General features: G+C 35.7%; 1 protein-coding gene across 1 annotated transcript; it reads right to left on the bottom strand.

The window, feature by feature from the left end:
• Window positions 1-3,234: 3,234 nt before the first annotated feature.
• On the bottom strand, window positions 3,235-54,950 carry LOC116732420 (uncharacterized). Its single transcript, XM_032582568.1, has 29 exons — window positions 51,712-54,950; window positions 50,234-50,404; window positions 49,389-49,622; window positions 49,177-49,276; window positions 47,642-47,883; window positions 47,113-47,370; window positions 46,573-46,980; window positions 46,101-46,349; window positions 44,973-45,230; window positions 43,618-44,031; window positions 43,140-43,388; window positions 41,909-42,166; window positions 40,562-40,975; window positions 40,078-40,326; window positions 14,626-14,883; window positions 13,037-13,294; window positions 12,590-12,847; window positions 12,168-12,425; window positions 11,323-11,580; window positions 10,876-11,133; window positions 10,470-10,727; window positions 9,625-9,882; window positions 9,178-9,435; window positions 8,296-8,553; window positions 7,403-7,660; window positions 6,065-6,322; window positions 5,706-5,711; window positions 5,438-5,517; window positions 3,235-5,352 (listed from the first exon to the last, which is right to left on the bottom strand). Exons 1-29 carry the CDS (start codon window positions 51,743-51,745, stop codon window positions 5,290-5,292), a joined length of 6,783 nt encoding a protein of 2,260 aa, XP_032438459.1. The 5' UTR covers window positions 51,746-54,950; the 3' UTR covers window positions 3,235-5,289.
• Between the last annotated feature and the right edge of the window lie 7,868 nt (window positions 54,951-62,818).

The following is a 62,818-nucleotide window of genomic DNA, read 5'->3' as shown; positions in this document are numbered from 1 at the left end:
CAGGAGTAGCAGAGGAGATTGTACTCTGAGTGTTTTCACTCAATGTCAAACTTCTAGTAAAAGTCAGAGTCCAGTCATCTGTAGAAATATTCAGATTATTTTGCAGCTTTCTGGGTCTATCAGAAGTGAACAAGAAACTTTGTGCAAAATTGGTAAAATGCTTAAATCCGTGGTGTGAGAACAATCTTGAAGAAAACAAAATAAATTGGGTCATTATGAATTGTAGAAAAGACACAAATGGTCAAACATTTTTTTACCATGAGTAAAATTTAAATATCATGGTGTCAAACTGGATTAGAGGCTGGATTGTTGGGCTCATATGCCATTACAAAGACAGAGTGCCAACCTTGAGCATGTTGGAACATAAATATGCTTCAAAGATAAATATGATAAAAAGAACATCTCTTTAAATGAACCCACAAACCTCTTCTTATCACAAGATATAATTTACCAAAATAATATCTGGTGAAACTGTTTCATTTGTTGCAGTGAAATAGTTGGAAGATTCAAACAGAAAGCTAAAGAAGCTGGAAGGACAGAACACATATTTTATTTAGAAGCTTAGAAAATCTATAGGAGATAGTTAAATTAGTTTAAAATAACAAAGAAAAGTAATAACACTAACATGCCCTGAACAATTAAGTCTAATGTAACCAGGTAATCAACTTGGAACAGCAAATTTAATAATGATTTAAACAGAGAAAGAAACAGATGAGTACTGTCTTAACAATGACGTATCTCTGAAAATCCAAATAAAGTATTGTTTTTCCACAATAAAGCTCTGTAAAATGTTTTAAAAAATAAAGAAAAAAGAAAACTATAGTGAAACAGAAAACAGACACGTTAACAAACAAAAAAGGACATTTTATATTAATCTTTAAATCATCCACGGCTTTGTGAACAATCAAGCTGACATAGTCAGAGTCAATCTGTGCAGATTATCTCAGCATAGGTCAGAGTTTAGCCAGCATTTCCTTGTTTTTCACACTGAACTTTCTGACAAACTACATTCTTCATTTAAACAAACAAAACTTTTTTTACTGAATACCAATTGGCCCTTTAGAAAAAGAATAAGTTTGTTTTGTTAGGGTAAAAGAAAATTATTTTACCCTCATGTGGTTTTCAAACGTTCTACGTTTGTAGAACTTGGGAAAAAAAAATTCCATAGAGGCACAGACATAATCTAAGAGGCCATCAAAAAATGGTCTCTAGTCCAACAAAACTATTGGTTTGTTCATCTCCAGACCTACAGGGCCAGTGTTGTGGCACTAATACACCTGAGTGAAAAGCTTAATGACCTCCTCAATAAGAGAAACTCTGGCAAATAATTATTAATATTTTTGCAGATCAGCTTCCCTGGAGGACATACGTCATAGTTCCTATATGATTTCACCAATAAAGTTGTTTTGGAGCAAAACTACTAACAGTCAAAATGTGCAGAAATCATTAAAACATTTTTTTTTTAAATTTAAAACAAAAGCAGGTATACAATTAAAACTAGATATTTACATACAATGTATTCAAAATCTTTTTTTTAATGCCAGAATAATGAAAGAGAAATAGTTTTTTGTAGTTGTCTCCAAGTTAACTAAAATTACTGTAATGTTAAACTATTAGAGAAACTCCAGCTGGGGATGCTTTATAACTTTAACATTTGTAAACCAATGTTAGAGTTATAAGGAGGTAAACCTGTGAATGTATTTTAAACACACTACTTACTTAAGTGACATCCTGGAAAAAATGGAAGCAAGTCGGTCAAAATCAGAGGAACAGAAGAAACAAATCTGGTTCATCTGGTAAAATTTCCAGATGCCAGAAAGTGCTAATCACATATTCAGTTTATTGACTCAATTAACAGACACCTTGGGTCATTATAATCAACTTACAAACACATTGTCTTATCACACAATCTTGAGAAGTACTGCATGTTTTTATTTGATGTGGGTGGGCAGTCAGTTACCAGCAATCAGTTACCAGCATCTGACAGAACAGGAATGAGGATGAGCATAGTTTTAAAACAAAATATATCAGGCAACAAAGCAGAGAAATGTCATTGGATGCACCAGTATTTAACAACACCAGAGTTCATAGAAATTCACTTTGCATTAAGACTTTTTTTAAATTAAAAGTCTATTGCCAATATTATAATTTGTGAGACTAAAAGGTCATGTAAGCAGGTCGTCAGCAGCACAGGAGCAGCAGAGGAGATTGTACTCTGAATGTTTTCACTCAATGTCAAACTTCTAGTAAAAGTCAGAATCCAGTCATTTGTAGAAATATTCAGATTATTTTGCAGCTTTCTGGGTCTATCAGAGGTGAACAAGAAACTTTGTGCAAAATTGGCAAAATGCTTAAATCCGTGATGTGAGAACAATCTTGAAGAAAACAAAATAAATTGGGTCATTATGAATTGTAGAAAAGACAAAAAAGGTCAAACTGTCATGTTCTGAGTTTTTCTGTGTATTTATTTATTGTTTTCTGTGTCCTTGAGTCTCTTCGTTGTCCTGTCCTCCCCTTGATTGTTCCCAGGTGTGTCTCGTTCTGTGATTACCCGCTGTGTATTTAACTCCACCTGTGTTCCTTGTTCTCGTCGGGTCCTTGTCAATTCAGTGTCTTGTCTCATTTGTGCGTGCTGTCTCTCCGTGGTTCCTGCCTCTGTATAGCTAGTGCTACCTGTGTTGAGCCCTGGTCTCCGCTCTGCAGTGCTGCCTGGTTTTGGACTTTGTGTTGGCTTTTTCGTCATTAAATCATTATTATTCATCTACCTGGTTCCATCTGCGTCTGCCTCAACACCTCAACAGCACCATTTCATGACAGAAACATTTTTTTATCATGAGAAAATTGTAAATATCTTGGTGTTAAACTGGATTAGAGGCTGGATTGTTGGGCTCATCTGCTACTACAAAGCCAGAGTGCCAACCTTGAGCATGTTGGAGCATAAATATGATTAAAAGATAAATATGATAAAAAGAACATCTCTTTAAATAAACCCACAAACCTCTTCTTATCACAAGATATAATTTACCAAAATAATATCTGGTGAAACTGTTTCATTTGTTGCAGAAATAGTTGGAAGATACAAACAGAAAGCTAAAGAAGCTGGAAGGACAGAACACATATTTTATTTAGAAGCTTAGAAAATCTATAGAAGATAGTTAAAATTAGTTTAAAGTATCAGAGAAAAGTAATAACACTAACATGCCCTGAACAATTAAGTCTAATGTAACCAGGTAATCAACTTGGAACAGCAAATTTAATAATGATTTAAACAGAGAAAGAAACAGATGAGTATTGTCTTAACAATGACGTATCTCTGAAAATCCAAATAAAGTATTGTTTTTCCACAATAAAGCTCTGTAAAATGTAAAAGAAAGAAAACTATAGTGAAACATAAAACAGACACATTAACACAAAAAAAAGGACATTTTATAGTAATCTTTAAATCATCCATGGCTTTGTGAACAAGCAAGCTGACATAGTCAGAGTCAATCTGTGCAGATTATCTCAGCATAGATCTGAGTTTAGCCAGCATTTCCTTGTTTTTCACACTGAACTTTCTGACAAACTACATTCTTCATTTAAACAAACAAAACTTTTTTTTCACTCACTTGAATACCAATCTGCCCTTTATAAAAAGCAGAGGTTTGTTTTGTGGTTTTCAAACGTTCTACGTTCGTAGAACTTGGGAAAACAATTTCCATAGAGGCACAGACATAATCTAAGAGGCCATCAAAAAATGGTCTCTAGTCCAACAAAACAATATTGGTTTGTTCATCTCCAGACCCACAGGGCCAGTGTTGGGGGACTAATACACCTGAGTGAAATGCTTAATGACGTCCATAGAGGCACAGACACAATCTAAAAGGCAGAAAATCAATCAATACTTGATCATATGTGTCAGTAGCAATAAAAAATCTCTGGCAAAGACAGACATGGAGTGAGGCAGATCTTCACAACAAGATCTGAATCTATTCTACATATTCCTCCAATCTTTTTGTCTATGATTAATTATTGCAACTGTTTTCATGTCATCCATTGTATAAAACATACAACTGATGCTCTTTTTTCAGGATGTTGTTTGCAATTTTATAGGTGTACTGAAAAAGTGGAGAGACCAAAAAGTCCATCCTGGAATAAATTGCTAATTAACAGAAGTAGTTTTATAGTTCTGTCCTGACAAATTTGCAGAGTTTGTTAGATTCCTTATTATCATAAATCTAATAAATTATTTTTATAGAATCGCTCACTGTGAGAAACTCTTTAACTTCAAACAGTTTGCATCAAATCTTTGTATTAAAATATATTCAAATTATTTTTATTTACCTTGACTGACATTTCTATATTAGAGATGTTATAAACAAATGTTGGTTTTATTTCTGTTTTCACACTGAGCTTAGCTTTGGTTTGATCACTGAGTTTACTTTAGTGGTCCTATTATTAATTATTTGCAATTAAATCATATTCTAAGGCATAAAGTTAATAGTGTTTCAAATGTGTGCCATCTGTTCTTCAGAGTAATAGAATAAGGAACAGAAACACAAAGACACATTTTGCACATTTGGTTATGTTGTCTCCTAAATCTGTCATGAGTTCAGTTGTTTGTGAGGCATTACTTCTAAGAACCAGAGGTGACAATAATAAACTGAAAGGGTTGAGTTACAGGAAATATCTGTTTAAAAACGGGTTCTGAGTATAGCTTCGGCTTCAAATAGTTTTAAAGAACTCCCATTACCTCATACTGGCTGTCACATAGTTTGGTTGTCACTGTCAGGACCAAAATACTGAACTCGGTGTCACTGAAACCTGTGGTAAATACCTACACCGCCACCTGGTGGTGGGAGACCAGAATAACACATTCACGTAATGGCCAGGGGAACAAAATGGAGTCACACTGACTTAAGTTTTTCTTCTTCATACTTTTACTTTGTGCATATCATCAGATACCTAAGTTTTTGTTTTCATGTTTTTTAAGCATCTAGCTTTCAGTATTTTGTCTAACATAATTTTTTCAATAAAAAGAAACCAATTCATTGATCCCTAAAACTGTGTTTATAGGCAACATAATCATAGAAGAAATGTATGCAAATTATTAATGAAAATACAAGAAATTCTTAATTCAGTTCTTGGTAAACAAAAATAGATTAAAATATCTCGCAAAAGAAAATCAAATCAGTGAAATTACAACATTCCAGAATTTAGAAATTGGTACATAAAATAAACCTCATGTTATTTTAGGGAAAGGAAACAATGTTACAGATGAATTATCCAGAATTTGATGTCCCGGTGATTTCATGGTTTGGAAGAAACGATTTTCAGAGTAAGCTGTGGCGGCAGATTATATTTTCTGAGGAGCTGGATTGAAAAACACACATTATGAGTCAAAGGTTATTAAAGACACAAACAGACATAAAACAAATTTAAATAGATATTAGCTTACCTCTATCAAAGCATCTTCTATCTCTGATTCTGTCATTGTGCTGGGAAGCTCCAACCTCAGATTAAATCCCAAAACATAATCTGTTGGTAACAAAAATTAGAGATTTATAATTCACTAACATAATAGAAATATATTAATTTGCATATTAATAAAAGTAATGCGATACTTGTTTTTGAATAAAATTCTAACTTCAACATTTTTATATGGCAAAACATTTCCAAACAGCAAAAAAATAAAGAAAAACAAAAAATGATTTTTATTTACTCACTTGGACCTGTTTGATGGTTGATGAAGTTTTAAGTTTTAAGCAAGTCGGTTTTGTGGACATGAAAAGAAAAAGATATAGGGGTGATTTCATTTTCTTTTATTTTTTAAATTTCAAAATTAACTTGTCCACAACACAAGTTAATTTGTGTTGTGGACACAAATTAACAACAGAAAGACGTAATAATTGCAGGTTTTACAAAGCAAGAGTTTGGACAATATTTTTTAAGTTCTACAGTGAAATTAAAGTCATTAAAACCACTGCAAATTTGAATTTATGTGAAAAATAAGGTAAATCTGTTGGATTTAACGTATTTGATCTTAGCTATTGGAATAAGTGTCCAATAGATGTAAGTATCTTACCAGTAGCTGCAAGTATGCTGACTCCACTGCTTCTGACATTTTCAAACACAGAGAAAAGAGTGAATGTGTAGTTTGTACGAGGGGTCAGAGATGTGACTGTATGGTTCACTGGTCCATCTCCATCTGGCGCTCTGATGTTTGTCTCTGTGCCGTTAAACTGCAGAATAAAGTTGATGTTGTCGCCGGCTTTATTCCACCGCAGGGTGATGCTGGTCTCTTCTTGTTCTGATGGTCTGAAGCCCTCTGCATTTTTAGGTGCTAAAACAAAAAAGTCAAACAATTTCTTCAAAACCTCCAAAAGTTAACATTTATAAACAGTATTGTCATGATGATGATAAAAGTCCCACAATCTTAAGACAAATAATTATGCTATTATTGTTATTAATGTTTACTGTTTGAATGAAGAAGGTTTGATTGGACCATTAAATGTGCAACAGATTTATGTACAGTATATCTTGGTGTTTGCAAAGTGATATAAGATCATACTCATGTAATAAAGACTGGCTAAAATAGCAAATTATATGTTTGCTTATGAGATTTGTTAGTCTTTTCATATTTGAGCCATGATTGTTTCAAAGATTTGTTGCTACGTTTATATTGAACATTGAGTTCCTTTACACTAAATGAATTAAAACCCTTGTTATTCAACATTCTGCTTGATGGCTTTTTGCTCTCGGCACATATTTCAAATTTTTAAAATTCCAATTCTATTAATTTATTTTCTACCCTTATAAAAATTTATGTTCTGGCTCCTAGTGTTACTTTCTCATTGCATGGGGCATTAGACAAAGAATTCCCATAAAAAAGAAGACCCACCCACTTGTGTTTTCATACTTTAGACCTTGTGGACATAAAAAATAAAGCATTTATTCACAGGAACTTGGTTCTCTGATTTAATTTAGAAGTGCATATTTTAAAGCAGAACTATTGGAATTTGAAGAGAAAATGTCATCCTATGCATCTACAAATGTCCTACTTAATCCATATATTTTTCCTAGTGTTGCAAAAAAGTCATTTTGCCGATCAAAAACAGCATACTCTTCATTATTAATAGGAGACAATAAAAACTGTTTTAGGTTTTATTTTAGCACAGTTGTAAAACTTACACCATTAGTACTTTCAGTTAACTTTGGACACATCCTGTAAGTACAAAAAAGTCCAAAGATGATATTTATCTCAGGGAAAAGTATTTTTTCCCATTAAATTGCAATTTGGGTTTATTGTTAAGTGTGACTTTAGCAGGTTTGAATCCTCGATGGTCCAACACAATTTTGAAGATCTTGGAAGAAAAATTGTTTGCCGTGGTTGTTAATAAATTAATGTACTTTATATTCATACCAGTGACAGCAGCAAGTTGTACTCCACTGCTTTTGATGTTCTCAAACACAGAGAAGAGAGTGAATGTGTATCTGGTTCTAGCAGCTAGAGATGAGACGGTGTGAGTTACTGGTCCAACTCCATCTGGTGCTCTGATGAATGTCTGCATGCTGTTAAACTGGAGAACAAAACTGGTGTTGTTGTTGATTTTATTCCACTGCAGAGTGATGCTGCTCTCATCTTGATCTGATGACCTGAAGCCTTCTGCATTTTTAGATGCTGAGACAAAAGAGGAAAAAAAGGTCAAAAAGTTTAGTTTTTACACATTTTTATCAAGCAAAAGATAGTATTTTAAACCGATGATGAAATAACATGTCCTAAAATCTTAAACCAGAAAATTATTTAGTTAAAAACAATTTCAAATCAAGTAGTAATATTTTATAAAATTAAAATAAAACAAGAAAACAAGTCTGGTGAAGTAAAACATACTGCTATGTTCAAATTCTAATGCATAAAATTAAGGTCAGAGATCAGTTAATTTTGAGTTTTGCTCTTTGATTAAAAAGTTTGACTTTCAAACACCAGCACTACTTTCATCATAATATGTATACATATGTAATGAAGGCTCTTCCATAACCAAATTAAATGATTTTGCTCAAATGGTAAAATAACAAGGTTGCATTTAAGTCCTATTTGTAGTCTTTTCATATTTTAGCCATGGTTGTCTCAATGTTATATTCTACAGATAAATGTAAGAAATCATCGACTTTCATCACATTATAGAAGTTTAAAACTATGCTTGTTCAACATGTTTTCGCTCATCACATATGAAAAAACTATTTCAGCAATTACTAAAGATCTGTCTTTTTTAATAGATTTTGTTGTTGGCAGGGTAATTATGATCATTTTCTTACCAGTTGCAGCTTCATATTGTACTCCACTGCTTCTGACGTTCTCAAACACAGAGAAGAGAGTGAATGTGTATTTGGTTCCAGCAGTGAGAGATGAGACTGTGTAAGTCACTGGTCCATTTCCATCTGCTGCTCTGATGAATGTCTCTGTGCCGTTAAACTGGAGAACAAAGTTGGTGTTGATGTTGATTTTATTCCACTGCAGAGTGATGCTGCTCTCATCTTGGTCTGACTGCCTGAAGCCCCCTACATTTGCGGGAGCTGAGACAAAACCAAAAATATTTACGTCATGTAAAGTCCATAAAATCTTTTACGTCCTAAATGATTAATTTTACATACACTGTATGTAGTGTCAAAATATGCTAATCCAAATTACGTTTCACTTTCTAACAAATCTGCAGCATGTAATTTAACTTAATCAATGGAAAACAAATTAAAAAAAACAAACAAAATATTCAAAATTTAAACAATGCAGGGAATAAAGACCAGAAGTAGAAGATTCTGTGGTCCACTACAAGAAGAAAGAGACATTACATACAACCACTGGAGGTATTTGCTGCTCAATATAGTATACAACAATAAATATGACAATTATGTAACAATTAATCAAGTACATGATGTGCTTTGTTAATATGTGATGGTAAACTCATATGAATGAATGGATTTAAAGCCTCTGACTAAACTGTCTAATCAAATGATTAAATTATGTAATTTTCATAATGCTTTTTAAATTGTAATAACTGTCTTCATTAAGACTGAAAAAATGTGTTGCTTTGGATATGAAAATCAGTGGTACAGAGGATTTTACATATAGCAGAAAGGAAGTGTATCGTAATCCACAAAGTAAATTACTAACTTCAAATGTTAAGCTAACAGTTATCTTACCAGTAGCAACTGTGATGTTTACAGCACTGCTTCTAACATTCATAAACACATGGTAGAGTATGAATGTATATTTGGTTCCAGCAGTGAGAGATGTGACTGTATGGTTCACTGGTCCATCTCCATCTGGTGCACTGATGTTTGTCTCTGTGCCGTTAAACTGGAGAACAAAGCTGGTGCTGTTGTTGATTTTATTCCACTGCAGAGTGATGCTGGTCTCATTTTGTTCTTTTGCTCTGAAGCCCTCTGCATTTTCAGGAGCTGGGAACAACAATGAGATTTAGAAATGTCTCAAGATAGAGTCACTGATTGTGTCTACAGAAAGAATATTGCTGTTTTTACAGCTCAACCTATTCCGTTTTACTGTCTCTCCAAGGTTTAAGTAACATTTCTCCAACATCAGTAACTAAACAAAGTTTTTTTTTAAACTGATGAAAATAAATATCTTACCAGTCACTGCAGCAATGCTGACTCCACTGCTTCTGACGTTCTCAAACACAGAGAAGAGAGTGAATGTGTATTTGGTTCCAGCAGTGAGAGATGAAACTCTCAGAAGTAATGGTTGTTGTCCAGCAGGTGGTGCTATATTCAACTCTGTTTCATTATATTGGAGGATGAAGCTGACATTGTTATTGACAATTTCCCACTGCAGAGTGATACTGGTCTCATCCTGTCTCAGTGATGTGAAGCCTTCTGCATTTTGGGGGGCTGAAAGAAATGAATATGAGCTAATTAATGTCTTCATTACATTGGACTTTGGTGGTGAAGTGACTTTCTCAAATCATCAATAATTGATTTGAATAATGTCAAGTATAATTCAACTCCAGTTAAAACACTCTTTAGTCGACCAACATTTTCAGAGCTTGTTTGTTAACTTGCAGTAGCAATCGTTAATGAACTGGATTGTTAGAGTAACAGAAACACCTTGAAGTGATTTAGTGAATCTATTGAATCTCTTCCTGAACCTCTTATAGTTTGACCCTTTGTAGATTATTTATATTTACATTCATGAACAAAGGGGGAGTTACATTTTGTCAACTTTATTCAATGATTTAATAGGTCCATGACATACAGAGAACTCAATACTGGACTGATATTTCATAGATCTTACGTCCGGTATATTTTCTATACAGCAGGAACTTTGAAACTTTTCTGTTGAATATAAAACATCTCATGTTGCTTCTACTTTTAGATGTTCTTGAATCCAGCCAATGGCTTTTAAAAGAAGGTTCAAGTGTTTGGAGGAAAACATTGTTCACTTTTGTTGTGGATAAATGAATGTATCAATATCATACCAGTGACAGCTTCAAATTGTACTCCACTGCTTCTGACGTTCTCAAACACAGAGAAGAGAGTGAATGTGTATTTGGTTCCAGCAGTGAGAGATGAGACTGTGTAGTTCACTGGTCCATTTCCATCTGGTGCTGTGATGAATGTCTCTGATCCATTAAACTGGAGAACAAAGCTGGTGCTGTTGTTGATTTTATTCCACTGCAGAGTGATGCTGCTCTCATCTTGTTCTGATGCTCTCAAACCTTCTGCATTTGTAGGAGCTGAGACAAAAACATTAATATTTACCTCATATACATTCCATAAAATCCTTTGCAAGCTGAATGGTTGATTTTACATGAAATGCTTGAAGTAATAAAAAGGAGATGTTGAACAAACATTTGTTTAATATTAAGCTAACAGTTATCTTACCAGTAGCAACTGTGATGTTTACAGCACTGCTTCTAACATTCATAAACACATGGTAGAGTATGAATGTATATTTGGTTCCAGCAGTGAGAGATGTGACTGTATGGTTCACTGGTCCATCTCCATCTGGTGCACTGATGTTTGTCTCTGTGCCGTTAAACTGGAGAACAAAGCTGGTGCTGTTGTTGATTTTATTCCACTGCAGAGTGATGCTGGTCTCATTTTGTTCTTTTGCTCTGAAGCCCTCTGCATTTTCAGGAGCTGGGAACAACAATGAGATTTAGAAATGTCTCAAGATAGGGTCACTGATTGTGTCTACAGAAATAATATTGCTGTTTTTACAGCTCAAACTATTCGGTTTAACTGTCTCTCCAAGGTTTAAGTAAGATTTCTCCAACATCAGTAACTAAACAAAGTTTTTTTTTAAACTGATGAAAATAAATATCTTACCAGTCACTGCAGCAATGCTGACTCCACTGCTTCTGACGTTCTCAAACACAGAGAAGAGAGTGAATGTGTATTTGGTTCCAGCAGTGAGAGATGAAACTCTCAGAAGTAATGGTTGTTGTCCAGCAGGTGGTGCTATATTCAACTCTGTTTCATTATATTGGAGGATGAAGCTGACATTGTTATTGACAATTTCCCACTGCAGAGTGATACTGGTCTCATCCTGTCTCAGTGATGTGAAGCCTTCTGCATTTTGGGGGGCTGAAAGAAATGAATATGAGCTAATTAATGTCTTCATTACATTGGACTTTGGTGGTGAAGTGACTTTCTCAAATCATCAATAATTGATTTGAATAATGTCAAGTATAATTCAACTCCAGTTAAAACACTCTTTAGTCGACCAACATTTTCAGAGCTTGTTTGTTAACTTGCAGTAGCAATCGTTAATGAACTGGATTGTTAGAGTAACAGAAACACCTTGAAGTGATTTAGTGAATCTATTGAATCTCTTCCTGAAACTCTTATAGTTTGACCCTTTGTAGATTATTTATATTTACATTCATGAACAAAGGGGGAGTTACATTTTGTCAACTTTATTCAATGATTTAATAGGTCCATGATATACAGAGAACTCAATACTGGACTGATATTTCATAGATCTTACGTCCGGTATATTTTCTATACAGCAGGAACTTTGAAACTTTTCTGTTGAATATAAAACATCTCATGTTGCTTCTACTTTTAGATGTTCTTGAATCCAGCCAATGGCTTTTAAAAGAAGGTTCAAGTGTTTGGAGGAAAACATTGTTCACTTTTGTTGTGGATAAATGAATGTATCAATATCATACCAGTGACAGCTTCAAATTGTACTCCACTGCTTCTGACGTTCTCAAACACAGAGAAGAGAGTGAATGTGTATTTGGTTCCAGCAGTGAGAGATGAGACTGTGTAGTTCACTGGTCCATTTCCATCTGGTGCTGTGATGAATGTCTCTGATCCATTAAACTGGAGAACAAAGCTGGTGCTGTTGTTGATTTTATTCCACTGCAGAGTGATGCTGCTCTCATCTTGTTCTGATGCTCTCAAACCTTCTGCATTTGTAGGAGCTGAGACAAAAACATTAATTGATTGATTGATTAATATTTACCTCATATACATTCCATAAAATCCTTTGCAAGCTGAATGGTTGATTTTACATGAAATGCTTGAAGTAATAAAAAGGAGATGTTGAACAAACATTTGTTTAATGTTAAGCTAACAGTTATCTTACCAGTAGCAACTGTGATGTTTACAGCACTGCTTCTAACATTCATAAACACATGGTAGAGTATGAATGTATATTTGGTTCCAGCAGTGAGAGATGTGACTGTATGGTTCACTGGTCCATCTCCATCTGGTGCACTGATGTTTGTCTCTGTGCCGTTAAACTGGAGAACAAAGCTGGTGCTGTTGTTGATTTTATTCCACTGCAGAGTGATGCTGGTCTCATTTTGTTCTTTTGCTCTGAAGCCCTCTGCATTTTCAGGAGCTGGGAACAACAATGAGATTTAGAAATGTCTCAAGATAGGGTCACTGATTGTGTCTACAGAAATAATATTGCTGTTTTTACAGCTCAAACTATTCGGTTTAACTGTCTCTCCAAGGTTTAAGTAAGATTTCTCCAACATCAGTAACTAAACAAAGTTTTTTTTTAAACTGATGAAAATAAATATCTTACCAGTCACTGCAGCAATGCTGACTCCACTGCTTCTGACGTTCTCAAACACAGAGAAGAGAGTGAATGTGTATTTGGTTCCAGCAGTGAGAGATGAAACTCTCAGAAGTAATGGTTGTTGTCCAGCAGGTGGTGCTATATTCAACTCTGTTTCATTATATTGGAGGATGAAGCTGACATTGTTATTGACAATTTCCCACTGCAGAGTGATACTGGTCTCATCCTGTGTCAGTGATGTGAAGCCTTCTGCATTTTGGGGGGCTGAAAGAAATGAATATGAGCTAATTAATGTCTTCATTACATTGGACTTTGGTAGTGAAGTGACTTTCTCAAATCATCAATAATTGATTTGAATAATGTCAAGTATAATTCAACTCCAGTTAAAACACTCTTTAGTCGACCAACATTTTCAGAGCTTGTTTGTTAACTTGCAGTAGCAATCGTTAATGAACTGGATTGTTAGAGTAACAGAAACACCTTGAAGTGATTTAGTGAATCTATTGAATCTCTTCCTGAAACTCTTATAGTTTGATCCTTTGTAGATTATTTATATTTACATTCATGAACAAAGGGGGAGTTACATTTTGTCAACTTTATTCAATAATTTAATAGGTCCATGACATACAGAGAACTCAATACTGCACTGATATTTCATTGATCTTACGTCCGGTATATTTTCTATACAGCAGGAACTTTGAAACTTTTCTGTTGAATATAAAAAATATTTCCAGGAGCTGAGAACAACAATGAATAAGTGGAAATCATAAACAAATTCTAAATGTATTTTCTCACCCCTCAATGTGAGTTAAATAAATATTAGCGTCAAGTCTTGGTTTTAGCATATTTTTAATAGGCATGCTGCAACTTATAAATAAAATAATATCTTTTAAATCCTTCTCATCAGTAAATCTACTTGTGACAGCCTGACAGCTACATTCTTCTTTCCATTTACAGTCACTCTCTATACATGGATTAAACAAATCCTACTCTCGACAAAGAATGGAAAAATCTCACACTCTATTTCTGTTTGAAAATGTCGATGTTATTAAGAAATTTAATGACCACTTAACATGTTTATTTACCTTGCTGTCCTTCACATGAGACTCTTTAATTAGTTGCTACATAGCAGATTTTTGAGTAATTTCTTAAGGCCTTAACAGTCTTCGAACAGAAAACTGGGTGTGAGAAATGGGGAAGACATGTGGCAAAGGTCACCAGACCAGGACTTGAACCTGTGACAGTTGTGCTTTACTCCTGCTCTACTGAGTCTTTTAAATTTTTATATAACAGATGGGTCTTGATCAATGTCCAACCAATAGACTGCAGACTAACATTCTCTTAAAATTTTTTTAAGGTTTGTTGTCTCTGGTCGCCTTTATTTGATAGTGAATTGACAAAGTGGATAATGAGAGAAGGGGGAAGACGTACGGTTAAGGTTGCCAGGCCAGGAATCGAAACTGTGACAGCCGTGTCAAGGACTAAGGCCTCCATATGTGCGTTGTGTTTAACCCCTGCGCCACCACAGCACACCCGACTAACAAAATTTTGGTGTTAAAAAAGTCTCTCTTTCTTAATGAAATGTAAAGTCTTACCAGTAGCTGCAGTAATCCTGACTCCACTGCTCCTGACGTTGTCAAGAACAGAGAAGAGAGTGAATGTATAGTTTGTTCCAGCAGTGAGAAAAGAGACGGTGTGGATCACTGGTCCATCTCCATCTGGTGCACTGATGAATGTCTCCACACCATCAAACTGGAGAACAAAGCTGGTGTTGATGTTGATTTTATTCCACTGCAGAGTGATGCTGCTCTCATTTTGTGCTGAAGCTGTAAAGCCTTCTGCATTTGGTGGGACTAAGATAAAGACAATATAAACAGTAACAGGAATATTAATCAGTGTCAAAAAATATTTTAATGTTTGGGCTTTTTGTATTTTTTTTACTTGTTAAACAAAAGCAAAACTTTCATTAAAGTTTGTTATTTGTTCTGTGTTCCATAACATAATTCTTCCTCTTAAGATAAACAACATCATTTTTCCTGACATAAAATTAAGGATTATTTAAGACTGCTTAAGCAGCAGAAATGAGATACATTACTTGGTTTGTAGCAGACAAATGGCAAACTCAGGCTGCAACTTTCATCCGACCATCTTCCAGAGTCACTAAATGATCCAGCAACACACTGATCCCCAGAGGGCTCATTGGGTTCGCCATCCGCCCAGTTTCGAAACAGAGAGGTGCTTCCATCAGACCACAGCTTTTCCCGATACAGTCCAATCCAAACAGTGCTGGCACCTATTAGGTTTCTGATGATTTCATTTTCTGTCTGATTTCGTACACTGCAATGGAAAAAAATAAATAAACAATCAAATTAAACACAGTATACAAAGAAAATCAATGTGTTTGGTTTTCTTTGGATTTTCCATTTCAGAACAACTAAAAATGGAGTTGTTTTTATTTAACAATACCTGAAATAACAGAAGTCAGAAAAGAAGACGACTGTATGGGAGATTATTGCACGTTATAATCTTAAGTACTTTGTCGTAAATGTTTAGACAATTTTGTTTACATGAACTCTCATAAACAGTTAAACAGTGACCAAGGGGGACTGAAATCCCTCCCTTACCAAACCTAAACTTGCACCCTACAGAAGAAGCAACACTGATGGTTCATTCTCACCTTTCCTGAGCTTTATTGATCCTGACAGAATAAAGTAATTAAAAATGCCAGCACAAGGAGTTGGAGATCTTTTTAAAGATTATGTGTCTCATCCCATACTGTCACAACATGGTGATAGTTTTATTTACACACACACACACACACCCACACACACCCCCACCCCCACACACACACACATATATAAAAAATTCCCTTCTCACCCACCGCGGGTGGTTCTTATCCTCTGAGCTCGGGTCCTCTACCAGAGGCCTGAGAGCTTGAGGGTTCTGCGCAGTATCTTGGCTGTGCCAAGGACTGCACATTTCTGGACTGAGATGTCTGATGTTGTTCCTGGGATCTGTTGTAGCCATTGGTCCAGTTTGGGGGTGACTGCCCCGAGGGCCCCGATGACCACAGGCACCACTGTGGTCTTCACCTTCCAAGCCCTCTCCAGTTTCTCCCTGAGGCCCTGGTATTTCTCTAGTTTCTCGTGCTCCTTTTTCCTGATGTTGCAGTCGCTTGGTATTGCTACATCTACCACAACGGCTTTCCTCTGTTGTTTATCCACTACGACAATGTCTGGTTGGTTCGCCATTACCATTTTGTCTGTCTGGATCTGGAAGTCCCACAGGATCTTAGCTCTGGCGTTCTCCGCCACCTTTGGGGGTGTTTCCCACTTTGATCTCGGGGTTTCCAGTCCATATTCTGCACAGATGTTTCTGTACACTATGCCTGCAACTTGGTTATGTCGTTCCATGTACGCTTTCCCTGCCAGTATCTTGCACCCTGCTGTTATGTGCTGGACTGTCTCAGGGGCCTCCTTGCACAACCTACACCTTGGGTCTTGTCTGGTGTGGTATATCTGGGCCTCTATTGCTCTGGTGTTTAGGGCCTGTTCCTGGGCGGCCAGGATGAGGGCCTCTGTGCTGTCCTTGAGTCCAGCTTTTTCCAGCCATTGGTAGGATTTACTGATGTCAGCCACTTGGGTTATTTGCTGGTGGTACATCCCATGTAGGGGCTTGTCCTCCCATGATGGTATCTCTGGCACCTCAACCTCCGTTCCCTGTTGTCTGAGACATTCACGCACATTGTCTGTTGAGGCTTTGTCCCTGATGTATTTATGGATCTTAGTTGTTTCGTCCTGGACTGTGGTTCTCACACTCACTAGTCCTCTGCCTCCTTCCTTGCGGCTCGTGTATATATATATGTCTATATATATATATATATATATATATATATATATATATATATATATATATATATATATATATATATATGTATTAGATGTTTCTTATAAAAGTTACATAGGTTTTTAAAGCTTTAGGGTGTACGAACTTTGAATTGTGAGTTTTCTAATTCATATGAAAGTAGCAGTAACTTAAAACTTCATGTTGTACAAACATAATGTCTGAGCTCTGATAGTCAATAAAAATAGTCCAATCATGTCAAAAGAAAAAACTTGGGGTGTTAGCCACTGTATCAAAGCAATATAACTGTATGTTCACAACATAATTTAAGCCTATTACCGCAGTATTGTTTAACTTTTAAAATATTGTTTGTAGCATACTCTTTTGTTCAAATATCAAAAAAATGCATTACAGACCCAGATAGAAAAAAGGCATAAAATAATAAAATTTCAGCTTGTGACTGTTTTATGTCAAATGTTTGCTGAGATGATGATTCAAGAAAAGTGCTTATGAAAATCACAATAGATTTACAAGCTCTTGAAGAGATCCAGAGTTAAAGGGATTAAACTAGTTTCAAGCATTAATCTTCTTTCAAAGTGATCCAACAGTAAATGGTAAGAACACAAGAAACAGAGTTCCTGAGATCAGGATTCATATTTTGGGCAGCTGCTTAAAGGATTATAGTCTTTTTAAATGGGCTGTTCACTTTCTCACTACCAGATAGCCTAAACTGAAATATTATAGGTAGTGAGGAATTTAACAGTGGGAAATAAAAAACACTGGTGAAAATGACATCTGGCATGAGAAAAGTGACCAGTGTGTCATTTTCTATCATAGGAGGATATGTTCATTGAATTAAAAAGAGATTAGTTTAATAAACAGGCAGCAGCAGTAGAAAACACAGATGGAAAAAAACATGTACGGGAATGATTGATAAACACAAGCGAAAGCAAAGTATGACAACAGATACCAGAGTTACCAGAAATACAGGAATACAGCTTGCATAACTCAGCAACAGGAGTAACAAGAAGTAAATGGAAAATAGTTGACAGAAACAATACACTGTCCTTAGTGACAAAATAAACCAGGACCAAGTATCTATATAGAGAAAGAATAATGTCAATGTCTTAAAGCACAGAAAGCCCAGAAGAAAACATCTGGTATTTATGAACTAGAACTACAATCCCTCTCTCTATAGATTATCATGCATTAATGCAGTATTTGCTTTAAGATACCACCTTGTTATTTACCTGGCCAGGTCAACATAATTCGCACGGCAAAATTTCTGAGCTTCTGTCCAGTTTAGTGAAAAAGTACTCAAAACATAGGATGGTGATCCACCTACTGTACCTGTAAATATATACACAAAAAGTAGAATAAGAAAACCAAAAGAAAATAGACTTTAATTTTGTATTTTATTTCTTATATACCACATATACAGTATATACTTACCATTATAGCACACAAACTGCCATGTTGCTGTGCACTGAAAGTCATCCCATTGGCCTGGAGCGTTAACACTAGAACCATAAACCCGAATACAGTTCTGTTGTCCTAAACCGTCATTGGGCTCACCCGGATACCAGTTCCTAAATGAATATTCTCCAGGACCATAGAAGCTGCTGTCATTTAGGGACCATTTCCAGCTGTTTATTGTGTCATCATAGAGACCTATCCAGGCCTTGCCTAAATAATAAAAAACATGTTTATTATATTTAGAAGATTCAGTGAAACATGTTTACTGTTACATATTATAAGACTTTCAGCAATACTGATAAAACAATGCAGGGTTTGTGTTTATACCTGTGTTGTCTTCCTTTTTTCAAATTAAAAACCCACCTGTATAACTGGAGTTGGTACTTAGAAAGTCATCAACATCAGCTGAGCTTTCAATGGTGGCCAGATCAGTGTAGTCCCGTCTGCAGACGCTCTGAGCTTCTGTCCACGTAAGCGAAGTATTCACAAAGTAGTACTGATGGCTTTGGGCACAGGCAACACTGAGCAGGGCGCCTGAAATAAAACCAATTAAACTGTAACAGGATTGAATTACAAAGGAAAATGTCAGAAAAAATAGTGATTAAAAGCATTTGATTATTATTAGTGTATCTAAATAAGAAGTGGAGAGTTAAGTTTTGTTCAGCAAGAGTCACCGTCAATGTCAGGGCCGTGCAGAGACCTGTGGAGGGGCAGGGGCTCAAAGCTAAAAAGGGCACATTGAACAAGATCTTAAAACACCGAACAACATAGCAACAACCCAAATTAATCAAGAATTTAATTGAATCAAACTATATTATTGCCATTATGTGGGGACAATGCAAAGCAAATGTAGTCTATTTTCCCCAACAGGTATAAAGTTTCTGTTTCTGCTGCTAACAGTCATGGAGGGCTGAGCTGATCTGAGACTGTAGCTGTTAAACAGACCATTGGAGAGAAGGTCTCTGGTTATGAAGTTATGAAATAAGGAAATTTGCTGCCATTTTACTAACTAAGCCCAAATAATATATATTTAACCTCTACAACAACTTGGCTGCAGACTGCTTTATAGATCAAAAAAGCTCAAAGGGGTTAACTCTATATAATTTTTGGATGTTAATAGGCATGTGACGATAACAAATTTTGCTGAGCGATTAATTGTCTCAAAAATTATTGCAATAAAAGATAATATTGTTTGAAGACCTTTTTACACTGATTTAATGGAAATGGCGTAATAATGCATGCGATTTCCTGCCAAAAATTTATTTTTAAAAGAACACTTAACACTGGAACTGATAAACAAAATAAACAAAACAACCAAAGACAAAAATAAAATGGATTCTCAGTCTCCATTAACAAAAAATGTACTTGAATAAAAACTTAACAACATAAAGCCAAAGTGGAAATAAATACTGCATTCAACCAAAGGAGTGCAGATTATGAAGTCTGTATACTATGTTGCCCTTCAGTAATAATTAGATTCAAATAGAGAAAATGGGCACATCGACTACCTGATGCAATAGTTCACACTACAAGGTTTTTTTGCCCCTATTTTTCCCCTTACGACAATCTTAGAACATTGGCCGTTCTAACAATCCCAAACAGCTGATACGGCGCAACCCGAAGTCCAGCACATTAGAGATAATATGTGGAAACAACATTAATGTTTATTCAACATTTTGTGCAAAGAATACACAAAGACAAGGGGAGAAGTTGAAACAAAATTGCTACCGCAGTTGATAAACCCGGTAACTTTTCAGCTGTTCTTCGTTAACGTGACGTAAATAGGTTCTAATGATTTTCATTCAGTCAGGACTTTACGCTGACACTAGCCACATGCATTGCAGGTAGATTGTAGTAAAGCATTGATTAATGCCCGGTTTTAAAATTAGTTAACTGAACTTGTAGCCATTATTTTGTGCCCATTGTTGGACACCACACGATCGAACCGTTATACCAAGGATTTCTGTCGGGTAATATGTGATCTCAGGTTTTGAAAATGGACCGACAATCGGCCGACAGCTCTAAGATTGTGTCGTGTGCGCTGGGCTTTACACTTAGGAAATGAGGAAGGCAGAGTCAGTGGAGAGCACCGGAGTTGAGCTTTTTTTCATTCAGTTTCATCAACAGAAAGAGAAAAAGGCCGGAAGAGACGATAATGCCGATAATTAAAATGAGGTTGATAGTTTTAATTTATCATACGATTAATTGATTTATTGTTTATCGCGACAGGCCTACATGTTAGCAACTCTGAGATCTAGAATTATAAGACTGGGATATCAAGGCAAAGAAAACTCAGTAGCCGCTGGTAGGGGCCATTCAGGGGCTCCTAGAATTGGTTTAATTGTAAAACAGACTGTAAATCTAAACCTGTAGCATCATTTATAGAGAATGACAATGTTATTACATTTTATTTAATGCATTCAGCTGAGAAAGAAAATTATACATTTAGAATTGAATTAGGAAGTTTACTTTGTAAAAGTTTAAAGAATCATCTTGATAGTTTGATTGTTGTGTTACCATGGCTACAATATGGTGTAATCTTTGTGTTTGAGCTGGGTTTTTCACAAGTACATCACAGCAAATAACCAACAATCAGTGACTGATTTTAAACTCGGCCAATAAACCTGGTCTCCCTCTGACAGACTTCATCTTATCTATATTTAAACATGTTAGTGATGCTGAGGTCCTTAGTAGGAAAGGTTTCTGGGGGCAAGGGTTCTGTCTAAGGCCCCATATTACCTTGGACCGACCCTGCATACTCATACTCAATCTCTGGAATCTACCTGGAATCTACCTTTAATCCCCCGGTGTCCCCTATCAGTCCGCCGATGCTTTGGGGACATTTTGATTCATTTAATTGTGGCATGTTTAGCTTTATGCTGCGGTTCTAATTATTGCTACTGTATTTTCTCTGATGTTTATTTTGTGAACTCCAATCTTCCTTTAACACTTGAGGTTCTGCAATAACTTCTATTCCAGCCGCTCACCTCCAGCCCAGATCTCGTCAGCAGCGGCTTTAACCTGCCTGGTAGTGACGTTAAGGAGAAGCAGAGCGAAGAATCAACAGGTGGTACGGGGCTTTGATCTGCGTTGCGACTCGTGGTGACAGTTGCAGTACCGTGTCTTATATCAGGATGTCTGATATAAGACAGATATTCTTTATATCTGTCAGTGGGATCGACTCAGACTGCCTGTAGCGAACCTGGCAGCCTGATTAAGTTAAAGTCAGAAGTTTTCTCTGCAGCCGAAGCATTTCTGTGTTTAGGGGTGAGGCTGGTTTTGTCCCGCTATTGCAAGGACGATTATAAAAATATTAATAGAAACAGGTTTTCTGACGTCAACATCAGACCTACGTTTTTATTTACAAACCAGTGCATGAAAAAATATTCTTGCCCATAATTTGATAGTTAGAGGACACAGATCCGTCCTCCTCCTCACCATGGACCTGGTGTCTGAACAACATGGAGGCTCTGAGTGTCATTATTAGACTGAGGGCAACCAGACTGGTTTATTTTGCTAAATTATTATATTTAGCTAAATATTATTGCTGAGGGGCACAAACAGGCCTTCTGACATACAGATGAAAAAAAAAAAAAAAAACTCATAAAGGGCACTAGGGGCATCAAGGATAAAAGGGGCAGGGGCTCAAGCCCCTTTCCGACCCCCGTCTGCACGTGCCTGGTCAATGTTGACATTCAGATCTACAATTTGTTTGTCCTAAAACCTTTCTAGAATTTGTTTTAATGCAATATCCATGATCTGTGTAGTTTAAAAGGATTTATTGAACTTGGTAGACAGGAACCACAAAGTAACCTTCATAGCTGGTTTGTTCATCTCCAAACCTACGGAGCCAGTGTTCTGTCACTCACACACCTGAGTGACATGCTTTATGACTTCCTCAGCAAATACCCCTGGCGATTAGTTAATATTTTTTCAGATCAGCTTCCCTGGAGGATAAACGTCATAGTTCCTATATGATTTCACCAATAAAGTTATTTTGGAGCAAAACTACTAGCAGTCAAAATGTGCAAAAATCATTAAAATATATATATTTATTATTTTAAAACAAAAGAAGATATACAATTAAAACTAGATATTTACATAACATGTATTAAAAATCTATTTTCTACATACTGAACAAGGAGAGAGAAATAGTTTTCTTCAAGCTAGCTAAGATTACTATGATGCTAAAATATTAGAGAAAGCCCAGGAAGGATGTTAACTCCATACTCTAACATTTGTAAAACAATGTTAGAGTATGGAATATGGAGGTAAACCTGTGGATGTATTTTAAACACACTACTTACTGAAGTGACATCATGGAAAAATGGAAACAAGTTGGTCAAAATCAGAGGAATAGAATAAATAAATCTGGTTCGTCTGGTAAAATTTCCAGATGCCTGAAAGTATCCACTTCATCTTCAAATGTAACAAGTATAAGCAAGTATCATTTGAAAAGTTAGCCATTAAAGGTTAGGAGGGAAAGAAGGTTTGTCTCCTAGAGTAAAACGTGATCTGCTACAAAATTTGGATATTAGCTTCAGAACAAAAGCTAAAGACCTTAAAAAGATATTGAATAAATCCGCTTTGGATTTTCCTCTGTGAAACGAGTCCCTTACCAACACTGGATAAAAAAACAAAATGAAGAAGCCAGATTACCGTCTAAAAATACAGAGGAACAAATATCTTTATCTTTAGTGATAACTGAAGTGTTTCCATTATGTCTCATGTTACTTTTGGATGAATAATGCTGCTTGAAAAATGCAGAACACCAGTTTGGGTGTTTTACGACACGAGGGAGCGGTGCACTTCACAATGTAGGATTGTGAAGAAGTTTAGTAGGAAATATTACAGCAATAATTAAAAATAACACACTGTTTTGTCTTGTCTTATGGTAAGCCCAAAAATGGGTTTACCATAGTCGTGTTGTTGAAAGAGCAACTCTTAAATAATGGTATGGAAATACATGCAAACCTCTGAATATAATCAGAATTTAAAATTTTAAGAACAATATTGGTAATTCTAATGGATTAAAAAGTTATGGATGGGGCGTGCTGTGGTGGTGCAGGGGGTTAGCACGCCCCACGTTTGAAGGCCTTAGTCCTCGACACGGACGTCGTGGGTCCGACTCCCGGTCCAGGTGACCTTTGCCGCATGTCCTCGCCCTCTTTCCTGTCTGCCTACTGTCTCAAAAAATACAAGCCACTAGCGCTGCAAAATCTCTTTGGAGAAGAAAAAAAAAAGTTATGGATATGTTGAGTCAGATTTAGGGTCAAACAGTATGTGGTTTTGGTTGAGTTAATCCTGGGTAGATATCCTCTCCATTAAGGCTGTTTAAGAAAGAAAGACAGAACATGCAGGCAGGTCCCTTCTGGGATATGAAGCTTGGATTCCTTGCTTTCAGGTGAAAGTGCTAATCACATATCCAGAGTTTACCTGAATATTTTCAACATACAACTTAGTTTTAACTTATGTTTACTTTGTCTTTCTGTCAGTTTCTCATTGTGTAAAAATGACTAAAAGAAAAAATATTATTAGAAGCCAGTATAAAATGTGCATGCTCATTTTCAACACAGAATTTGATTTCAGCCTTTTTCTTACTTTTCCTCTGTGTCTCAGTTTCCTATTGTGTAAAAATGTCTGAAAGAATAAAGATTTTGAGAAACTAGAATAAGAAAACACACAAACCTGTGAACCCAAACAGGATCAGCCTGTAAGCCATCAGTGAAAACTTGAGATAAGTTAAAGTATCCGGATAATATCTTCTAAATCCAAACACTATGAATGTATTTCACAAATTGCACATGCTAACATCCTACAACCTGCAAGGCAAACAATAACAAAATCTTGAGATGCTCTGCATGTTTAAAGGTATTTCAGGTGGGTGTGGCTTTCATGGAAGAACTGCTTTTAACTGGCCACCAGCACACATGGCAGTACAAGAATGAAGATGAACATAGTTTTAAAACAAAAGGCGTCACACAATAAAGCATAGATGTGTCACTTGATCCGCCAGTATCTAACACTACCAGAGTTAATAGGAATTCACTTTGCATTAAGGCTGTTTTATCAAAAGTCAATTGCCAATATAATAATGTGTGAGACTAAAAGGTCATGTGTCTAAGCAGGTGGTCAACAGCACAGGAGATCATACTCTGTGTGTTTTTTTTTCTCTGAAGATGTCAGAAGAGTGAGAGTCCAGTCATCTGTAGAAATATTCAGATTATGCTGCAGTTTTACAGGTGAATGAGACACAAGCATGAAAATTTGAGCAAAATTAGCAGAATGCTCAAATTCATGGTGTCGGAACAATTGTCTCATCTTGAAGGTGACCAAAATAAATTAGGTGATTATAAACTGTAGGAGAAAGAGAGAAAATGCCAAACACATTTTCTATTATGTAAGAAAAAGTGCAAATTTCTTGGTGTTAATCTAGATTACAGTCTGGATTGGCAACAACATTATCACTGGTCCATTTCCATCTGGTGCTGTGATGAATGTCTCTGATCCATTAAACTGGAGAACAAAGCTGGTGCTGTTGTTGATTTTATTCCACTGCAGAGTGATGCTGCTCTCATCTTGTTCTGATGCTCTCAAACCTTCTGCATTTGTAGGAGCTGAGACAAAAACATAAATATTTACCTCATATAAATTCCATAAAATCCTTTGCAAGCTGAATGGTTGATTTTACATGAAATGCTTGAAGTAATAAAAAGGAGATGTTGAACAAACATTTGTTTAATGTTAAGCTAACAGTTATCTTACCAGTAGCAACTGTGATGTTTACAGCACTGCTTCTAACATTCATAAACACATGGTAGAGTATGAATGTATATTTGGTTCCAGCAGTGAGAGATGAAACTGTATGGTTCACTGGTCCATCTCCATCTGGTGCACTGATGTTTGTCTCTGTGCCGTTAAACTGGAGAACAAAGCTGGTGAAATAATATAGTTGTTCCTACAGTTGAAGTTTTTCCAGTTAACACTCTTTCCTCTGCATTTTCAGAAGCTGCACAACAATAAGATTTAGAAATGTTTCAATATAGAGTCACTCATTGTGTCTATAGAAATAATATTGCTGTGTTTACAGCTGAAGTTATTCCATGCAACAATCTCTCCAAGGTTCAGCTCTTAAGTCACATCTGTCAGTACAAAACCAGAGTACCCGTATTGAGCATGTTTGAGAAAAATATGTTTATAACATAAATATGATAAAACATTCTCTCAACAATATATATTTAAACAAATCACCAAATTTCTGCTAATCAATATCCTTTGCTGTAATTTGCTGTCATTTTGTTTGGTGAACTTCTTTCACTATTTGTCATAATGAAATGTTTGGAAGACCCAAACACAAAGCTAGAGACGCTGGAGGAATGGAAAAAAAAATCCATTTAGAGCCCGAGAAAATCTAAAGAACATAACATTAACAATTTAACAAAAACAAGCAAGGCAAAAAAACAAAATATCTCTTGAAACCTAGTGAAACCAGATAATCAACTTTGAACAGCAAATGTCATGATTGAAACATAGAAACAAACGTATGAAGAGGATTATTATCTTAACAAGGAAGCACCTCTGCAAATGCACTGGTATTTGTTTTTACGTAATAAAGCTCTCAAAAAATGTAAAACAAAAAAGCAGTAGGTGTAAGTAGGTGAAAACAGGCACAGCAACAGATACATGTTAGTTATGCTTTAAATAACCACCTAAAGCTCTAAATTATTTGAATTTAGTCATTTAAGTAAGTGCACAAATTGAAGTTGACAGACTCTATATCTGTGCATAGATCATCTCAGCATAAGTCTGAATTTAGCAAACATTTCCTTGTTCTGAAACTTAAGGTTCCTGACAAACAACATTCCTCAAAAACAAATAAGCAGAGCTTCTTTATTTTTTGTTAGGATAGAAAATGTATTCTTTTAAAGAAATTATTGTGGATACTCGTAGAAGATGTGACTATTTTTTGTGTAGAAGCAAAGCAAAGGCATTTTCTAAGAGGCAAAACACAGTAATCAATAACTGATAATGTTTATACTTCAAAAGCTATTTGACTAATAAAGTTATCCAAGGTGTAAAAAGAGATGGAATGGGGCAGATATTAAGAAGAACCTTAGTCTACAATAAGGATCTTTTCATTTCATGATTAATTATTTTAGTTTTGCTTTGACATCAAATAATCTTTGGCACGCTAACTGCTGGCTCTTTGCCATCTCCAGTCAGTTGAAGAGTGCCAAATGATCAATCATTATGTTTGCGAAAAATTGCTTATGTTTTCATTGAGTTGAAACTTTGTCATGGATCTAATATAATGGGGCAATTACATTGTGGAAACTTTGGGGACTTTAGATTCCTAGAGGCAAACATTATTTTTACATCTTGAAATTGCTTATTTTCCTCTGCTCCATAAAAATCCTCCTCATATTAATTTGTGAACTTTCCTCACTCTTACCCCCATAACTGAGCCACCATGTAATGTCCAGAATATTTGATTCCAGTTCTCATCATATTCATTATTATCATCTTTCATAAACCTTTATTTAAGCTTTCTCCTGAGAGCGATCATGAGTGTGGATAGAGCACCGTAACAAAACCATGACAGACAGAAGAACAGGGAAGTGCAGTACAAGCTTTCGATGGGTGGAGAGAGTTAATGATGGAAAAGTTTGCGTGCAGGGCATTCTGAAGAACTAGGAATTATACATGAGTATTTTTTACTTCCTGTTGAACAACTAGCAGCAGAGAAGAGAGTGAATGTGTATTTGGTTCCAGCAGTGAGAGATGATACTGTGTAGTTTACTGGTACATCTCCAGCTGGTGGTCTGATGTTTGTCTCTGATCCATTAAACTGGAGAACAAAGCTGGTGTTGTTTATCTTATTCCACTGCAGAGTGATGCTGCTCTCATCTTGTTCTGATGCTCTGAAACCTTCTGTGTTGGCTGGGACTGAGTGAAAAAGTTCATCTTTACTTAGAAAGAGACTAAATGAAACAAAAAACGGAAGATTTAAACTTCACTGATATATTTTATGCCTCAGTATTGGGTTTACTGACTGTAAACATCGTCTGGCTGACTGGTCTCCCAGTGTCGAAACAGTGGCTGCTATCTGACCACAGTTTGTCCCGATAAAGCCCAATCCACACTTCGATGCCACCTCGTAGTGTTCTGATGTTATTAGTTTCTGCTTGATTTCATATACTGTGAAATAAGAAATTTACAGAAAAAAAACAGGAAAACTGAACTGGTTCTGCAGATAATAACTTTCTTTGTCTTGGATTATGATTATTTTTTCCACATTTTCTGACATTTCAACAACAAACTTCAATATAGTTTTATTTATTTCTCAGGACAGGTAAACTAAGCAGCACATAATGATAAAGCATATAAAAAGGACAAACTTTTTTTTATTTTCAAATGACAATAAAATGTTAATGTCTGCTTTGTAGGTTCATAAGTTTAAATTTTGCTGCTGAATTACTGGAATGACACAAAAGTGGGGAGAGAAAACTCAGTGCTAAGTAGTAAATTACATATAATTTCAATTTGTTTTAATATTGTGCTTTTATTATCTGGCTAGATCAATATAATTCTCTCTGCAGAATCGCTGAGCTTCGGTTCAATGCAGCTACCGACTATACCTACAAATAAAACAGATTGATGTTTAGGAATGCTTGAAGTTTACCAGTCATGTCATTAATAAGGGAATAAAGAGGAACTGATGCCATCAAGTGGCTTTAACCAGAATTACATGAGCAAAGAAGGAAACAATATTTCCACCTTTTCCCCATGACCAACATTTCAGTGTTCAGGAGATTTTATATAACAAAAGAACAACAGACTTTTAGTGTAAACTGAAAGAAAATCTTACCAGTGTAACACAAAAAACGTCTTAGGTCCGAGCACTGACAGTCATCCCATCCACCCAAATACGTGTCGTCACTTAAAAACCTAACACAGTGCTGCTGTCCCCCAAGGTCATTGGGTGAGCCAAATATCCAGTTCCTAAATTTATACTCTCCAGCTCCATAGAAGCTGCTGGCAGTCAGGGACCATTTCCAGCTGTTGTACAACTCATGGTAGAGACCTATCCAAGCATTGCCTGTTGAAGAACAAAGTTTCAAGTTGTCATTGAGTTGCTGTTAGAGCAGGGTCTTAGTGTTGTTAATCAACCTCATTCACTCACTGCTAAGTGTGCTAATGTAAGATTTTATGAAGATTGTTTTAATTTATGTGAGTAATAAATAAATTGTTTTTGTTGTGTAGCTGTAAGAAGAGTAGAGAAAGGAAAAATCCACACAGATTCCCTGGAGTGAGGCTAACTTGCTTGTCATTGAACACTGTGTTGCTCACCAGCTAGAGCTGGCTCATCTGTTGTTAACTGTGGTATGAAGTGCAGGTGCCAGTTAAATATATGAATATGTTGTTAGATTCTTTCCTTCATTCATTAAATGCTAGTGAAATGGAGGCAAAGCTAAGCTAACTGTGCTAAATGGTTGATAATCTCATACAGTGTACCCACCTCTCTGGGCTATAAATTGACTCTTGTCTTTTTCTCTCTGTCTTTTTAAAAACCTGACTTTATTAATTTTCTAGGCAGCTTAGTAACAGCTACATCCGTCCTTGTCTTCCACTGACTGCTGCTGCTGCTGAACACCGTCACCGTCTAGCGCGCTAAGCAGGAACATTTCATGCAGATCCAGCGGGGATCAGTGCAAATATGGATGTGTGCTTTTTGGTCTGGGAGTGGGAACATTTCATTTTTACTGCTAAAACAATTTTAAAAACACTATGTGATTAATTTGTGCTTTTTTCTATCTCCAATTTTTTTTTTTTTATCTCTATAAGAAATAAATATATATTGATTTTGTGGGAGGGCCCCCTGTAGGTCAGGGGCTCTTGGCTGAGCGTGTTCAGAAGGAGTGAGATGAAGGAAAAGCTTATTGGGGCCTGCCATGTAAAGCAATGGCAGGAACCTATTGCTATTCTCCCAATTCTTTATTTTTCATCCGTAACCGTTAATGCGGCTCGTACCGCTGCGTGCACACCTACAAATGAGGTATCAAAACGTGCAGAAAATTCACGCCATTGGAGCTATTACTTTTTGGTGGGATTCGGGGTTAACATGGCGACATAATTCGCAAAAAACTACGAAAAAAACCCCATTATAAGTCAATGGGAAAAATCCTAGAAATACCCTATTTTTGAGGATTTTCTGTGTCGTCACGAATTCACGTAGAAATGCCATTCAAATTTCATTTTGTAGATACGTCTGTGATCTCTTCGAAAGTGAAGACGGCTCGTCGATACCAATTACGGTTTGTCCACAATTTGTCTCTAAGCGACCCAAAGTTTCTCATTTTTCCTAAAATTAGAGTGCGTCTCTCACTGATTAGAGTGAGAAATCAAGAGAACTTTTTCACCCCAAAATAATTTTGAAATCGCCATCACGCCCACAAATATCGCACGATTGGTATCAAAATCGGTCCTGACATTGATACGCATGTCTGCTCCGGTAAAATGTTTTCGAAATTTATCTAGATCGTACGGTTTTCTGTCACGGTGCTTCAGAGCAAAGTCATGCGACAGGATTTTCTAGGCTGTCTCAGGCTCTGTCACTAACAGTTCACACCTTGGTGAGAAACTTATTTAACATAGCAACGGAACTCAAGAGGCTATTGGCTGCTGATTAGGACTACAAATACGCATCACTGTAGTTCTAACTATAGTGGAACCCTCAGTTGAAACAGATCAGGACTGAACTGGCCTTTAGAACTACTTGCTGCTATGGGCTGTATATAACTGATTTAACTCAGTAACTGTTACACATGGGATTAGTTTGGAACTTTAAAATGAAGCATAATAATAATTTCAAAATAAAAGCCTTGAATATAACAAAAATTCCAAAATAAAAGCCTTGAATATTTTTACATGACGTAATTGCTGTTTTTGGCTTTATTTGACTTTTTCATCCAAAGCACTGTTACACATGGTATTAGTTTGGCCCTTTGAAATGAAGCTTAACAAAAATTTCAAAATAAAAGCCTTGAATATTTTTACATGACGTAATTGCTCTTTTTGGCTTTATTTGACTTTTTCATCCAAAGCACTCTTACACATGGTATTAGTTTGGAACTTTGAAATGAAGCATATTGAAAATTTCAAAATAAAAGCCTTGAGAATTTTTACATGAGATTATTGCTGTTTTGAGCATTATATAACTGATTTTATACAATGACTGTTATTCATGGGATTAGGTTGGCCCTTTGAAATGAAGTTTAACAAAAATTCCAAAATAAAAGCCTTTAATATTTTTACATCAACTACTTGTGTTTTGAGAATTATATAACTGATTTTATCCAATGACTGTTATTCATGGGATTAGGTTGGCCCTTTGAAATGAAGTTTAACAAAAATTCCAAAATAAAAGCCTTTAATATTTTTACATCAACTACTTGCGTTTTCAGCATTATATAACTGATTTAACCCAATGACTATTACACATGGGATTAGTTTGGCCCTTTGAAATGAAGCTTAACAAAAATTTCAAAATAAAAGCCTTTAATATTTTTAAATCAACTACTTGTGTTTTGAGCATTATATAACTGATTTACCCAATGACTATTAGACATGGGTTTATTGGGGCAATAAAAATTAAGCTTAATGAAAATTTCAAAATAAAAGCCTTGAATATTTTTACATCATGTAATTGCTCTTTTTGGCTTTATTTGACTTTTTCATCCAAAGCACTGTTACACATGGTATTAGTTTGGCCCTTTGAAATGAAGCATACTGAAAATTTCAAATTAAAAGCCTTGACAATTTTACATCAGGTATTTGCTCTTTTGGGCATTATGTGAATTTTTTATCCAAAGCACTGATAAACATGGGATTAGTTTGGCACTTTGAAATGAAGCTTAACAAACATTTCAAAATAAAAGCCTTTAATATTTTTACATCAACTACTTGTGTTTTGAGCATTATATAACTATTTTAACCCAATGACTATTACGCATGGGATTAGTTTGGCCCTTTCAAATGAAGTTTAACAAAACTTCCAAAATAAAAGCCTTGAGAAAATTTTAAATCTTACTGAATGGTGCACGTCCACCTTACTTAACGTTCTTGTGATTCTCCACATGCTATTGATTACGTTGCAGCGTTCTTTAGCATCGATGCTAATTTGTAGCGTGACAACGCCGGGCCCAAACCGACGGGCACGCCTTGGCAGGCCCCGGCTAAATTTCTTCAGAAATTTTCTAGTTTTATTTAGAAGCTTAGAAAAAAAAGAAACAGATGAGTATTGTCTTAACATTGACGTATCTCTCAAAATCCAAATAAAGTATTGTTTTTCCACAATAAATCTCTGTAAAATGTAAAGGAAAGAAAACTAGAGTGAAACATGAAACAGACACATTAACAAACATAAAAGTACATTTTATATTAATCTTTAGATCATCCATGGTTTTGTGAACAAGCAAGCTGACATAGTCAGAGTCAATCTGTGCAGATTATCTCAGCATAGATCTGAGTTTAGCCAGCATTTCCTTGTTGGGGCCTGCCATGCAAAGCAATGGCAGGAACCTATTACTATTGTCGGAGAGAAGCGTCTCTTTAATCTTTATTTTTCTTCCGTAACCGTTAATGCGGCTCGTACCGCTGGGTGCACACCTACAAATGAGGTACCAAAACGTGCAGAAAATTCACGCCATTGGAGCTATTACTTCTGGTGGGATTTGGGCTTAACGTGGCGACATAATTCGCAAAAAACTACGAAAAAAACCCCATTATAACTCAATGGGAAAAATCCTAGAAATACCCTATTTTTGAGGATTTGCTGTGTCGTCACAAATTCACCTAGAAATGCCATTCAAATTTCATTTTGTAGATACGTCTGTGATCTCTTCGAAAGTGAAGACGGCTCGTCGATACCAGTTACGGTTTGTCCACAATTTGCCTCTAAGCGACCCAAACTTTCTCATTTTTGCTCAAATTACAGTGACAGCCGATCTCGGTTCAGATCTGGGCACAACATTTCTTTCTCTCATCGCTGTAAATGCTCTGAGTGAGGTACAGATATGAATCTCGGGACTATCGCAGAAGACACATTGACCTGTCATACGCTTAAAACGCTTTTCCAATATGTATTACGGTTCCCGAACAAGAAGGATTTGTTTCCAATGCTTTTTTTCAGTAAAGTGTGTTTGCTCAAACACACTTGTGTGTTTGAGAGCTCAGAGCTCACAGCTCACACCTGCTGAGACCATTATTTACCATAGCAACGGAACTCAAGAGGCTATTGGCTGCTGGTTAGGACTACGAATACGCATCACTGTAGTTCTATCTACCCTCAGTTGAAACAGATCAGGACTGAGAACTGGCCTTTAGAACTACCTGCTGCTATGGGCTGTATATAACTGATTTAACTCAGTAACTGTTACACATGGGATTAGTTTTAAACTTTAAAATGAAGCATACTGAAAATTTCAAAATAAAAGCCTTGAATATTTTACATGACGTAATTGCTCTTTTTGGCCGTATATGACTTTTTCATCCAAAGCAATGTTACACATGGGATTAGTTCGGAACTTTAAAATGGAGCATAATAATAATTTCAAAATAAAAGCCTTGAATATTTTTACATCAGGTAATTGCTGTTTTTGGCCGTATATGACTTTTTCATCCAAAGCACTGTTACACATGGGATTAGTTTGGAACTTTAAAATGGAGCATAATAATAATTTCAAAATAAAAGCCCTGAATATTTTTACATCATGTAATTGCTCTTTTTGGCTTTATCTGACTTTTCCATCCAAAGCACTGTTACACATGGGATTAGTTTGGAACTTTAAAATTAAGCATACTGAAAATTTCAAAATAAAAGCCTTGAATATTTTACATGACGTAATTGCTCTTTTTGGCCGTATATGACTTTTTCATCCAAAGCACTGTTACACGTGGTATTAGTTTGGCCCTCTGAAATGAAGCATACTGAAAATTTCAAAATAAAAGCCTTGAATATTTTTACATCATGTAATTGCTTTTTTTGGCCGTATATGACTTTTTCATCCAAAGCACTGTTACACATGGGATTAGTTTGGAACTTTAAAATGGAGCATAATAATAATTTCAAAATAAAAGCCTTGAATATTTTTACATCAGGTAATTGCGCTTTTTGGCTTTATGTGACTTTTTTATCCAAAGCACTGTTACACAATGGAATAGTTTGGCCCTCTGAAGTGAATCATACTGAAAATTTCAAAATAAAAGCCTTGAATATTTTTACATCATGTAATTGCTCTTTTTGGCCGTATATGACTTTTTCATCCAAAGCACTGTTACACATGGGATTAGGTCGGAACTTTAAAATGGAGCATAATAATAATTTCAAAATAAAAGCCTTGAATATTTTTACATCATGTAATTGCTCTTTTTGGCCGTATATGACTTTTTCATCCAAAGCACTGTTACACATGGTATTAGTTTGGCCCTTTGAAATGAAGCATACTGAAAATTTCAAAATAAAAGCCTTGAATATTTTTACATGACGTAATTGCTCTTTTTGGCTTTATTTGACTTTTTCATCCAAAGCACTGTTACACGTGGTATTAGTTCAGAACTTTAAAATGAAGCATACTGAAAATTTCAAAATAAAAGCCTTGAATATTTTTACATCATGTAATTGCTCTTTTTGGCTTTATTTGACTTTTTCATCCAAAGCACTGTTACACATGGTATTAGTTTGGCCCTTTGAAATGAAGCTTAACAAAAGTTTCAAAATAAAAGCCTTGAATATTTTTACATCATGTAATTGCTCTTTTTGGCTTTATTTGACTTTTTCATCCAAAGCACTCTTACACGTGGTATTAGTTCAGAACTTTAAAATGAAGCATACTGAAAATTTCAAAATAAAAGCCCTGAATATTTTTACATGACGTAATTGCTGTTTTTGGCTTTATGTGACTTTTTCATCCAAAGCACTGTTACACGTGGTATTAGTTTGGCCCTCTGAAATGAAGCATACTGAAAATTTCAAAATAAAAGCCTTGAATATTTTTACATCATGTAATTGCTTTTTTTGGCCGTATATGACTTTTTCATCCAAAGCACTGTTACACATGGGATTAGGTCGGAACTTTAAAATGGAGCATAATAATAATTTCAAAATAAAAGCCTTGAATATTTTTACATCATGTAATTGCTCTTTTTGGCCGTATATGACTTTTTCATCCAAAGCACTGTTACACATGGTATTAGTTTGGCCCTTTGAAATGAAGCATACTGAAAATTTCAAAATAAAAGCCTCGAATATTTTTACATGACGTAATTGCTCTTTTTGGCTTTATTTGACTTTTTCATCCAAAGCACTGTTACACGTGGTATTAGTTCAGAACTTTAAAATGAAGCATACTGAAAATTTCAAAATAAAAGCCTTGAATATTTTTACATCATGTAATTGCTCTTTTTGGCTTTATTTGACTTTTTCATCCAAAGCACTGTTACACATGGTATTAGTTTGGCCCTTTGAAATGAAGCTTAACAAAAGTTTCAAAATAAAAGCCTTGAATATTTTTACATGACGTAATTGCTCTTTTTGGCTTTATTTGACTTTTTCATCCAAAGCACTCTTACACGTGGTATTAGTTCAGAACTTTAAAATGAAGCATACTGAAAATTTCAAAATAAAAGCCTTGAATATTTTTACATCAGCTACTTGTGTTTTGAGCATTATATAACTATTTTAACCCAAGGACTATTACGCTTGGGATTAGTTTGGCCCTTTGAAATGAAGTTTAACAAAACTTCCAAAATAAAAGCCTTGACAACATTTTAAATCGTACCGAATGGTGCACGTCCGCCTCGCTTAACGTTCTTGCGGTTCTCCGCGTGCCACTGATTACGTCGCGGCGTTCTTTAGCGTCGACGCCGATTTGTAGCGTGACGACGCCGGGCCCATGCCCGACGGGCGCGCCTTGGCAGGCCCCGGCTAAATTTCTTCCGAAATTTTCTAGTTTTTCACACTGAACTTTCTGACAAACTAGATTCTTCATTTAAACAAACAAAACTTTTTTTCACTCACTTGAATACCAATCTGCCCTTTATAAAAAGCAGAGGTTTGTTTTGTTAGGGTAAAATAAAAGTATTTTACCCTCATGTGGTTTTCAAACATTCTACGTTTGTAGAACTTGTGAAAACAATTTCCATAGAGGCACAGACATAATCTAAGAGGCCATCAAAAAATTGTCTCTAGTCCTACAACACTATTGGTTTGTTCATCTCCAGACCTACAGGGCCAGTGTTGTGGCACTAATACACCTGAGTGAAATGCTTAATGACCTCCATAGAGGCACAGACACAATCTAAAAGGCAGAAAATCAATCAATACTTGATCATATTTATGCGTCAGTAGCAATAAAAAATCTCTGGCAAAGACAGACATGGAGTGAGGCAGATCTTCACAACAAGATCTGAATCTATTCTACATATTCCTCCAATCTTTTTGTCTATGATTAATTATTGCAACTGTTTTCATGTCATCCATTGTATAAAACATACAACTGATGCTCTTTTTTCAGGATGTTGTTTGCAATTTTATAGATGTACTGAAAAAGTGGAGAGACCAAAAAGTCCATCCTGGAATAAATTGCTAATTAACAGAAGTAGTTTTATAGTTCTGTCCTGACAAATTTGCAGAGTTTTTTAGATTCCTTATTTTCATGAATCTAATAAATTCTTTTTACAGAATTGCTCACTGTGAGAAACTCTTTAACTTCAAACAGTTTGCATCAAATCTTTGTACTAAAATATATTCAAATTATTTTTCATTACCTCGACTAACATTTCTATATTAGAGATGTTATAAACAAATGTTGGTTTCATTTCTGTTTTCACACTGAGCTTAACTTTGGTTTGATCACTGAGTTTACTTTAGTGGTCCTATTATTAATTATTTGCAATTAAATCATATTCTAAGGCATAAAGTTAATAGTGTTTCAAATGTGTGCCATCTGTTCTTCAGAGTAATAGAATAAGGAACAAAAACACAAAGACACATTTTGCACATTTGGTTATGTTGTCTAATAAATCTGTCATGAGTTCAGTTGTTTGTGAGGCATTACTTCTAAGAACCAGAGGTGACAATAATACACTGAAAGGGTTGAGTTACAGGAAATATCTGTTTAAAACGGGTTCTGCGTATAGCTTCGGCATCAAATAGTTATAAAGAACTATCTTTACCTCATACTGGCTGTCACATAGTTTGGTTCACTGTCAGGACCAAAATTCTGATCTCTGTGTCACTGAAACCTGTGCTAAATACCTACACCGCCACCTGGTGGTGGGAGATCAGAATAACACATTCACGTAATGGCCAGGGGAGCAAAATGGAGTCACACTGACTTAAGTTTTGCTTCTTCATACTTTTATTTTGTGCATATCATCACATACCTAAGTTTTTGTTTTCATGTTTTCAAGCATCTTTATCTAGCTTTCAGTATTTTATCTAACATAACTTTTTCAATAAAAAGTAACCAATTCATTGATCCTTAAAACTGTATTCAGAGGCAACACAATCATAGAAAAAATAAATGCAAATGATTAATAAAAATACAAGAAATTCTTACTTCAGTTCTTGGTAAAAAAAAAAAAAAAAGATAAAAATATCTCACAAAGAAAATCAAATCAGTAAAATGACAACATTCCAGAATTTAGATATTGGTACATAAAATAAACCTCATGTTATTTTAGGGAAAGGAAACAATGTTACAGATGAATTATCCAGAATTTGATGTCCCGGTGATTTCATGGTTTGGAAGAAACGATTTTAAAGTGAATGTAGACGGGACAAGTGAATTTGGAGTGAATGTTCAGACAACATTAAAATTCAACATTCGAATGTTTAAATGTCAAACATTCAACTTTCACTTGCGAGCTGGGTAAGGTAAGGTAATTTTATTAATATAGCACATTTTCAGCAACAAGGCAATTCAAAGTGCTTTACATGAATTAAAAAGAAATACAGACAAAATAAATCAAAGGAAGAAAAAGTATAAGAGCTACTTATTAGTTTCCCATGTTTAAGAATAAATGGTCCATAATTAATAAACTAGTAGAGTTGTTTCTCTGGATTCTTGTTCTGATAAAATTGATATGAGCCCTAATTCACCCCATTTACCCACAGATTACATTTTAAAAAGTTTGAGAGAGGAATGATTCTTTCTTATTTTCATCTAAATAAGTTTAGTTTATTCATATATTCAAGTTAATTCTTCCCAATACCTATTTACAACATTTGTTTCTCCCCATTACCATGATGATTTTTTGCATTTATATGATTGTAAAGCTGTATTTAAACGTTTAATGACCAGGGAAGCAACATGGAGTCACACTGAACAAATTTTTACTTTTTTATGCTTTTGCTTTGTTTTGCTTGCCAACCTAGATGTGTGCATACCATCACACACCTAGGTTTTTTTTCTTCACGTTTTTTCAAGCTTTTGCATCTAGATTTCAATATGTCCCCCAAAAGATTTTTTTCAATACAAGTAAACAATTTAGAGATCCCAAAAACCTTATTTAGAGACAAAAAACAGAAGAATGCACACATATGATTTATGAAAATACAAGAAAACCTTAACTCAGTTCTTAATCAACAAAAAGAGATTAAATAGTCAATTCTGTAAAACAACATTACAATTGAAATTAGTACATAAAATAAACCTCATGGAAAGGAAAGGAAAGAATGTTACAGATGAATTATCCAGAATTTGATTCCCTCGATGATTTCATGGTTTGGAGGAAATGATTTTCAGAGTAATGTGTGGCGGCAGATTATTTTCTCTGAGGAGCTGGATTGAAAAATAAATTTATGAGTCAAAGGTTAAAAAAGACACAAATAGACATAAAAAATGTAAATAGATATTAGCTTACCTCTATCAAAGCGTCTTCCATCTCTGATTTTGTCATTTCTTCTAGAAGCTCCAACTTCAAATCCAATCCAAAAACATAATCTGTTGACAAAAAAATTAGACATGTATAATTCACAAAAATAAGATAAATCAATTAAATTGTAGATTATTAAAGAATAATGTGATAACTGTTTTCAAATTAAGTATAAATATTTGAAACATCAACATTTTTATATAATACAAAAGTAATTATCCTAAGAAAAAAAGAAAAACTAAAGAATTTTATTTACTCACTTGGACCTGTTTGTTGGTCAATGAAGTTTTGTTAACATGAAAAGAAAAAAAACATATTGGGTTGATTTTATTTTCTATCATTAATTTTTGTAATTAACTAGTCAAGGAACAACAACAACAGTAAGACATAATAAATACAGGTGCTACAAAAGACTTGGGCCAACTTTTATATCTTTAGAGATAATTCACAAAGTGCTGCAGTTAAATTCAAGCCATTAAACAACAGAAACTTTGAGTTTATGGAAAAAATAATGTAACTTAATGCAAACCATGAAGTATGCAACAGATTTGAGTATCTTACCAGTAGCTGCAAATATGCTGACTCCACTGCTTCTGACATTTTCAAACACAGAGAAAAGAGTGAATGTGTAGTTTGTACGAGGGGTCAGAGATGTGACAGTGTAGGTCACTGGTCCATATCCATCTGGTGCACCGATGAATGTCTCTGTGCCGTCATACTGGAGAACAAAGTTGATGTTGCTGCCGACTTTATTCCACCGCAGAGTGATGCTGCTCTCATCTTGTTCTGATGCTCTGAAACCTTTTGCATTTTCTGGCACTGAAACAAACAAACAATATTGTGATGGTGAAGATATGTGTCCCACAATCTTAAGCCAAATAATTCTACTAGGAACAAATCCAAATCAAGCAACAATATTTTATCAATTTCTAATATTAGAAGCAGAATCTGGTGAAGTAAATCAAAAGATTAGGGTTAGTTAAAGTAAAAGTTAGAGAGCAGTTGATTTTGAGATTTGCTGTCTGAATGAAGAGAGTTTGATTCACTTTTTCAGTTTTTATTGGCTCTAGTTTCTTTTATTTCAGAATGATTAGACAGGAAAGCAGGTAATGAGAGAAGGGGAAAACATGCCGCAAAGGTCATCCATTCTTAATTTCCTCTATCACTAAAAGACACTGAAGAGGGTTAAAATGTACTTTTTACCCTTGCACAAATTGATGTTCTGGCTCATAGTGTTATTTTCTCATTGCATGTAGCATTAGACAATGTGTAAAAAAGAAAACCCCCCACTAGTGTTTTCATTCCTTAGACCTTGTGCCCATAAAATAAGGCATTTATTCACAGCAGCTTGGTTCCATGATTTAATTTAAAGTTGCATATTTTAAAACACAACTCTTGGAATTTGGAGAGAAAATGTCATTCTATGCATCTACAAACGAACAAACTTAATCTGAAAAAATAGATTACTATTGTTGTTTCGCCAATCAAAAACATCGTACCTTTCATTGTTAATGGAAGACAATAAAAAGAGTCTGAGGTTTTGTTTTAGCACAGCATTTGCTCCTGAGTTTCTGTCAGAACTGATGACTAACAGAGACGTTGGTCATAGTTTGGAATCTATAAGTTTTGTCTCAGTACGTAGTACATACACAAAAAGCACGAAAGAGAGGAGAAATCAAACTATTTTTTCACAGTCTGTAGGTTTTCAGAGATGATAAAGTAAATTTATTTTTCTTAAAATAATACCAGTGATGGTGTTAAAAGTTAGTTTGTGCAGTTAAATATCTTACCAGTGACAGCTGTCAGTTGCCCTCCACTGCTTCTTATGTTCTCAAACACATAGAAAAGAGTGAATGTGTATCTAGTTCCAGCAGTCAGAGATGTGACTGTGTAAGTTACTGGTCCATCTCCATCTGGTGCACTGATGTTTGTCTCTGTGCCTTTAAACTGGAGAACAAAGCTGGTGCTGTTGTTCATCTTGTTCCACATCAGAGTGATGCTGCTCTCATCTTGTGTCAATACTCTGAAGGGTTGAGGTTCTAACACACACAGACACAATATATATTCCAATATAAGCATTAGTTTTATCAGACATACAATTCATGTTTCACATTGGGTTAGGTTAAGGAAATAACTTAACTTAAATAACAATTTATAAAAACAAGTGAATTGCAGAATGTTTGTGTGTGTGCATCTGCATATACATATTAAAATTTCTTTGTTGTAAAAGGAAAAAGATTATTCTGAATTTTTTGTAAATTATTACAACAGTACCTGCACAATATGCCAGGTTGCATCCAAACGGCTGCTGAAGTTTGTAGACGTAATATCCATAACAAAGTTTGATCTGGATGGCGTTTGAGGCAAAAGAGAAGCAGGAACCATACCAGGAACCAAACACGTTGCGAGTTACGATTTCATTAAGTTGGACTGGATGAGTCCCGTTTATCCACAAAGGAGCAGCAGTTCCACATCTGTTTTCTGCCACACATTTCTCTGGTATCTGAGCGCTGGTCTGACCCAAATAAAAGCGATACCAACCACTCCAGGAAATGGACCAGTCACAGTGTATATATGAAAAGTAGTCAACTGTATTCTCTGTTGAACGCCATGTATCGTTCAGTACAGTGTAGTTCACACAGGGGTCAAGGCATTGAACAACTCCATTGGTGGTGATGCAGTCTGTGCCTGAAGGACAACATCAGTACAAGGATCGTCAAATAGAATATGTGGGACAAAACAGAGGATAAGCATTATAAGTCTAAAGACACAAAATACTTTTGTTTTTATTTCGACTTACTGTCAGATTTTGAGTTAATGAGGGTGAACAGGTTTTCCTGCACCTTTAGTGACGATATCACTAAAGATGCAGTCGGAGGAAATCATAAGAAAAAGAAAAAAAACATCTCCTATTTATAAAAAGAGATGTTTAGTTCAGGTATTTGCAGTTGGGTTTCCATGTATATCTATGAGTAGCCAGTATCTTAATTGTAGCTTACAAAAAAAAACACGTCCAGGTCAATTAAACAAGCAAAGAGCAAAAGGAAAAACATTAACGTTAAGTCTTGGTTTTAGCATATTTTTAGTTGGCATGGTACAACTAATAAATAAAATAATATATTTTAAATCCTTTTCATCAGTAAATCTACCTGTGACAGCCTGACAGCTACATGTTGCTTTCCATTTACAATCGCTCTCTCTACATGGACTAAACAAATCCTACTCAGGACAAAGAACAGAAACATCTCACATTCCCTTTATGTTTGAAAATGTTGATCCTATTAGGAAATTTAATGACCACTAAACATGTTTCTTTACTTTGTTGACCTTCAGATGAGACTCTTTAATTAGTTGCTACATAGCAGATTTTTGAGTAATTTCTTAAGACTTTAACAGTCTTCGAACAGAAAACTGGTTTATGAGAAATGGGGAAAACCTGTGGCAAAGGTCACCAGACCAGGACTTGAACCTGTGACAGTTGTGCTTTACCCTGCACTACTGAGTCTTTTAAATTTTTATATAGCTGATGGATCTTGTTCAATGACCAACCAATGCACTGCAGACTAACAGTATTTTGGTGTTAAAAAAGTTTCGCTTTCTTAATGAAATGTAAAGTCTTACCAGTAGCTGCAGTAATACTGACTCCACTGCTCTTGACATTGTCAAGAACAGAGAAAAGAGTGAATGTGTATCTAGTTCCAGCAGTCAGAGATGCGACAGTGTAGGTCACTGGTCCATCTCCATCTGGTGCTCTGATGAATGTCTCTGTGCCGTCATACTGGAGAACAAAGTTGATGTTGCTGCCGACTTTATTCCACCGCAGAGTGATGCTGCTCTCATCTTGTTCTGATGCTCTGAAGCCTTTTGCATTTTCTGGCACTGAAACAAACAAACAATATTGTGATGGTTAAGATATGTGTCCCACAATCTTAAGCCAAATAATTCTACTAGGAAAAAATCCAAATCAAGCAACAATATTTTATCAATTTCTAATATAAGAAGCCAAATCTGGTGAAGTAAAACAAAAGATTAGGGTTAGTTAAAGTAAAGGTTAGAGAGCAGTTGATTTTGAGATTTGCTGTCTGAATGAAGAGAGTTTGATTCACCTTTTTCAGGTTTTATTGGCTCTAGTTTCCTTTATTTCAGAATGATTAGACAGGAAAGCAGGTAATGAGAGAAGGGGAAAACATGCTGCAAAGGTCATCCATTCTTAATTTCCTCTATCACTAAAAGACACTGAAGAGGGTTAAACTGTACTTTTTACCCTTGTACAAATTGATGTTCTGGATTATAGTATTATTTTCTCATTGCATGTAGCATTAGACAATGTGTAAAAAAGAAAACCCCCCACTAGTGTTTTCATTCCTTAGACCTTGTGCCCATAAAATAAGGTATTTATTCACAGCAGCTTGGTTCCATGATTTAATTTAAAGTTGCATATTTTAAAACACAACTCTTGGAATTTGGAGAGAAAATGTCATTCTATGCATCTACAAACGTACAAACTTTATCTGAAAAAATAGATTACTTTGGTTGTTTCACCAATCAAAAACATCGTACCTTTCATTATTAATGGAAGACAATAAAAAGAGTCTGAGGTTTTGTTTTAGCACAGCATTTGCTCCTGAGTTTCTGTCAGAACTGATGACTAACAGAGACGTTGGTCATAGTTTGGAATCTATAAGTTTTGTCTCAGTACCTAGTACATACACAAAAAGCACTAAAAAAGAGGAGAAATCAAACTATTTTTTTACAGTCTGTAGGTTTTCAGAGATGATAAAGTAAATTTATTTTTCTTAAAATAATACCAGTGATGGTGTTAAAAGTTAGTTTGTGCAGGTAAATGTCTTACCAGTGACAACTGTCAGTTGCCCTCCACTGCTTCTCACATTGTCAAACACATAGAAGAGAGTGAATGTGTATCTAGTTCCAGCAGTCAGAGATGTGACTGTGTAAGTTACTGGTCCATCTCCATCTGGTGCACTGATGTTTGTCTCTGTGCCGTTAAACTGGAGAACAAAGCTAAAGTTGTTGTTCATCTTGTTCCACATCAGAGTGATGCTGGTCTCATCTTGTGTCAATACTCTGAAGGGTTGAGGTTCTAACACACACAGACACAATATATATTCCAATATAAGCATTAGTTTTATCAGACCTAAAATTTATGTTTCACATTGGGTTTGGTTAAGGAAATAACTACAATTTATTAAAACGAGTGAATTGCGGTTTGTGTGTGTGTGTGTGTGCATCTGCATATACATATTAAAACTGCCTCATTGTAAAAGGAAAACAGATCATTCTGAATTTTTTGTAAATTATTACAACAGTACCTGCACAATATGCCAGATAACATTCAGACGGCTGCTGAAGTTTGTAGACGTAGTATCCATAACAAAGTTTGATCTGGATGGTGTTTGGGGCAAAATAGAAGCAGGAACCCGACCGGGAACCAAACACATTGCGAGTTACAATTTCATTAAGTTGGACTGGATGAGTCCCGTTTATCCACAAAGGAGCAGAAGTTCCACATCTGTTTGCTGCTACACATTTCTCTGGTATCTGAGCGCTGGTCTGACCCAAATAAAAGCGATACCAACCACTCCAGGAAATGGACCAGTCACAGTGTATATATGAAAAGTAGTCAACTGTATTCTCTGTTGAACGCCATGTATCGTTCAGTACAGTGTAGTTCACACAGGGGTCAAGGCATTGAACAACTCCATTGGTGGTGATGCAGTCTGTGCCTGAAGGACAACATCAGTACAAGGATCGTCAAATAGAATATGTGGGACAAAACAGAGGATAAGCATTATATGTCTAAAGACACAAAATACTTTTGTTTTTATTTCGACTTACTGTCAGATTTTGAGTTAATGAGGGTGAACAGGTTTTCCTGCACCTTTAGTGACGATATCACTAAAGATGCAGTCGGAGGAAATCATAAAAAAAAAAAAAAACAGAAAAAAAACATCTCCTATTTATAAAAAGAGATGTTCAGTTCAGGTATTTGCAGTTGGGTTTCCATGTATATCTATGAGTAGCCAGTATTTTAATTGTAGCTTACAAAAAAAACACGTCCGGGTCAATTAAACAAGCAAACAGCAAATGGAAAAACATTAACGTTAAGTCTTGGTTTTAGCAGATTTTTAGTTGACATGGTACAACTAATAAATAAAATAATATCTTTTAAATCCTTTTCATCAGTAAATCTACCTGTGACAGCGTGACGGCTACATGTTGCTTTCCATTTACAGTCACTTTCTATACATGGACTAAACAAATCCTACTCAGGACAAAGAACAGAAACATCTCACATTCCCTTTATGATTGAAAATGTTGATCCTATTAGGAAATTTAATGGCCACTAAACATGTTTCTTTACTTTGTTGACTGTCAGATGAGACTCTTTAATTAGTTGCTACATAGCAGATTTTTGAGTAATTTCTTAAGACTTTAACAGTCTTCGAACAGAAAACTGGTTTATGAGAAATGGGGAAAACCTGTGGCAAAGGTCACCAGACCAGGACTTGAACCTGTGACAGTTGTGCTTTACCCTGCACTACTGAGTCTTTTAAATTTTTATATAGCAGATGGGTCTTGTTCAATAACCAACCAATGCACTGCAGACTAACAGAATTTTGGTGTTAAAAAAGTTTCACTTTCTTAATGAAATGTAAAGTCTTACCAGTAAATGCAGTAATGCTGACTCCACTGCTCCTGACGTTGTCAAGAACAGAGAAGAGAGTGAATGTGTATCTAGTTCCAGCAGTGAGAAAAGAGACTGTGTGGATCACTGGTCCATCTCCATCTGGTGCTCTGATGAATATCTCTGTGCCGTCATACTGGAGAACAAAGTTGGTGCTGTTGTTGATTTTATTCCACTGCAGAGTGATGCTGCTCTCATCTTGTCCTGACTTCATAAATCCTTTTGCATTTCGAGGAGCTGATTTTTAAAAAAAGTTCAGGTTTTTGCAGTTGGGTTTTCATGTATATCTATGAGTAGCCAGTATCTTAATTGTAGCTTACAAACAAAATACATCCGGGTCAATTAAACTAGCAAAGAGGAAAAGGAATATAGGATAGATCAGTGTTATGTACTTTTTAAACAGTATTGATCATTCCATTGCGTCTTTTCACTTTCAAAACCACATCATGTTGCTTCCAATCATCTATAATCTGTCCAGATATCGACATCATTCAAATCAACTAAACATAGTGGCTCAGGATGCACAATAATCAGAATTTGAATCCCCTAAGCTGACAGTCCTTTAGACTCTCCTGTTTCTAAAGGTGAGCTTAGTCATCTGAAGAGAAGAAAGTGTCATTAAGTTGTTTATACTGGGATCTCATTTTTGTAGTCATAGTTTATATTTCACAAGCAATGGTCAAAGCATAGAAAGACTGAATATTTATTCTAAACCCCTTAACAAGAAGCTAAACGGCTGCATTACGTTTTCCATTGTATTTTCCAAGGATGAGGGTTAAGGGGTTTTTACTACTAATTGAAAACAAGAAGTGCTCTGATTGTTCAGGGTACTGGTGAAACAATGTGAGCTTTTCATGAGGAATCATAAGCATTTGCTCCTGAGTTTCTGTTTGAAATGATGACTAACAGAGAAGTTGGTCATAGTTTGGAATCTATAAGTTTTGTCTCAGTACCTAGTACATACACAAAAAGCACTAAAAAAGAGGAGAAATCAAACCATTTCTTTTACAGTCTGTAGGCTTTCAGAGATGATAAGATAAATTTGTTTTTCTTAAAATAATACCAGTGATGGTGTTAAAAGTTACTTTGTGCAGTGAAATATCTTACCAGTGACAGCTGACAGTTGCTCTCCACTGTTTCTCACATTGTCAAACACATAGAAAAGAGTGAATGTGTATCTAGTTCCAGCAGTCAGAGATGTGACTGTGTAAGTTACTGGTCCATCTGCATCTGGTGCACTGATGTTTGTCTCTGTGCCGTTAAACTGGAGAACAAAGCTAAAGTTGTTGTTCATCTTGTTCCACATCAGAGTGATGCTGGTCTCATCTTGTGTCAATACTCTGAAGGGTTGAGGTTCTAACACACACAGACACAATATATATTCCAATATAAGCATTAGTTTTATCAGACATACAATTTATATTTCACATTGGGTTTGGTTAAGGAAATAACTACAATTTATAGTAACGAATGAATTTGTGTTTGTGTGTGTGTGCATCTGCATATACATATTAAAACTGCCTTATTGTAAAAGGAAAACAGATAATTCTGAATTTTTTGTAAATTATTACAACAGTACCTGCACAATATGCCAGCGTACATCCAGACGGCTGCTGAAGTTTGTAGACGTAGTATCCATAACAAAGTTTGATCTGGATGGCGTTTGAGGCAAAAGAGAAGCAGGAACCCCACCAGGAACCAAACACATTGCGTGTTACAATTTCATTAAGTTGGACTGGATGAGTCCCGTTTATCCACAAAGGAGCAGCAGTTCCACATCTGTTTTCTGCCACACATTTCTCTGGTATCTGAGCGCTGGTCTGACCCAAATAAAAGCGATACCAACCACTCCAGGCAATGTACCGGTCACAGTGTATAGATGAATAGACAGTATTCTCTGTTGAACGCCATGTATCGTTCAGTACAGTGTAGGTGTCACAGGGGTCAAGACATTCAATAACTCCATTGGTGGTGATGCAGTCTGTGCCTGAAGCACAACATCGACAGCCGGTACAAAAATCTTCAAGTAGAATATGTGGGACAAAACAGAGGATAAGCATTATAACAGTAAAGACAAAAGACAAAAGTCTCCCTTTCTTAATGAAATGTAAAGTCCTACCAGTAGCTGCAGTAATACTGACTCCACTGCTCCTGACGTTGTCAAGAACAGAGAATAGAGTGAATGTATAGTTTGTTCCAGGAGTGAGAGATGAGACTGTGTGAGTCACTGGTCCATCTCCATCTGGTGCTCTGATGAATGTCTCCACACCTTTAAACTGGAGAACAAAACTGGTGTTGATGTTGATTTTATTCCACTGCAGAGTGATGCTGCTCTCATTTTGTGCTGAAGCTGTAAATCCTTCTGCATTTGGTGGGACTAAGATAAAGACAATACAAAACGTCACGGTATATTAAACAAGAAGAAAGTATTTTGTTTCACAGCATAGTTGGGGATTTATATATATTTTTGTTTGTTAAACAAAAGAAAGCCTTCAAAAAATTTTATTTTTGGTTCTGTCTTGCATAATGTAATGTGCTTAGAGACTGTAGTTGAGGGACCTGCAGAAAATGACCACACCACAGTCACCTGTTGTGTAAAATTACGGATTATTTATGGCTGCTGAAACATCGAAAATGAGATACATTACTTGGTTTGTAGCAGACAAATGGCAAACTCAGGCTGCAACTTTCATCCGACCATCTTCCAGAGTCACTAAATGATCCAGCAACACACTGATCACCAGAGAGCTCATTGGGTTCGCCATCCGCCCAGTTTCGAAACAGAGAGGTGCTTCCATCAGACCACAGCTTTTCCCGATACAGTCCAATCCAAACATTGCTGGCACCTATTAGGGTTCTGATGATTTCATTTTCTGTCTGATTTCGTACACTGGCAAGGAAAAACAATGTTAATAAACAATCATATCAAATACAGGACACAAGGAAAATAATCTGTGTTGGGTTTCCTTTGGCATTCAGTGTGTTGGCCCCCACAGCGTGGAATCAGTTGCAGTTTGAACTTAAGATGTCGGAAATGATTTCACTGGACTTATTTCGAGCAGTTCTTAAAGATAGGCAACAAGATTCAGTGTCATTGTTTTTAAATTGTTTTTATTGTTTTATACTTGTGCATATGTATTAATTGTTTTTATCTTGTAACCAGGTTGCTATGTATTGCAAATTTTTGCTCAGGTCCCTCTTGAACATGAGATCTAGATCTCAACGGGGTTTACCTGATTAAATGAAGGAATATATCTCTGTGTGCTATCTTCGAAGGACAAGGACCAATTCTGCTTTGCATCTATTCTATAGAGGATTTTACTACACAAAGACAAAGATTCTGAACCAAGGAATTGAAGACTTCTGTTGCCAAGATCAACAGCCATCTGGGTATGAGTTGAACTGCTCCCCAAAAGCCTCTCTCAGTTTAGTAGTGACACAGGTCAGGGAAGGGAGTTAGGATGAAATGTTTGGTTTAAGTTGACTTTATTATTTTAAATTAGTACTGTAATCTCTAATAATTAATCTGTATGTCACTTATCCCTGCTAAAGCTTGCTTAATAAATACATCTTTTTAAAATTCTGTAGAGGTTGGTGGACATTGAAATTAATTGAGTCATTGTTTATTTTAGTTTCTCCAATTAAAGTAAAATTAGTGTACATGATTCCAGTAATGTGGTGGCTTCGGACTTTCCTTTAGTGAGTATAAAAATAACGACCCTGGGACTTGAATCTGAGTCACTAAACCTAATCTAGCCGTTTCCAAGTGCAGGTTCTTTAAGAGAGGGGGCTACCGTTAACAGAAGTGGTTATTGGGGCTACGCAGCTGTGAGGGCTACTCAGTTGACTGTTCTTTAACTGTAGAGGGTCGTAACTTCTGGATCGAAGGTAGTTAGAGCTAGATGAGCCTCTCTCGCCACCAGTTTAAACAGATTATCTCTCACAGACCTCCTGTAGGGTAAGACCCAGGTCTTAGGGATATTCCGGACCTGTTAGACAGAGAACTGGTCAGTAGTCAGCTCAGAGGAGTTGTGAGGAGTGGGCGGGGCTGACTATTGCATAGTAACGAACAAGACAAAAACCCAGAGGAAAATGTCTGGAATTCATGAACTACAATCCCTCTCTCTATAGATTATTATGCATTAATGCAGCATTTGCTTTAAGATATCGTCTTGTTATTTACCTGGCCAGGTCAACATAATTCGCACGGCAGAATTTCTGAGCTTCTGTCCAGTTTAGTGAAATGTTACTCAAAACATAGGATGGTGATCCACCTACTGTACCTGTAAATATATACACAAAAAGTAGAATAAGAAAACCAAAAGAAAATGATAATAATAATAATCTTTCAAATATATATATATCTATATATATATATATATATAACACTCTTACCATTATAGCACACAAATTGCATTGTCTCCATGCACCCAATATCATCCCATTGGCCCACAGGGAGATAACTTGAACCGCAAAATCTAACACAATGCTGTTGTCCAAAATTATTATCGGGTTGGCTAGGTCCCCAGTTCCTAAATGAATATTCTCCAGGATCGTAGAAGCTGCTGTCATTTAGGGACCATTTCCAGCTGTTTATTGTGTCATCATAAAGACCTATCCAGGCCTTGCCTAAATAAATAATAAAAAAACGTTTATTACATTAAAAAGCTGCAGTGAAGCATGTTTATACTCATATGATAAAACTTTCACTAATATGAAAACAGGGGCTGCACAGTGGCGCAGTTGGTAGGACTGTTGCCTTGCAGCAAGAAGGTCCTGGGTTCGATTCCCGGCCCGGGGTCTTTCTGCATGGAGTTTGCATGTTCTCCCTGTGCATGCGTGGGTTCTCTCCGGGTACTCCGGCTTCCTCCCACAGTCCAAAAACATGACTGCCAGGTTAATTGGTCTCTCTCTCTAAATTCTCCCTAGGTGTGAGTTTGTGTGTGTGCTTGGTTGTTTGTCCTGTATGTCTCTGTGTTGCCCTGCGACAGACTGGCGACCTGTCCAGGGTGTACCCCGCCTCTCGCCCGGAACGTAGCTGGAGATAGACACCAGCACCTCCTGACCCCATTAGGGACAAGGGTGAACAAAAAATGGATGGAAGGATAATATGAAAACATAAGATAAGGTAGTTTTATTTATATAGCACATTTTCAGCAACAAGGCAATTCAAAGTGCTTGAAATGTGGGGTTTGTGAGTATACATGTGTTGTTCACTCATTTTCAAATAAAAAACCCACCTGTATTATTGGAGGTGGTACTTAGAAAATCATCAACATCAGCTGAGCTTTCAATGGTGACCAGATCAGTGTAGTCCCGTCTGCAGACGCTCTGAGCTTCTGTCCAATTAAGTGAAGTGTTCACAAAGTAGTACTGATGGCTTTGGCCACAGGCAACACTGAGCAGGGCGCCTGAAATAAAACCGACTAAACTTTAACAGCATTGCATTACAGGCATTGCATTCATCTTCCTTATTTATTCCAAGTGTTCTTTCTGTGGAAAATGTCAGCAAAAATAGTGATTTAAAGCATTTGATTATTATTAGTGTATCCAAATGACAAGATGTGGAGACTTAAGTTTTCTTCAGCAAGAATCACTGTCAATGTTGACATTCAGATTTACAATTTGTTTGTCCTAAAACCTTTCTAGAATTTATTTTAATGCAATATCCATGATTTGTGTAGTTTAAAAGGATTTATATTTACTGAACTTGGTAAACATGAAGGAACCACAAAGTAACCTTCATAGCTGGTTTGCAGTGTTGTAGTCAAGACAACCTAAACTGAGATCAAGTCAAGACCAAGACCAGTGTGCATTGAGACCAAGACAAGACCAAGACTTTCAGGGTCAAAGAAAAAGTTGAGACTAAGAGAGGGAAGTCGAGACCAAGTCAAGGCCAAGACCAGCTCCCCGTACTACATGACAACCAAAGTCACATAGCAATGACACAAACCAACAACATCTAAACTTATGACTTCTACTAATTTTTGACACAAATGGAACCCCATAGTTTTGGAACAAAACTACTAGCAGTCAAAATGTGCAAAATCATTAAAACATTTTTCTTTTTATTTAAAACAAAAGCAGGGATACAATTAGAACTAGATAGTTACATACAATGTATTAAAAAACTTTTTTTAAATGCCAGAATAATGAAAGAGAAATAGTTTTTTTGCAGTTGTCTTCAAGTTAACTAAGATTACTGTAATGTTAAACTATTAGAGAAACCCTGCTGAGGATGCTTTATAACTTTAACATTTGTAAACCAATGTTAGTGTTATAAAGAGGTAAACCTGTGAATGTATTTTAAACACACTACTTACTTAAGTGACATCCTGGAAAAATGGAAACAAGTCGGTCAAAATCAGAGGAACAGAAGAAACAAATCTGGTTCATCTGGTAAAATTTCCAGACACCTGAACGTGCTAATCACATATTCAGCTTATACACTCAATTTAACAGACACATTCCATAATCAACTTACAAACACATTGTCTTATCGCAATTAACACAAATCATAACTGCAAGATAAAACTGAGTGAATCAGGTCTCTGAAGAAGCTATTAAAAGCGTATTGAGGAAGTCACAGTGCACCTGCACATTTTTAACACAACTTGATTTTAACTTTTGTCTTACATTTCATCTCTGTCTCAGTTTTCCATTGTGAAAAAATAACTAAAAGAACAAAAATTATTAGAAGCCAGAATAAGATACCAACCTGTGAGCCCAAACAGGATGAGCCTGAAATCCATCAGTAAAACCTTGAGAAAAAATAAAGTATCTAGATAATATCTTCTAAATCCAAACACTATGAATGCATTTCACAACTTTTACAAGTTGTGTGCTAGTAACCTATAAGCTGCAAAGCACACCTTAACAAAATCTTGAGAAGTACTGCATGTTTATAGGCATTTGAGTTGGGTGTGGCAAACAGTTACCAGCATCTGACAGAACAGGAATGAGGAATATCATAGTTTAAAAAAAAAAAGATATCAGGCAACAAAGCAGAGAAATGTTATTTGTTGCACTAGTATTTATCAACACCAGAGTTCATAGAAATTCACTTTGCATTAAGGCTTTTTAAAAAAAATCTAAAGTCTATTGCCAATATTATAATTTGTGAGACTAAAAGATCATGTAAGCAGGTCGTCAGCAGCACAGGAGCAGCAGAGGAGATTGTACTCTGAGTGTTTTCACTCAATGTCAAACTTCTAGTAAAAGTCAGAGTCCAGTCATCTGTATAAATATTCAGATTATTTTTGCAGCTTTCTGGGTCTATCAGAGGTGAACAAGAAACTTTGTGCAAAATGGGCAAAATGCTTAAATCCATGGTGTGAGAACAATCTTGAAGAAAACTAAATAAATTGGGTCATTATAAACTGTAGAAAAGACAAAAAAGGTCAAACATTTTTTTATCATGAGTAAAATGTAAATATCTTGGTGTTAAACTGGATTAGAGGCTGGATTGTTGGGCTCACCTGCTACTACAAAGCCAGAGTGCCAACCTTGAGCATGTTGGAGCATAAATATGATTCAAAGATAAATATGATAAAAAGAACATCTCTTTAAATAAACCCACAAACCTCTTCTTATCACAAGATATAATTTACCAAAATAATGTCTGGTGAAGCTGTTTCATTTGTTGCAGTGAAATAGTTGGAAGATTCAAACAGAAAGCTAAAGAAGCTGGAAGGACAGAACACATATTTTATTTGAAGCTTAGAAAAAAAAGAAACAGATGAGTATTGTCTTAACAATGAAGTATCTCTGAAAATCCAAATAAAGTATTGTTTTTCCACAATAAAGCTCTGTAAAATGTAAAACAAAGAAAACTACAGTTAAACGTAAAACAGACACATTAACAAACAAAAAAGGACATTTTATATTAATCTTTAAATCATCATTGGCTTTGTGAACAAGCAAGCTGACATAGTCAGAGTCAATCTGTGCAGATTATCTCAGCATAGATCTGAGTTTAGCCAGCATTTCCTTGTTTTTCACACTGAACTTTCTGACAAACTACATTCTTCATTTAAACAAACAAAACTTTTTTTCACTCACTTGAATACCAATCTGCCCTTTAGAAAAAGCAAAGGTTTGTTTTGTGAGGGTAAAAGAAAATTATTTCACCCTCATGTGGTTTTCAAACGTTCTACGTTTGTAGAACTTGTGAAAACAATTTCCATAGAGGCACAGACATAATCTAAGAGGCCATCAAAAAATGATCTCTAGTCCTACAACACTATTGGTTTGTTCATCTCCAGACCTACAGGGCCAGTGTTGTGACACTAATACACCTGAGTGAAAAGCTTAATGACCTCCATAGAGGCCATTAAGCAATAAATCAATCAATACTTGATCATATTTATGCGTCAGTAGCAATAAAAAATCTCTGGCAAAGACAGACATGGAGTGAGGCAGATCTTCACAACAAGATCTGAATCTATACCATATTCCTCCAATCTTTCTGTCTGACTAATTATTGCAACTGTTTTCAAGTCATCCATTGTATAAAACATACAACTGATGCTCTTTTTTCAGGATGTTGTGTGCAATTTTATAGATGTACTGAAAAAGTGGAGAGACCAAAAAGTCCAGCCTGGAATAAATTGCTAATTAACAGAAGTAGTTTTATAGTTCTGTCTTGACAAATTTGCAGAGTTTGTTAGATTCCTTATTTTCATAAATCTAATAAATTCTTTTTATAGAATCGCTCACTGTGAGAAACTCTTTAACTTCAAACAGTTTGCATCAAATCTTTGTACTAAAATATATTCAAATTATTTTTAATTACCTCGACTAACATTTCTATATTAGAGATGTTATAAACAAATGTTGGTTTCATTTCTGTTTTCACACTGAGCTTAGCTTTGGTTTGATCACTGAGTTTACTTTAGTGGTCCTATTATTAATTATTTGCAATTAAATCATATTCTAAGGCATAAAGTTAATAGTGTTTCAAATGTGTGCCATCTGTTCTTCAGAGTAATAGAATAAGGAACAGAAACACAAAGACACATTTTGCACATTTGGTTATGTTGTCTAATAAATCTGTCATGAGTTCAGTTGTTTGTGAGGCATTACTTCTAAGAACCAGAGGTGACAATAATACACTGAAAGGGTTGAGTTACAGGAAATATCTGTTTAAAACGGGTTCTGAGTATAGCTTCGGCTTCAAATAGTTTTAAAGAACTCCCATTACCTCATACTGGCTGTCACATAGTTTGGTTCACTGTCAGGACCAAAATAGTGATCTCGGTGTCACTGAAACCTGTGGTAAATACCTACACCGCCACCTGGTGGTGGGAGATCAGAATAACACATTCACGTAATGGCCAGGGGAGCAAAATGGAGTCACACTGACTTAAGTTTTGCTTCTTCATACTTTTACTTTGTGCATATCATCACATACCTAAGTTTTGTTTTCATGTTTTCAAGCATCTTTATCTAGCTTTCAGTATTTCGTCTAACATAATTTTTTCAATAAAAAGTAGCCAATTCATTGATCCCTAAAACTGTATTTAGAGGCAACATAATCATAGAAAAAATAAATGCAAATGATTAATAAAAATACAAGAAATTCTTAATTCAGTTCTTGGTAAACAAAAATAGATTAAAATATCTCACAAAGAAAATCAAATCTGTAAAATGACAACATTCCAGAATTTAGAAATTGGTACATAAAATAAATCTCATGTTATTTTAGGGAAAGGAAACAATGTTACAGATGAATTATCCAGAATTTGATGTCCCGGTGATTTCATGGTTTGGAAGAAACGATTTTAAAGTGAATGTAGACGGGACAAGTGAATTTGGAGCGAATGTTCAGACAACATTAAAATTCAACATTCGAATGTTTAAATGTCAAACATTCAACTTTCACTTGCGAGCTGGGTAAGGTAAGGTAATTTTATTAATATAGCACATTTTCAGCAACAAGGCAATTCAAAGTGCTTTACATGAATTAAAAAGAAATACAGACAAAATAAATCAAAGGAAGAAAAAATTTCCCAAGTTTAAGAATAAGTGGTCCATAATAAACTAGTAGAGTTGTTTCTCTGGATTCTTGTTCTGATAAAGTTGATATGAGCCCTAATTCACCCCATTTACCCACAGATTACATTTTAAAAAGTTTGAGAGAGGAATGATTCTTTCCTATTTTCATCTAAATAAGTTTAGTTTATTCATATATTCAAGTTAATTCTTCCCAATACCTATTTACAACATTTGTTTCTCGCCATTACCATGATGATTTTTTGCATTTATATGATTGTAAAGCTGTATTTAAACGTTTAATGACCAGGGAAGCAACATGGAGTCACACTGAACAAATTTTTACTTTGTTATGCTTTTGCTTTGTTTTGCTTGCCAACCTAGATGTGTGCATACCATCACACACCTAGGTTTTTTTTCTTCACGTTTTTTCAAGCTTTTGCATCTAGATTTCAATATGTCCCCCAAAAGATTTTTTTTTCAATACAAGTAAACAATTTATAGATCCCAAAAACCTTATTTAGAGGCAAATAAACAGAAGAATGCACACATATGATTTATGAAAATACAAGAAAACCTTAACTCAGTTATTAATCAACAAAAAGAGATTAAAATATTACCCAAAGGGAAGTCAATTCTGTAAAACAACATTACAATTGAAACTAGAAAATTTCGGAAGAAATTTAGCCGGGGCCTGCCAAGGCGCGCCCGTCGGGCATGGGCCCGGCGTCGTCACGCTACAAATCGGCATCGACGCTAAAGAACGCCGCAACGTAATCAGTGGCACGCGGAGAACCGCAAGAACGTTAAGTAAGGCGGACGTGCACCATTCAGTATTATAAAGTAAGTATATCAGCTAAAATCAGCAGAAACGCTAATGTTAGCGTCATTGCTTTCATAAGTATGTGGGAAATCACTAGGATATTTTCTGTAATTGATTTACTCCATTCAGTATACTAAACATTGCTAAAAAGTAAAATAAATAGCTAATAGCTTATTGAAGCTAAAATGCTAACGCTAATGAACCTTGCATTGAACTGTTTAGTAACAGTTCAATGCTCATAAACTGCAGGAAGGCAGTTCATTAGCATTTACCTAATGATTTTCACAAATATAAATTTTCAATAACGCACACACACAACATATTACAGTTTAAAAATATATATTGACCTTATGTTAAAGATTTCTACAAACTTTTTACAGGTAAAGTTTACAATGAACCAAAATTACAACGTTTAAAGAATACCATAAATTTAAGAATCTAATGTCTCTGCAATAAAAAGAAATTGCTATCTTTTTTATTTTTAAACAACACCTCATATTGTTAAATAACTGATTTTATGTATTCAAGTTTTAAATATTACATTTGAGTTTGCATGGATGTAAAATTACTGCTCAGTTTAAAAATTACAGTATTTTTAAACTGAGCAGTTTAACAATATGCTCAGTATTTTTAAACTGCTCAGCTAAACTTCGCTCTTTAGCTCGTTAGCTTGTCGATGTTTCAGTTTTATTCGCTGGGAAAATTATTCTTTGTCTGCTTTGAAGATAAGCAGACAAATAATAAAAAACAAGTTTTGATATTAACTCTCAACTTCATTCACAAAACTTTTTCGTTATTTATTACACAACGAACATGCATTTCACATAAGAACAAAACAATGAGGTGACGTTGCCTGTCCTTGAACACAACGCTGATCCCTCTTCACCCTGTCACCAACTCACACACATCCTCATTGTGTTGTGTTCTGTAAATAAACAAAACACAAGCAAAATCAATAAACTATATGCATATTCCAGTATACTGAGTTTTGGTTTTACATTCATTCTATTTAAATGTAGTTTGTTCGTGCTTACCAATGTTTTCTGGCCGGATGTCAGGCACCGTTTTCCCCTGGTCAGTTCGTCGATGTCTGGTTTTAGTTCTATTCTGTGGCAATCCGCAAAACGGCGTGTAGGTTTTCGTCAGTAATGCGCGATCTGTGCTTGGTCTTGTTTAAAGTCATTATTGAAAACATCTGTTCGCACAGATAGGTGCTTCCAAACGTGGACAAAACACGAGCTGCATGGAGTCGAAGCTGTGGCATCAAATCAGGGGGCAGTAGACGGTAAAAGTCCTCGATTGAAACATCACGGGACTTCGCTCTTTAGCTTCTTAGCTTGTCGATGTTTCAGTTTTATTCGCTGGGAAAATTAATAATCAGCTTGAGGTGACTCTGCTGCACTCTAGTGGCGAGAAGCCGTAATGTTGGTTGGTAAGAATCGGAAGGCATTATGGGATATGTAGTTTGTAGTCAATTCGTGCTCAAAACCTATTTTAAGTCAATCAATGGGGCTGTAAAACGGTGGTAGGGGGGAGAGGGCCACATAAAATGACGTAGCGGGCCACATGTGGCCCGCGGGCCTTGAGTTTGACACATGTGCAATAGAGGATCTATCTGCTGCTCATGCAAAACAGTCTATTTTAATCCCATGTGTAATAGTCATTGGGTTAAATCAGTTATATAATGCTGAAAACGCAAGTAGTTGATGTAAAAATATTCAAGGCTTTTATTTTGAAATTTTCAGTATGCTTCATTTCAAAGGGCCAAACTAATCCCATGTGTAACAGTGCTTTGGATGAAAAAGTCAAATAAAGCCAAAAAGAGCAATTACATGATGTAAAAATATTCAAGGCTATTATTTTGAAATTTTTGTTAAGCTTCATTTCAAAGGGCCAAACTAATACCATGTGTAACAGTGCTTTGGATGAAAAAGTGAAATAAAGCCAAAAACAGCAATTACCTGATGTAAAAATATTCAAGGCTTTTATTTTGAAATTTTCATCAAGCTTAATTTTAAATTGCCACACTAATCCCATGTGTAACAATTGCTGGGTTAAATCAGTTATATAAAGCTCAAAAGAGCAATTTTCTGATGTAAAAATATTCAAGGCTTTTATTTTGAAATTTTTGTTAAGCTTCATTTCAAAGGGCCAAACTAATACCATGTGTAACAGTGCTTTGGATGAAAAAGTCAAATAAAGCCAAAAAGAGCAATTACATGATGTAAAAATATTCAAGGCTTTTATTGTGAAATTTTTGTTAAGCTTCATTTTAAAGTTCAAAACTAATCCCATGTGTAACAGTTACTGAGTTAAATCAGTTATATACAGCCCATAGCAGCAAGTAGTTATAAAGGCCAGTTCAGTCCTGATCTGTTTCAACTGAGGATAGTTAGAACTACAATGATGCGTATTTGTAGTCCAAACCACCAGCCAATAGCCTCTTGAGATCCGTTGCTATGTTAAATAAGTTTCACACCAAGGTGTGAAGTGTTAGTGAAAGAGCCTGAGAGCCTCAGAAAATCCTGTCGCATGACTTTGCTCTGAAGCACCGTGACAGAAAACCGTACGGTCTAGATAAATTTCGAAAACATTTTACCGGAGCAGACAGGCGTATCAATGTCAGGACCGATTTTGATACTAATCGTGCGATATTTGTGGGCGTGATGGCGATTTCAAAAATGATTTAGGTGGAAAAAGTTGTCTTGATCTCTCACTCTAATCAGCGAGAGAAGCACTCTAACTTTAGGAAAAATGAGAAACTTTGGGTCGCTTAGAGACAAATTGTGGACAAACCGTAACTGGTATCGACGAGCCGTCTTCACTTTCGAAGAGATCACAGACGTATCTACAAAATGAAATTTGAATGGCATTTCTAGGTGAATTTGTGACGACACAGAAAATCCTCAAAAATAGGGTATTTCCAGGATTTTTCCCATTGACTTATAATGGGGTTTTTTTCGTAGTTTTTTGGGAATTATGTCGCCACGTTAAGCCCAAATCCCACCAAAAATAATAGCTCCAATGGCGTGAATTTTCTGCACGTTTTGATACCTCATTTGTAGGTGTGCACCCAGCGGTATGAGCCGCATTAACGGTTACGGAAGAAAAATAAAGAATATTAAAGAGACGCTTTTCTCCGACAATAGTAATAGGTTCCTGCCATTGCTTTGCATGGCAGGCCCCAATTAGTACATAAAATAAACCTCATGGAAAGGAAAGGAAAGAATGTTACAGATGAATTATCCAGAATTTGATTCCCTCGATGATTTCATGGTTTGGAGGAAATGATTTTCAGAGTAATGTGTGGCGGCAGATTATTTTCTCTGAGGAGCTGGATTGAAAAATAAATTTATGAGTCAAAGGTTAAAAAAGACAGAAATAGACATAAAAAATGTAAATGGATATTAGCTTACCTCTATCAAAGCGTCTTCCATCTCTGATTTTGTCATTTCTTCTAGAAGCTCCAACTTCAAATCCAATCCAAAAACATAATCTGTTGACAAAAAAATTAGACATGTATAATTCACAAAAATAAGATAAATCAATTAAATTGCAGATTATTAAAGAATAATGTGATAACTGTTTTCAAATTAAGTATAAATATTTGAAACATCAACATTTTTATATAATACAAAAGTAATTATCCTAAGAAAAAAAGAAAAACTAAAGAATTTTATTTACTCACTTGGACCTGTTTGTTGGTCAATGAAGTTTTGTTAACATGAAAAGAAAAAAAACATATTGGGTTGATTTTATTTTCTATCATTCATTTTTTGTAATTAATTAGTCAAGGATCAACAACAACAGTAAGACATAATAAATACAGGTGCTACAAAAGACTTGGGCCAACTTTTATATCTTTAAAGATAATTCACAAAGCTCTACGGTTAAATTCAAGCCATTAAACAACAGAAACTTTGAGTTTATGGAAAAAATAATGCAACTTAATGCAAACCATGAAGTATGCAACAGATTTGAGTATCTTACCAGTAGCCTCAAATATGCTGACTCCACTGCTTCTGACATTTTCAAACACAGAGAAAAGAGTGAATGTGTAGTTTGTACGAGGGGTCAGAGATGTGACTGTGTAGTTCACTGGTCCATATCCATCTGGTGCACCGATGAATGTCTCTGTGCCGTTAAACTGCAGAACAAAGTTGATGTTGCTGCCGACTTTATTCCACCGCAGAGTGATGCTGCTCTTATCTTGTTCTGATGCTCTGAAGCCTTTTGCATTTTCTGGCACTGAAACAAACAAACAATATTGTGATGGTTAAGATATGTGTCCCACAATCTTAAGCCAAATAATTCTACTAGGAACAAATCCAAATCAAGCAACAATATTTTATCAATTTCTAATATTAGAAGCAGAATCTGGTGAAGTAAAACAAAAGATTAGGGTTAGTTAACACTAGGACTACCAGGATTTTGAGAAATTCCTATCTCTACCAAGAGGGGCCAAACTGGGTTATTAGCATCCAAATGTGGCCAAACTGACGACTCTGAATGGTCTAATTAGCATCCATGTAGATGAGCAGGGGGGAGGAGAGCCAAACTCACTACATCAACTTTCACGCTCAATACACAGCAGTTAAAGTCACCTTCTCCCCACTCCCCAATTCAACATTTAGGCGTATGCTCACATTTTATACATATAAAAATGACTGCAAACAGACGTGCAATTGCACTGTTTCTCTTAATTTTAAAACATTTCAGTGGATAATTATGTAAATGGAATAGAAGATAATTTATTTTTAAGATTTTTTACTCAATTTTTACCATTTGCATGTGAAAAAGGCAGAATTTTGTGTTTCATAGACTCAGGGTGCTCACCAAAGTGTTTAATGTAAACATTTTCATCAAATCCAAGGTTCTTTATTGCATTTACATTTTTATCAACCCTGATGGAATTGAGTTACAGAGACCAATACCTTTACCCAAGCAATTCAGAAATGTTCTTCTGACATTTTTACTGTACCAGCTTACATCTTATTCAGGCCCAAAAACTGGATACAGTTATCTGTCGATGATAGGCAGAATGTATCTTAGGGAGAATTTAAAGTTCAACACAGGGCTAACACAGAAACACACCAAGATGGCTACTTAGATGTACTAAAACAAGGTATTTTGAATATTATTAATATTTATGCTTTAGCACTGCTAGAGGAAATCCAAACACTAGGGCACGAGAGAACGCAAACTCTACAGAATAAATCCAAGGCTACGATTCAAACTGGAGATCTTTTTTTCCAAGGAGACATTGGTAATTACCACACCGCTGTGCTGCTTCTGTGTAACTTTGTATTTATTGATATTGTACATGAAAAATGTTTGAAATGTATCTTTGTTCAATGCATTTGTGATTTTTTTTTCACAAGTGAATTGGATAAAATACACAGCAATCTTCAGCATAAGATAGCTCATCTTCTCCACAAGTTGAAAAAAATTGCATTTCCTTTCCCACTTATAACACATTGGCATGTGATGTACAAGATATTGAGAGTGGATTTGCACACATCTGCCACAGGTTCCCAAAGTTTCAGGAGAATTGGGGTAAATTCACACCAGCCCTCTTTAGCCCACGTTAATACTCTTTTTCATTTGCCTAGAAAATTTGGTTGATTTAGGGAGGTGTGAATGTGTACTCAAACTCTAATGCGGACCAAAGAAGTGAACTCTGGTCCTCCTAAAAGCCTAGGTCTCGGTTCAGCTGAAGTGAACTGTAGTGCGGTTTGAATGTATACGTGAATGCCAAGTGGTCCTGAGACCGCTCCAAAAGCAGGAAACGCACTACAGCAGAGGGTACTTGTGTGAAAAACAACATTCTCCATAGTTTGATGCCTCATCCCCGACTCATGCTGAGCAGATTTTGTTGAACAGTGTTTGTTTTTTCACATTTACCCAAAGACAAAATAAACATCCAACAACAGCTAAAATCTGAGGCCACCCCACTTTTGCTTACATTTTTAAGAATCAAGTTGTGTTTAGTGTCTTGTTCAGATTTTGTTCTGTCATTTCCTTCAGTGATTCTTAGTGCAGCATTTTCACAGGCAAGAGGATAAACAAGTTGCTAATGGGGTTTCATTTGTTTAACACAATGCAGTGTGAAAGCATATCTTATCAACTTAAAATGTAACAGATGTTACAATTTTGAATGTAATGATTATCATGACATGTAAACAAAAACAGAGTCACGTCAGATTTTAGCAGTTGTATGACTTCATTTTTATCTTTGGCAAAAGACTACCAGCAATTCCTCCCGCTAGTGCAAGACATGCACATTTGCTTTGGTTTATTTATCCAGAATGCTTTGACCTACAATTCACGTTTTGCTTTTGGAATGGTATTCACTTTGCTTGGCACATACTTATGCATTCAAACCACACCTAATAACCCTGGTTATTAGGTAGACCAGAGTTTGCTTTTCGATTTCTTTATGGTTCCATGTCATAAATGCCGGGGGTTATTTCTGTGTTTTTTATAGAGATAAGAATAACATTGATGCTGTGTAAAAGATCGACAGCTTGTTGAGTATTTAAACCTACAAAACCAACAGCTGAAGAGGCAGTCAACAGACCGGGGTGAGGATGCATGCAGTGTGATAGGCTTAGACGTTGACAATTGTTGAAAGGATGTAGATGACCTGCATGGAACAAGTACTCTTAGTTTTCCTGCTAATTACTCTCTGATTCCAACTGAACACACCTGGAAGATGGCAGCTAACATCCTTTCATCGACATCATTAAATTGACTTTTCACCATAGTGTGCTGTGAAACCCCAGTCCTCTATTGCAATTTCAGAGAAGAAATTATAGAAAAGACCATAACCATCCACCAGTCACTACAACAGCTTATTACTAAATAATTAATATAGGCTAGTGGACAGACATTTCTGCCTATAGTACACATTTAAAATCAATTAAATGGTGCAGTTGTTGTTGCTTGTTAGGTTAACAACTGACCTAACAAAACGTATGCAGTAGATCATGAACAGTTTATTAGCTGA

Source organism: Xiphophorus hellerii, chromosome 14, assembly GCF_003331165.1.
Source record: "Xiphophorus hellerii strain 12219 chromosome 14, Xiphophorus_hellerii-4.1, whole genome shotgun sequence".
Lineage (NCBI taxonomy): Eukaryota > Metazoa > Chordata > Actinopteri > Cyprinodontiformes > Poeciliidae > Xiphophorus > Xiphophorus hellerii.
The sequence above is the reverse complement of the archived record's forward strand: the minus strand, read 5'-3'. Positions and strand labels throughout refer to the sequence as shown.

Excerpts from the sequence above, each read along its gene's own strand:
- LOC116732420 (XM_032582568.1), bottom strand. The coding sequence starts at position 51,745 with ATGGATTTCAGGCTCATCCTGTTTGGGCTCACAG. Across the intron at positions 12,848-13,036 it reads CAGCATTGCTGCAGTGACTG|CTCCTGAAAATGCAGAGGGC; the intron begins GTAAGATATTTA and ends TGTTGTTCCCAG. Across the intron at positions 9,883-10,469 it reads ACAATTTGAAGCTGTCACTG|CCCCCCAAAATGCAGAAGGC; the intron begins GTATGATATTGA and ends CATTTCTTTCAG.